The following is a 71,610-nucleotide window of genomic DNA, read 5'->3' on the forward strand; positions in this document are numbered from 1 at the left end:
ATGTCAGGCACAGGTACTTTTTGCCTCAGTGTAGCTTGTTGGGATCAAACCTCTCTCCCACCTGGAGCTGATGAACATTCCTGGCAGGAGGGACACACACTCCTACGACTCAAAGGAAAGGAGTTGATAGAAAAGATCACAGGACTGACCCCAAAGAAGGGTGAGCTGCAAAAGGCAGAAGCAGGCAACTGATCTGGTGGAGCTGAGAGACCTTGGTGAAGATGGTGCAAAAATCACTATGTGGGAATTAGCAAATGTAATTAAAAAAACCAAACTTTGGCCAGCCCTAGTCAAGGGATTTATAACAGTTCTCTCTCATGTGGATTTTCTGATGTCTAATAAGGCTTGTGTGCTGATTGAAGCTTTTCCCGCACTCAGAGCATGTGTAGGGCATCACCCCTGTGTGGATTCTCTCATGTCTGATAAGGTGAGAGCGCCGATTGAAGCTTTTCCCGCACTCAGAGCACGTGTAGGGCGTCTCCCCTGTGTGGATTCTCTGATGTGTGATAAGGTCAGAGCTCCGCCCGAAACTTTTCCCGCACTCAGAGCACGTGTAGGGCGTCTCCCCTGTGTGGATTCTCTGATGTCTGATAAGGTGTGAGTGCCGATTGAAGCTTTTCCCACACTCAGAGCACGTGTAGGGCATCTCCCCTGTGTGGATTCTCTCATGTCTGATAAGGTGTGAGCTCTGCCCGAAGCTTTTCCCGCACTCAGAGCACGTGTAGGGCGTCTCCCCTGTGTGGATTCTCTGATGTGTGATAAGGTCAGAGCGCCGCCCGAAGCTTTTCCCGCACTCAGAGCACCTGTAGGGCGTCTCCCCTGTGTGGATTCTCTGATGTGTAATAAGGTTAGAGCGCTGATTGAAGCTTTTCCCGCACTCAGAACACGTGTAGGGCGTCTCCCCAGTGTGGATTCTCTCATGTCTGATAAGGTCTGAGCGCTGATTGAAGCTTTTCCCGCACTCAGAGCACATGTAGGGCGTCTCCCCTGTGTGGATTCTCTGATGTGTGATAAGGTTTGAGCACCGATTGAAGCTTTTCCCGCACTCATGGCACATGTAGCGTCTCTCTTCCAGGTTGATTCTGTTGCGTGGAATAAGGGCTGAGTGGCTACTGTAATTTTCCTCTGGCCTCTGCTGAGTCTCACAGGCTTTTGTGCTTTCTGGGAGTGCACAACACCCGGAAACATTCCCTTTGGATCTTCCTGATAACATCCAATGTGGATCTACTTGCACAGTGTCTTCCTGCTGGGGTTTCTCCTCCTCGTTCTCACTCACCAGCCCATCGCCGGATGGGAGACAGACAGAATCCAGACATAGGTCACTCCCTGTGCCTGAGAAAAAGGAAATGTCAGAGAGAGGAATGGAAAAAGGGATGAACAAACCAAAATATATATGGGAGAGATCAAACTTATCAGGTGCTGATTTTCCCCAAGCCCTTCCACAGAGAAGGGAGGAAGGCATCAGTTCTGGGTCCTCATTGCACCATAACTCTCAGGGGAAAGTTTGGGGAGGGACCTGCTGCCAGTTGTCAGTCAGAATAGGAGGGAAGCCATGAGTGACATCTGCCATAATGATTCCACATCTGCAGGGAACAATCCTGAACTTGAAGAGCTCACAGGGTCTTTGTAGGGCATCCCAAATGTTTCCTGCATTCCTAAGCAGTTGTTGAGTTGTTTAACCAAGTCCTCACCTGTGAAGGCAGCTCTCGGGATCACTTCTTTCCCAGAGCCCTGGAGGTCCGGGACCCATGGTTCTTCCCCTCGGTCCAGCTGCGAGATCACATCAGGTTTGGAAATTGGAAACCCTACTGCAGGCAAAGAAAACAAGGGAGGTCAGTGGAATTTGTGGGATACTTGTCACAAAGAATATTCCATAGTTTTAACCCCATCTCATTTTTAGGCAGTAACATCTGTAGCCCTCAGGATTCATCTGCTTGCCTGCATCAATATCTCTTTTCTTATAAGTACAGTATTGTGATAGGTTTATTAATTCATATTAAAAATATGTTTGGCTGTAATGCAAGAAACCTACAGGCCAAAACCTGCATTTTAAGCTAAAGAAAAGTTAGCATAGCTACATCCTGTGCCCTTTTACCCAGAAAAGGAACTGTTTTTCCTATACCCAAATAAAGTGCCTACGCTTAGGTCTAAGACCCTTTACCTAGATCAACAGACAATGAAGAATAGCAAAGGGGATTTTTCAAAGTTGTACTCACAGACTTAACAAGTACCCACAAGTGCGCAGATACCTGCTATCCATACGCACACACATACTAGCCTATGGAGTAAGCGTATCCTAACATTTCTATGGGGAAGACTGAAATTTGGGCATAAGAGGAAGGATTTCCGGCATTTATTTCCATAAAAGAGGTAACCTACCTCTTTTACCCGCACCTCAACCTCCTCCTCCTTCTCTACACTTCACCATCTTCAACTACGTATTCATGCTATCCATCTACGACAGCTATTAACCAGTAATAGGCACTTATTTTCTTTTCAAACTTTAAGTTCAAAAGGAACTCGGCTAAGCTTGGTCTCTAAACTTTATTTTAATTTGTGTGTTAGATTATTTAGTTGAGCTAAAAAGTAAATTCCAAAGTAGCTTTGACAGCTCTTTACATTAGTTTCCCTTGCAAGAGCTGTGAAACCAGAACCGCCAGAGGTGAGGCCAATGCCAGTTTATCAAAACAGGGTGTGAATATTAACCAAAGTTTGCAGCACATAATATTGTATCATCATATGTATCTCTTGAATAACAGTAATACAATTGTAACTCTGTAATTCTACCTGTTTTACAATTTACTTACTATTTCATTGAGTTTAATAAAAAGTCTTTATGACTATATCTGTCTCCGTGTGAGCTTCCTGTCATACCCTTGAAGGTCCCTTTATCAATTCTGTGGAACCTGATTCGAAACACGAACTTTTATCTTCTGATCAAACAAATTGGCGAGCCTAAACTCATATTAATTAATATAAATGATTAAGTATTATTAGTAATTAATTAAAATAATTACAATACACATTAAATTAAGTTGATAAATCAAATCAACATTACTAACACACCCCAAATAAGGCTACGCATCCCAAGGCCATCTTCCTTGGCTCAAAGTGGCAGGAGAGTTACTATTATAACAAATCATATTCACTACCTTAGTGCCTAAGGACCAACTAACAGTGGGTCCCCATTGTGCTAGGCAAAGTACAAACAGAGAATAGTAGATGGCCCATGCCCTGAAGAATTTACAATCTAAATCAGGGGTAGGAAACCTGCGGCAGCGAGCTGATTTTCAGTGGCACTCACACTGCCTGGGTCCTGGCCCCTGGTCCGAGGGGGCCTCTGCATTTTAATTTAATTTTAAATTAAGCTTCTTAGACATTTTAAAACCTTATTTATTTTACATACAACAATAGTTTAGTTCTATATTATAGACTTATAGAAAGAGACCTTCTAAAAACATTAAAATGTGTTACTGGCACACGGAACCTTAAATTAGAGTGAATAAATAAAGACTCGGCACAGCACTTCTGAAAGGTTGCCGACCCCTGATCTAAATACACAAGACAGACACAGAATGGGGGAAGGGCTAGAACCCACTGTTAGAAGAGACATATTCGGGCCTGCCTGTAAAGCCTATAGTTTAAGAATTTAGGGGTATTTTTATCACTTTGTCTTTATACCCCTGTAACTAGCTAAGAATCAAAATCTCAGTCTGCCTGTGTCTGGGCCTTCTCTCATTGTGACAGTCTGAGGCCTTGTTCTTAGGCTAAGGCCTCTGGCTAAGCAGCAGGGGCAGCCATAAGCTGGGAAGCGAAGGGTCACATCCTCACATCCCAAACCAGTCACACTGAAATAAGGTGCTATTGGGCTGTTCGGAAGATGATCCTGTCCTGATAGCGCCCATCACCACCAGATAAAGAAATAGATCTTAAGATGGTTAATGAAAACTTAGTCTGACAGCATCCTGTCTGGCAAGAAATCACTTCTCAATGGTTGTGGTTCTGAAACCCTCATTTCTGTATTGTTTTATCTTTATGGCCACCACTTTTACCTTGTTAATCAGTCTGGTTCTCTAATTGTTTCTGTCTGCTGCATAATTAATTTTTCTAGGTGTAAGTTCATTAGGGCAGTGGAATATGCTTGCTTGGAAATAACCCTAATAAACATCGCATTATCTGTGCTTCAGACTTCTGGTCTTTCGCTGCTTGCTGTCTGCGTGACAAGAACCAGGGAAGTGGGAGGGTGAAGGGAAAACCCTCTAACAAATGGACATGACCTGATAACCAAGAGGTGAGCCTTTAAGGAAGGTTTTAATACACTTTGGAACGGACCAGGGATTCCCCTGAAGACTGAGAGGGAGCGATGGTAAACGCGCATTTAGATTCTTTTCTTGTTTTATATCTTTTCCCCATAAGGCTTAACCTCTGGCACACTGTCATGGATCCATAGGATCTCTGCAATGCCCTGGCTTTTAAACAGTCCTTGGGAGGTGCCTCTTGAGTGCACTAGACACCCAAGGGGTCCCACTCTTCCACAAGGACAGGCCACTTAGTTTCAACACCTGAGACTGAGCCACTTCCTCGGTGCCCTTCCTCCACACTCCTCTCCACTTCTTCCCATTACTCTCAGCCGGCACCACCTGCCGGCACGTTGGGAGATTCTTGTGTTCCCTCTTCACCTCTCACTACCTCGTCCTTCCCTGCTGCTTCTTAGCTCTAACCCTGCACACACCCTCCCCATGTCCTGGCACCCCAGAATTATCTACTCCCCCCTTCTCCTCCCCTCCCATAGCTCTTTTCTCCCTTCACCCGTGGGGTCCTGAATGGCAACATTATACGCTCTCCTATCGAAAGAGGAGCTCATCTGACTGTCACACAAGCCATGCATGAGTCATACACCTATTTACTCAATTTAGAATTCTACAGGAGGTATATTTTCCTCTTAAAATGAGGAAAAGGCATGAAAGCTACAGTTATTAATGTATCCAATAAGGATACATTAAATTCAATTTAAAATGACTGATGGCACTAAAAAGGCACATGTCCAAAATGATATTAGTGGGTGGGAGATAAGGCAAAAAAGGGGGGGCAAGGAAACTTGTCAAAACTTGTATGACAAATAAAGGTATAAAGTTATCACTACTCGGGTTCTTTAGAGACCCCACAGCTTCTAATAACCCAGGGGACAGGACTCCTTACCCAGCGAGGTCACCGTCTCATAGTTCTCCTGCATGACACCCTGTAGAGGGCTCTCTGAGCGGGGTCCAGCAGAGCCCATTCCTCTCTGGTGAAATACACAGCCACCTCCTCGAAGGTCACCGTCCCCTGAAAGAGCAAGAGTCCAACATTCAGTACCTGCTGCTCCACTCACAGTCCCATTATTCACAGAACAGCAGCACCAGGTAAATGGAAGCTCCGGGAGGCACATGTTAACAGAGTCCCACCTCACCTTGTCTAGAGCAGCCAGGAGGCATCAGAGGGTGGAAAGAGAGAACCTCTGTGTCTCCCAGCTGACAGACGGAGGCAGGGTCTTCACGTTTATCACATACCTACTAGCCAGAGCTTAATATAGGAGATGAGGCTGTCTCTGGACCCTGCTGGTGGCTCCCTGGTAGGAATCCCAACACTCTCCAAATAAAATATATGGAAGAAAGGGGAAGTCAATAGTAAAGAATAGAAGGTCAGAATTGTAGAAAGTTAGCAAGGGAAGCTATCAGAAATAAATGACCAATTAATGAAAATAAGAAGGAAGTTTTTTAAAAGTATATTAAGTACAAAATTAATCCTAACAATGGAAGTGGCAAATTACTACATGGAAATGGCAGAATTATCAAAAATAATGTAGAAGAGGTAAAAGTGTTAAATAAATATTTCTCTCCTGGATTTGGAGAAAAACGGATGATGTAAGTCATATAAGACGTTGACGACGACAGTCTTTCCATTCCAACAATAACTCACGAGGATGTTGAACAGCAGCTATTACAGTTAGACATGTTTAAATAAGCAGGTCCAGATAACTTGTATCCATGAGTTTTGAAAGACCTGGTGGAGGAGTGTGGTGGACTGTTAATGGTGATTATAATTAGGACTTGGAACACTGGGGAAATTCCAGAAGACTGGACTAAAGCTAATGCTGTGCTAATATTTTAAAAGTGTAAAAGAGATGACCCAGCTAATTACAAGAGTGTTAGTCTGATACTGGGCAAGATAATGGAGCAGCGAATATGGATTTAATTAATAAAGAATGAAAGGAGGGTAATATAATTAGTACCAATTAACAAAGGTTCAGAGACAACAGATCCAACCAAACTAACTGGATATCCTTATTGGATGAGATCAAAAGTTTGGTTGCAACTAATAGTATTGATGTAATATATGCCTTACAGAAGTTTAGGTATGACTTGGTTCAGCACAACATTTTGACTAGAAAACTAGAAAGACACAAAATAAACACGGCATACATTAAATAGATTAAAAACTATGATTGTAAATGGGGAACCATGGTCAAGTGGATTTCTTTCTAGGGGGTTCCCACAAGGATTGGTTCTTGGCCCTGTGCTATTTAACATTCTTATCCATGACCTGGAAGAGAATATAAAATCATCACCGATAACGTTTGCAGTTGCCACAAAGATCGGGGTTGGTGGTAACTAATGAAGTGTCAGTAGGTTCAGGCTCCAGCACTGGGAGTCTGGGAAGTTTTCCCAGCCCTGGCTAGAGGGCTATTTCCTGTTCCACAAAGAGGGAAGTTCCATTCACAACACTTGTGCCTTGAAATTAGGCCCTGACACTACACCCCACATTCAGCCTAGTGGTATGATTATCAAATGATTAGGACATAATTATGATGCATTTTGTGCAAGATGCGTCATGTTCAGTGTCACTGGAAAAGTTATGATTTGCTGAATATGATTGTCCTATTTGTGTGCATGTTTCATATTCGTATCTGAAGTTATGGATATTGACTCTGTATCTGTATTTCAAATGTGCTTACTCTGGGTAACATCCACAACGAGCCTTTCAGGTACAACAAAGAAACCAGACAGTGTTCATGGCTCATCAACAAAGACAATGGACCATGGAAGAGCTTAGCCTTCCTGTGAATGTTTCAGCCAGCCTATGAGTCATGGCTACTATGACTCAGCAGGACATGGTAGGGCCTGTGACCAGACCACATGACACTAAACTCCATTTTGGTACCTCTATTTTTCCACAAACTGAGTTTGGAACAAATGGTTCCTGCCATATGGAAAAGCTACATAAGGTGGGGTGTGACGTCATCTCTTGGCCTCATTCCCCACACAAGAAAATTCCTGGAAACACCTGAGGAACAAAGACTGAACTGGGGGAAAGTGTTGGTCCCAGGGTAAAGGGATTTCTAGCTTGTGTATGGAAACTTGGGGGACTGCTTCTATCATCAGTCAGGGTGAGAAACTGCTAATTCAAATTCTATCCAGATAGTATGTTAGGCTTAGTTTGAGTTTTTGGTTATTTAAGTAATCTGCTTTGATCTGTTTGCTACCACTTACGGCTGGGAAATTGGCTTTTGTCTTCTATCTGTCCTTGAGTGGCTTAGGTAAAACACTCAGGTAGCTCAGTTGGCTGCATGGCGCCACCTGCTGTCGTGTTGGGTGATAACAGGGCCTGGAGAAGCTGGCTGAATCTCCAGCAAAGCAGTGTGAGAAGGGCCAGCCCAGCTTGAGGGTTAGAGGGCGCAGCGGTTCCCAGAAGCCCCCCAGACTGCACCCCGGGGTGACAACCCATCACACCCTAGAGTACACAAGTCTCAGCAGGTTTGTCACATCCTGTCCCCTCCCATTCCACACCCTAGATAGTTCCTGCCTCCCACCCTCCTATACATTTACTGCTCCTCTCCCTCCAAGCAGAACCCACCACCAGCTGTCTGATAATCCCTTACCTGAGCCAGCTCCATTGCAGCCATTTCCTTCCCCCTGGGAGGAGGGGATGATTTGGGGCAAAACGTGGATGTTATTCTGTAGCCTGCCAGGGCGAGAAGGGCAATGTGAGTTCAGACAGGGTTTCTGTCCTTTCCACATGTCGATTCCCCCCAGGATTTTCCCCTGCTAATGGACATTCTAGGTTCTGCCACACTGTGAAGCACAGAGTGACCTTAACCCAGTACAGGCTTAGCCCCCTCCCACCAGGGTGTAACCCTCCGAGACAGGGTGACACCCTCCCAGCAGCAGAGTCTCTCTGTTAAACTTATCAAGTGTGTGGGCGATACCAAGCTGGGAGGGGTTGCAAGTGCTTTGGAGGATAGAATTAAAATTCAAAATCATCTGGACAAACTGGAGAAATGGTCTGAAGTAAATAGGATGAAATTCAATAAGGACAAATCCAAAGTACTCCACTTAGGAAGGAACAATCAGCTCCACACATACAAGACAGGAAATGACTGCCCAGGAAGGAGCACTGCAGAAACGGATCTGGGAGTCGCAGTGGATCACAAGCTAAATATGAGTCAACAGTGTTACACTGTTGCAAAAAAAGCAAGTATAATTCTGAGATGTATTAGCAGGAGTATTGTAAGCAAGACACAAGTAGTAATTCTTCCACTCTACTCCGCACTGATTAGGCCTCAACTGGAGTAGTGTGTCCAGTTCTGGGTGCCACATTTCAGGAAAGATGTGGACAAATTGGAGAAAGTCCAGAGAAGAGCAACAAAAATGCTTAAAGGTCTAGAGAACATGACCTATGAGGGAAAACTGAAAAAATTGTGTTTGTTTAGTCTGGAGCAGATATGATCAGCTTTCAAGTACGTAAAAGTTCGTTTCAAGGAGGAAGGAGAAACATTGTTCTTCTTAACCTCTGAGGACAGGACAAAAAGCAATGGGCTTAAATTGTAGCAAGGCAGGTTTAGGTTGGACATAAGGAAAAACTCCCTAACTGGCCGGGCGGTTAAGCACTGGAATAAATTGCCTAGGGAGGTTGTGGAATCTCCATCGTTGGGGATTTTTAAGAGCAGGCTGGACAAACACCTCTCAGGGATGGTCTAGATCAGGGCTGGCCAACATGTGGCTCTTTAGAATTTAATATGCGGCTCCTTGTATAGGCACCAACTCCGGGGTTGGAGCTACAGGCACCAACTTTCCAGTGTGCTGGGTGTGCTCACTACTCAGCTACAGGTCCTGCCCCCAGTCCACCCCTTCCCTCAGCCTGCAGTGCCCTTGCTCCATTCCCCCCCCCCCCCCGAGTGTCTTGCATAGCGTGAACAGCTGATCGGGAGGTGCAAGGAGGGAGGGGGAGGTGCTGATTAGTGTGGCTTCCCATGGGTGGGAGGCGCTGGGAGAAGGGGGTGGGAGCTGATGGGGGGCTGCTGATGTATTACTGTGATTCTTTGGCAATCTACATTGGTAAACTCTGGCTCCTTCTCAGGCTCAGGTTGGTCACTCCTGGACTAGATAATACTTTGTCCTCCCTTGAGGGCAGGGGACTGGACTGGTGACCTCTCGAGGTCCCTTCCAGTTCTGTGATTCCATAAACCAAAGGCCAGAGACGAGCAGAATCAAAGGAGTCACTCTGGGGATTCTCCCTGTCACTGTTCCCAAGGCAGCTCTCTCAGGTTAACTAAGTTGTTGGATGCTCCAGCCTTTATACAGTCTCTCCTGGCAGTGCCCCTTTCATGGGCTGGGCCTAGTTTTAGCTTTTGGCAAGTGTGACCCCGGGGGCGCTGAGACTGGGCCTTCTTGCCGCAGCACATCTTGTTCCTTTCTGTGGCTCCCCAGCGAGTCCAAATGAGTAGATACTCCTCATACAGACTGTGAACAGCCTTTAGTCGAAGGCTAAATAGGCCAATGCTTGTGAGTTGCTGCCTGGGTTAACATCTGACTAGTTGCATTGGGAGCCTCTGTGGCTCTGTAAATCATCAGACAGGAGAGAGACTTTACCTGTGCAAAGTGCTGATTGGCAATAGAATGCATTACACCCTGCCTGGCAGGAAAGGCCCATCAACATCAGAGAGACTATTATGGGACGTTAACAAAGACACAAAAAACTGTTGTTGTGCTCTTGATTTCCCATTAGCTGAGTTTCCAGGACAGAGCACATGGTAGGAAGGGGATATAAAACCCCATGCAGAAGGAACTGATGATCTGTATGCTGCTTGGACTCTGGGGGGCAAAGTTTCTAGGCATAAGCAAGAGATCCCCAGCTGCTTAGCCGGGGTTAGTCCTAAAGAATATGTAGAGCTTGCTTATTATAGAAGCTTCTATTACCTTTGATATTTAAGACAACTCGTCTGCATCTATAGGATTACCTGCTTTAACTTTGTAAACAACTCTCCTTTCCTTTTAAACAAGTCTTAATACAGGTTATGACAGGACTGGCTACAAGTGTTGTCTTTGTTGGAAGATCTAAGATTCAATTGACCTAAGGAAGTGACTGGTCCTTCGGGACTGGCAGTAACTTGAACATTGCTGTGATTCGTGGGGTAAAGGCAGGGGTTCTCAACCAGGGGTCTGGGGCCCCCTGGGGGGCCGTGAGCAGCTTTCAGGGGGCTGCCATTAGGCTGGCATTAGACTCGCTGAGGCTCAGGGCAGAAAGCTGAAGTCCCAGCGCATGGGGCTGAAGTCCAGGGCCCTGAGCCCCATCACCAGGGCTGAAGCCAAAGCCTAAGCAATGTAGCTTTGTGGGGGCCCCTGTGGCGTGGGGCCGCAGGCAGTTGCCCTGCTTGCTGCCCCTAATGCCAGCCCTGGCTTTTATATGCAGAAAACCAGTTATTGTGGCCCTCATGGGCAGTGGAGTTTTTATAGCATGTGTGTATGGGGTGGGGGGAGCTCAGAAAGATATATGGGATCACCCAAAGGGGACTGTCTGTGATTCCATGTTAATGCTGTTACAGAGCCTGAAGTGTTTACACTGGATTCTAGGTTGGTGAAATCTCCATACAGACCTCACACCCAATTTGGGGTTTGTTCCCTGCTTCTTACCAGTCTGCCCGAGGCTGGTGCTTGTGCTCTCGAGTCACTGAAGACAGCGTTACAGAGAGAGGGGCTGTGACTTCCCCACGGTCACTGAACAGGTCTGTGACAGAGCCAGGAACAGACCCTGTTAGCTCCAGAGCCCCGTCACCCGCAGCTTGGGAAGGTCCCCCGAGCACACTGGATTAGGCTGCAGGAAGAGGTGTGCAGGAACTGCAGCTGAGCTGCCCTGCCAAGACAGCCTGTGCATCCATGGACAAACCACCTCGCTGGGGGGGTGTCCCCTGGGTCAGGAGAAGTCAGTGTCCAGCCCTGTGGGGCTGTGCTCCTGGCTCATACCTCCAGCGCTCACTGCTGCCCCTCCCTTCCCAGCTGCACTGTTCAGCCAGCCCCAGGCCTCTGTGAGGTCACTTCCCCCCACCCCCACCTCAAACCTTCAAACTGGGACATGGTGCACCAGTACCAATCAGAGTGCACTAGTGTAAACTCTGTCTACACTAAAGGTTTGCACCAGTGCCTAAAACACCAGTGTGGCAGAGACCCTCAGTGCCCAAAACAGCAGTACGGTGGCACTAGAACTGGGATCTAGTTCTAGCTCGGTCACAGATAGCCTGGGTGACCTCGGACACGTCAATGTTTCTCCTCCCAACTTTAATCTATTTACCCAGCTGCCCACTCACTGGGGTCTCCTCTCTCCAGAGCTGCTCACCACTCAAATCTGTGTGGGTGTCCCCAGAGCTAAGGCAGTTCAGCTCTGGAATAGTCTTACAAGGGGGGCTGGGGAGTCTCTTTCCCTGGAAGTTTTTAAGAACAAGTAGGACAAAGCTCTGTCAGAGACAATCTACAGAGACTTGGTCCTGCCTCGGCAGAGAGCTGGACTTGATGACATCTTGAGGTCCTGTCCAGCTCTACATTTCTATGATGCTATGAAATAGATACGTATAAAACACACCATACAGAGTAAAACCCACCACAACATAATGTCAGGCAATTCAGGGGAACAACCCACTCCACAGCATAAAATGACAAGACAAAGGGGAAAAAAGCAAAACAATGCAAACTAACACACCCTAGGAGAAAAGTACACAAGGGAAAAGAGCTCAGCTCAAACTAACACAACACAGGCACCAAACAAGCTGAGGCAAAACAATGCACCATAAAACTGCTACACAACATGGTGCATCACAGTTCCAAATGGCACCATGCAAAACTGCTCAGCGTAGAACAGGACACTGCACAAAAGAGAATTATTTCAGTGTAGGCCTGGAAGGGATCTTGAGAGGGCATCTACTCCAGCCCCTGTGATGAGGCAGAACCAAGTATCTATAGACATTTCCAGACTGGTGTATCTCTAACTTGGTCTTAGAAACCTCCAATGAAGGAAATGCCACAGTCTCCCTTGGAAGCCAATGCAAGGCAGACACAGCCCAAAACAAGCTGTACACACACACGCTGGGCTTAGGGTTAAGGGAGAGGCAAGAATTCTAACAATCTGGGTTCAGTTCCCAGTTTTGCCCCAAATTCTCCATGGAAACTTGAGCAAATTACTTCAGCTCTTGGAGCTTCAGTTTCCCCATCTGTAAAATGGAGAGTCACCTCCCAGCATTGGCCTATTTAGCCTTTGAGCTTTTTGTGGCAAGGCCTCTCTGTCCCTGTGGGCACGTCTACACTGCCGTCAGACACCGGCGGCTGGCCCGTGCCGCTGACGTGGGCTCACACGGCTCGGGCGCGGGTCTGTTTAACGGTGGTGTCGATGTTCGGCTGGGGCTGCAGCCCAAGGTCTGGCACCCTCCCACCTCACAAGGTCCTACAGCCTGGCCCCAGCCTGAGCCCAGACATCTACCCGGCAATTAACCAGCCCCTTTGCCTGAGCCCTGTGAGCGTGAGGCAGCTGCCATGGGCCAGCTGGGGGTTTTAACAGCAGGGTAGAGATACCCTGGGTGTCTGTTCAGCACCTGTCACAATGGGGACCCTGATCTTGGTCAGTGTCTGCGCAGAGCCCTGCACAACAGAGGGCCTGATCTCAGTCAGGGTCTCTGCAACTCCTGGCATTACAGGATCCCGGATTTTGTTTAGGGCCCCTGCAGCGCCTGGCAAAATGTGGGGCCAGGATCTCTGTCAGGGTCTGTGCAGTGCCCTCTACAGTGGTGGGGCATGATCTGGGTCGGGGTCAGTGCAATGCCAGACCCAACGGGGACACAGATCTCAGTCGAGGTCTCTGAAGTGCGCAGCACAATGGAGGCAGCAGTTTGGGCCACAGTGGTGCACTGCCTGGCACAAGGGTGGCCGTGATCTCGGTCCAGGTCTCAGTTTTACCTGGCACAACAGTGGGGTCTGATCTCAGCTGGGGTCTCTGCAGCGCCTGGCAGAACAGGGCCCAGATCTCACGTGGGGTCTCTGCAGCGCCTGGCAGAACAGGGCCACGCTCAGTACGATAAGAGCCCTGATCTCAGTCACACACCTGGAGAGAAAAGCGGGAAGATTTTCGAGGAGTGGGGCTGGAGTCAGAAGGTCGCTGGCTGTGGGGTCTGGGAATGTAACTGGGGCGGGGGGGGCTGCTGGGTTGGGCAGGGTGGGGGAGGGGGGCAGTAGCTGGACTGGTTAACCTGGGGCTGGGCCGTCTCCATGGGGGACACTTGCTCCTCCCCCCCTTCCTGGCCCTTCCCAGGCCCCGTTGCCAGCAGAGAGAGGCCCCCCCCCCCTAGCCCAGCCCAGAGGTGTCCCTGTCTCAGGGCCCCCCCAGCCTCTGCCCAGCTCAGGAATCACTCGGGGGAACCATTTCCCACCCGCACAAGGACAAATCCCTGCAGGGAAATGGGGGAAACCCCCAAACCCGAGCTCTGAACTGGACACTGGCGAAGGGGAGAGAAAATGGGGCACAATCGGGGGGGCAGGGAACTTCTCAGGGGTTGGGAGGGGGTCACCCTGGGGGCTGCTCGTGGCTCTCTAGGGAGAAAGGGGCGGGGCGGGGGTCCCCACGGGGCGGCGGTAAATCCGGGGGTCTCAGCCCCCTTTCTCTCCCCGCTCCCCGGGAGTCACCTGCCCCCCCCCGGGCATGTCCGGGCTGCACCGACACATCCCCCCCCCCCCCCGGGCCCAGCCCCCCCGGGACCCCCCCGCCCGGTCTCCCTCCTGGAGGCCGGGCACGGGGGGGTTAATGAAGGTCTCTCCCGCCGCGATCTGCGCATGCCCAGAGTCCCAGCGGCACAAACCCTTCTCCGGCCCGGGAGAGGCTCCAACGGCCCCGCACGAGCCAGGCAGAACCGCAGCGCCCCGCGCGCGTCCGCGCTCCGGCTCCGCCTCCCTCATGATGTCACTTCCGCTCCAGGGAGAGTCCGGAACTACATCTCCCAGCCTGCCCCGGGAGCGCGTCCGCCCTCCCCAGCCCGGGTGAGGGAGGGGTCAGTAGCTGGAACTGCGCATGCTCCGTGCGAGCCCCGCTGGGGGCGGGAGAACAAAGCTGCTGCTGCCGCCTCCGTGTGAGCCGGTGAGTGAGAGACCCCGGGGGGCGGGCACGTGACTCTGCCCCGGGGAACCTGGGAGAAGCCGCGGAGCCGCCTCGGCCCCGGGAGCTGCAGCAGGATCCGCCCCCCCCCCCGCTGGGATGGGGGGGTCGCGGTGGGAGGAGGTCGGTGGGACGCGGGGGGGGGGGGTTGAACTGTCCTGTCCCAGGAAATCCCCCGGGGGGGGGCGGGGAGTGAATTGGCTCCTGATCCTGTTGGCGCCTCTCGCCCCCCCCGGCACAGAGTCTCTCCGGTTCTGCCCCGTTTCTCTCTCGGGGTCTCGCTCGGGCTGTAACATCCGGGAGATTCGCCCCCGATCCGCTCTCTCGGCTCCCTGCCCCCGGTCTCTCCATGCGTCTCCAATGTCCATTTAAAATCTCTCCCATGGGGGGTCCCCCCCCCCCGTTTACCTGCAGCGATTTGTCCTTGTCCGGGTGGGAAATTGTTGCCCTGGGGCAGCACGTGGCTGCCCCTGGCGCGGGGGGGGGTGCGATGCCGGTTCTCTGCCGGGGGGGCGGGAGGGGCACGTGTCCCCCGTGGGGGCTGCCCGGACCCCGGTTTCCCAGTTACTGCCCCCAACTACCAACACAGCCACCTGCCCATCCCCCACTGCTGCCCCCTTCCCTCATCCAGGGACCTGCCAGCTCCCCCCCACCCCTTTGCCCTCTTAAAGCAGCTCCTCACAGGGCTCCCTGCTGCCCATGGGAATGGTGGGGGGAGCCATCACTTTCTGTATATGTATTGGATAGTCTCATAAAATCCAGTCCAACAGTCCCGCTTTTCCATCTAGTTATTCAGGTGATAACTTTCTGCAGCTGGTCCTAGCCCCTTGGGGCAGCCCTGGGCCCTGTTAATACAAATTCTACCACAGACTCCAGGTAACTGAAAGACCTCTGAGAAAGTGCTGGGGACTGGCAAGAAAGTGACTCTACACAAACAGCCTCTCCTCCCATTAGCAATTGCCAGGAGCAAATCCACCCATGGGAGAGCAAAGCCCCCAGGAATGGGACTTTCCCAGCCAGAGGGGCAGGGAGAGAGGACAGGGGAAAGAGAGACTGAAAGGGGCAGTGGGAGAAATGTGTCGGGGGGGGGGGGGGAGATTTCCAGCTCTCTAGTCCACCCAGACACATGTATCGCACCATCCCTGGGCAGAACCACTTTCCAGTGAACAAGAAAAGGCTCAGACAGAGGAAAAGCCAGTTCCTGACTCCATATTCCCCCTGCTGGGGTGTGACTGCCCTGGGGTCAGTGTCCGAGGGAATCCCCCACAATGACTGATTTGGTTCTGCTCTTTTCCAGCCTTGTGTTCAGAGACTTTGTTATGCGATCGGGGGAGGGAGAAGGGAGGTTAAAAATCTCTCTGTGGGCTTAGCCCGGCAGGAGGGGCCAGCTCCACACTGTAATAAAGAGATTGAGCATTTTCCCAGCATGGCAGAATCTAGGATGTCTGTCTGCAGGGAAAGGGCCTGGGAGAATCATCCTGGGAAATTAACTAAAGCCTGTTCTGTAACCCCCACAACTGCCGTTCTCACCTTCCCAGGCTGCAGAATGACGTCCATGTTTCACTCCAGCTCATCCCATCCTCCCATGGGACAGGGGAGAGAAATGGCTGCAGAGGAGGCTGTTCAGGTAGGAATTGTCGGGGGGGTAGCTGGTGGGTTCCTGCAGGAGGGAGAGGGACAGCAAATACACCGGAGATAGGAAGTTTTGCACAGTCTGGTTTCGAGCCGGGCAGGAAATGCACAAGGTGGGGAAGGGAGGAGGACAGCTTGTGACATTCCTGCTGGAGGGAGTTTAATAAATGGCCCAGATTCTAGGAACAGACCCATGAGATTAGGAGGTGGAAATACCCTAATTTGTGAAACAGAAAATAACCCTCCTACATGGGGCTATGGAAAACTGACCAGACTCCCAGTGCTGGAGCCTGACCTGACTAATCAGTGGCTGCTGTGAGATATGAAGGGGGCACCCATCAGTGAGGTTTAGGGGAGATTCCCCTCCCTTCATATCCAGCTCCTCACAATGAGGAGGGTGTTGGGCTTCCTGCTAGGGGCTCCATCTCCTCTATTGGTCTGTGGCTCGTAGGAGTGTGATGGATCTGCTGGGAGAGAAAATGGGCTCTCGCTTCGTCCCCTTAACCTGGTGTTTCCAGGATGCTCTGAGTGGGGTGGAGGTGGGACTCTGACTGTGATCCACCCAGAGCTTGCATTTGATTGGCTCCTCTCCCCCACAAATAGTGGGGTTGTGAGTGGGGCATCAGGTACTGAGTGCTGGACCCTTGCTCTTTCAGGGACCAGTGACCTTTGAGGAGGTGGCTTTGTATTTCTCCAGGGAAGAGTGGGCTCTGCTGGACTCTGCTCAGAGAGCCCTCTACAGAGACGTCATGCAGGAGAACTATGAGAACGTGACCTCCCTGGGTAAGGATTCCTGTCCCCTCAGTTCTTGGAAGGGGAAATGAAGAGATACGGTTCATGCCAGCCCCACAATGCCACCTCTGCTCTGTCCTGTCTCTGCATCACCCCAATATGCCAGTGACCCACACACTGCCACAGACCCTCCTGCTGCAGAACACAGGAGCAGTATTGCACAGTGTCAAATATCTCCTGTTTGCATAAGTAAACTTCTTTGAGATGGGGTGACCACATCTGCACGCAGTGTTATGCTCCTACAAAGCACACGGGATCTTTATAGAGGAAGGTAAATACACAGCATTTATTGAGAATACAACAGTTAGCATATCTCTCTCTCACACACACTCACACTCTCTCTCTCTCTCTCTCTCTCTCTCTCCCAGAGCTGTTCATGGTTACCAGTCTGTTGTAGCTCGAGTCAGTCTAATGGCCAATTACACTGAGCACGAGTGTGGGGCTGGGCTCTTGTTGGTCGCAATCCAATGCTCTGGGAGTCTGGCAAGATGAACCCAAACTCCCATGGCCAAGCACCCTGGTTCTTATAGGGTTTTTTCCTTTGTTGAACTCTATGGATTTTGCTGTATCTGTTTGTGATCGGTTACTTCTTAACTGGTGTAAACATTCCAGTGCACCTCTGAGAGGGTCAGCCTGTCCTTTTGTTCTCATTTAATCAATTGTCCTCAGGGGTGCCAGCCTTGACCTCAGGGTCATCAATCTGCCCTTCATTATTGTCATAGGTCTCACCCCCACTTGGAGCTGTTGGGTTCCAATATGGGGACCTGCATGGATTTCTCTAAACTTAAATCCTAGTTTAGATCTGGTAAAAGCTGCCACCACCCAATAATGTACGTGTATTGGGACACAGTCCTTCCCCAAAATCCTTGGGGATTCCAAGAGCCCCAAATCCATGGAGATCTTACACCTAGGAGAAATAAACCATTCCCCCCTGCTTCCTCCCCCGTCCCTTTTCCTAGGAGAGATACCGGGATCCAACTACAGAGGGATGCCTCCCTCCTCCCCTTTCCCTGAGAATCCACCCAAGGAAAGATCAACCAAGTTCTTAACAGAAAAGATTTATTAAAAAATAAAAAGAAAGTAACTTGTCTCTGTAATCCAAGATGGAACAATACACAGGGTCTAAACTTATTAATCTCTGGAGAGAATCCCCCCCTCCTTTCTTTCTCAGTAAAAGCAAAGTAACAGCAAACAGAAATAAAGAATTTCCTTCAGCAAACACACAATTGCAAATGTAGAAATCAAATTATAAGACTAATCCGCCTTTCTAATTAATACTCACTATTGAATAGTAGGAACTACTCCAGGAGAACCTGGAGACGTCTGGCCTCTCTTCCATCCAAAAAGAGAACGCAGAGCCAACAAGGAACACAGACAAAGGCTTCCCTCCACAGAGATTTGAAATTATCCTCTCCCTTGATTGGTCCTCTGCTCAGGTGTTTCTCAGGTTACTGAGCTTGTTAACCCTTTCCAGGGAAAAGAGACCTTAACCCTGATCTGTTTATTTATGACAATTATGGATGCGCGTTGATGATTCTTTGATGTCCTTTAAGTCTCTTGACTCCTTCTTCCTTGACTCTGGCTATAACAATGGCCTTTACACCTTCTCTTTTCCTGATGCATACATCCTCATTCACACAAACCCACTGAGAATACAAACAGTAGTGTTTTATATCGAGCAAAGAGGCATTGCAAATGAAACCTTGCCTTCAATGTTTCTCTAATCTACTTAACATAGACACAATAGAGAATCCTGTCTCTTACTTACTAAACCTTAAAACAAAGAAATGTAGATTTAACTAGAGTGCCTAATTTGTAATACATAGAGGAAACCACAGTAGACAGTGTAACTTATCCTAAAACAAAAGGTGACCATAATCAGTCAGGAGGATTGTTCTGGTCTGTCATTCCTTTCTGCTATTCAAACAGGGTGGCTGACAGGATGAAATCAAATCGTACATTAAATTCTCCCAGTACATTATAAAATCCAGCTCCTACAGCCGTATTCGAGATGTGGGCGTACCATAGATTTATATACAGGCAATATGATATTTTCTGTCTTTTCTATCCCTCGCTTAATGATTCCCAGCATTCCGTTCGCTTTTTGACTGCTGCTGCACATAGAGTGGATGTTTTCAGAGAACGAGCCATGACTCCAAGATCTCTCTGTTGAGTGGAAACGATAATTTAGACCTCATCATTTTGTATGTCTAGTTGGGATTATGTTTTCCAATGGGCTGCACTATGTGCTATCCTGACAGCTAGTACTGCTGAGATCCTGCATTCAGTACTATCCCTGCCCTTCCTGTTCCCTTTCTCCACTGAACCCCACCAGCCCATGGTTACTGTCCCCAGCTTCTCCAGGACTCTCTCATTGTCTCTGGACCTCTCCGTCAGCAAGAAGCAGTGGCAGGGAGACTTGCCCTCTCTCTGGAGTCTTGGATTTCTGGGACATGGATTTACTTTCTCTGTGTTTTGGGAGCCTCTTTGAAATTGACATTAAGCACAGTGCAACCTGGAGTGTTGAACAGCTGTGTCCCCTCAGTTTCCCAAGCTGGGGTGACTTTTACACTGTTTTACTGTGAGAGCAGCCGCTCCTGGGCAGTTAACACACAGTCTCCAGCATGTAACTCGCTCCCAGCTACACAGTATTTAGTGCTACTAGTCAGCGACTCAGGAGTTACAGTGCAGCACAGGAAAACCCCAGAAAAGTCTCTGTTCCCAGACTTCCCCCAGAAATGTGCATCTTTCCTTGTCCAGCACACTACTGAACAAGGCAAGCTCATATGACGTCTGTCATTTCATCAGCGGAAACTGACATGCACCAGCCTTGTTATCCCATGTAGATGAGTGGACTCATCCCTGCGGCACCCCCTGCTGGTGACTTCTGGGAATTAGCTCATTCCAGCTCCCGCGCACCCTCTGCAGGCCGGTGATCCGCCTGTCCTCTGGCCCCCCATGTCCCTCCCTGGACCTGGTGCCCCTTTTACCTGGGGTGCTGCCCTCTGGCAGTAACCCCTCAGTCTTAGGGTCTCCCCTCCCCAGGGAACTCCCACCCTCTATGTTTATGTATTGGACTGTAATATAAAATCCGATCAAACAGTCCCCCTTTTCCCTCTAGTTATTCAATAGCTGCCCAGCCCAGGTGATGACTTTCTGCAGCTGGTACTAGCCCCTTGGGGCAGCCCTGGGCCCCGTTAATACAAATTCTACCACAGAGTCCAGGTAACTGAAAGTCCTCTGAGAAAGTGCTGGGGACTGGCAAGAAAGTGACTCTACACAAACAGCCTCTCCTCCCATTAGCAATTGCCAGGAGCAAATCCAGCCATGGGAGAGCAAAGCCTCCAGGAATGGGACTGTCCCAGCCAGAGGGGCAGGGAGAGAGGACAGGGGAAGGAGAGACTGAAAGGGGCAGTGGGAGAAATGAGTGGGGAGAGAGATTTCCAGCTCTCTAGTCCACCCAGACACATGTATTGCAGCATCCCTGGGCAGAACCACTTTCCAGTGAACAAGAAAAGGATCAGACAGAGGAAAAGCCAGTTCCTGACTCCATATTCCCCCTGCTGGGGTGTGGCTGCCCTGGGGTCAGTGTCCAAGGGAATCCCCCACAGTGACTCCTTTGGTTCTGCTCTTTTCCAGCCGTGTTCAGAGACTTTGTTATCCGATTGGGGGAGGGAGAAGGAAGGTTAAAAATCTCTCTCTGGGCTTAGCCTGGCAGGAGGGGCCAGCTCCACACTGTAATAAAGAGATTGAGCATTTTCCCAGGAGGGCAGAATCTAGGATGTCTGTCTGCAGGGAAGGGCCTGGGGGAATCGTCCTGTGACATTAACTAAAGCCTGTTCTGTAACCCCCACAACTGCCCTTCTCACCCTCCCAGGCTGCAGAATGACGTCCATGTTTCACTCCAGCTCATCCCATCCTGCCATGGGACAGGGGAGAGAAATGGCTGCAGCGGAGCCTGTTCAGGTAGGGATTATCGGGGGGTTGCTGGTGGGTTCCTGCAGGAGGGAGAGGGACAGCAAATACACCGGAGATGGGAAGATTTGCACAGTCTGGTTTGGAGCAGGGCAGGAAATGCACAAGGTGGGGAAGGGAGGAGGACAGCTTGTGACATTCCTGCTGGCGGAGTTTAATAAATGGCCCAGATTCTAGGAACAGACCCATGAGATTAGGAGGTGGAAATACCCTAATTTGTGAAACAGAAAATAACCCTCCTACATGGGGCTAGGAAAACTGACCAGACTCCCAGTGCTGGAGCCTGACCTGACTAACCAGTGGCTGCTGTGAGATATGAAGGGGGCACCCACCAGTGAGGTTTAGGGGAGTTTCCCCTCCCTTCATATCCAGCTCCTCACAATGGGGAGGGTGTTGGGCTTCCTACCAGGGATCTCTCCCTGGTCCCTGCTAGGGGCTCCATCTCCTGTATCGGTCTGTGGCTAGTAGGCGTGTGATGGATCTGCTGGGAGAGAAAAGGGGCTCTGTCTTAGTCCCCTTAACCTGGTGTTTCCAGGATGCTCTGAGTGGGGTGGAGGTGGGACTCTGACTGTGATCCGCCCAGAGCTTGCATTTGATTGGCTTCTCTCCCCCACAAATAGTGGGGCTGTGAGTGGGGCAGCAGGTACTGAGTGTTGGACCCTTGCTCTTTCAGATGCCAGTGACCTTTGAGGAGGTGACTGTGTATTTCTCCAGGGAAGAGTGGGCTCTGCTGGACTCTGCTCAGAGAGCCCTCTACAGAGACGTCATGCAGGAGAACTATGAGAATGTGACCTCGCTGGGTAAGGGTTCCTGTCCCCTCGGTTCTTGGAAGGGGAAATGAAGAGATACGGTTCATGCCAGCCCCACAATGCCACCTCTGCTCTGTCCTGTCTCTGCATCACCCCAATATGCCAGTGACTCACACACACTGCCACAGACCCTTCCCTGCTGCAGAACAGTTTGGGAAGAGAGCACAGGAGAAGTGTCACACAGTGTCAAATATCTCCTGTTTGCACAAGTAAACTTCTTTGAGATGGGGCGACCACATCTGCACACAGTGTTATGCTCCTACAAAGCACATAGGATCTTTGTAGAGGAAGGTAAATACACAGCATTTATTGAGAATACAACAGTTAGCATATGCTTTTTAGTCACCCACCCGTGATGTTCATAGTTACCAGTCTCTTGTAGCTCGAGTCAATCTAATGGCCAGTTAGATTGAGCACGAGTGTGGGGCTGGGCTCTTGTTGGTCACGATCCAGTGCTCCTGGAGTGTGGCAAGACAAACTCAAAGTCCCATGGCCAAGCACCCTGGGTCTTATAGGCTTTTTTCCTTTGTTGAACTCTATGGATTTTGCTGTGTCAGTTTGTGATCGGTTACTTCTTAAGTGGTGTAAACATTCCAATTCACCTCCGAGAGGGTCAACCTGTCCTTTGTTCTGATTTAATCAATTGTCCTCAGGGGTGCCAGCCTTTACCTCAGGGTCATCAATCTGCCCTTCATTATGGATGCGCGTTGATGATTCTTTGATGTCCTTTAAGTCTCTTGACTCCTTCCTTGACTCTGGCTGTAACAATGGCCTTTACACCTTCTCTTTTCCTGATGCATACATCCTCATTCACACAAACCCACTGAGGATACAAACAGTAGTGTTTTATATCGAGCAAAAAGGCATTGCAAATGAAACCTTGCCTTCAATGTTTCTCTAATCTACTTAACATAGACACAATAGAGAATCCTGTCTCTTACTTACTAAACCTTAAAACAAAGAAATGTAGATTTACCTAGAGTGCCTAATTTGTAATACATAGAGGAAACCATAGTAGACAATGTAACTTATCCTAAAACAAAAGGTGACCATAATCAGTCAGAAGGATTGTTCTGGTTTGTCATTCCTTTCTGCTATTCAAACAGGGTGGCTGACAGGATGAAATCAAATCATACATTAAATTCTCCCAGTACATTATAAAATCCAGCTCCTACAGCCGTATTCGAGATGTGGGTGCACCATAGATTTATATAGAGGCAATATGATATTTTCTGTCTTTTCTATCCCTTGCTTAATGATTCCCAGCATTCCGTTCGCTTTTTGACTGCTGCTGCTGCACATTGAGTGGATGTTTTCAGAGAACTATCCATGACTCCAAGATCTCTCTCTTGAGTGGAAACAGCTAATTTAGACCTCATCATTTTATATGTCTAGTTGGGATTATGTTTTCCAATGGGCTGCACTATGTGCTATCCTGACATCTAGTACTGCTGAGATCCTGCATTCAGTACTATCCCTCCCCTTCCTGTTCCCTTTCTCCACTGAACCCCACCAGCCCATGCTTCCTGTTCCCAGCTTCTCCAGGACTCTCTCTTTGTCTCTGGACCTCTCCGTCAGCAAGAAGCAATGGCAGGGAGACTTGCCCTCTCTCTGGAGTCTTGGATTTCTGGGACATGGATTTACTTTCTCTGTGTTTTGGGAGCCTCTTTGAAATTGAGTGTCTGTGACATTAACTACAGTGCAATCTGGAGTGTTGAACAGCTGTGTCCCCTCAGTTTCCCAAGCTGGGGTGACTTTTACTCTGTTTTACTGTGAGAGCAGCCACTCCTGGGCAGTTATCACACAGTCTCCAGCATGTAACTCGCTCCCAGCTACAGTATTGAGTGCTGCTAGTCAGCGACTTAGGAGTTACAGTGCAGCACAGGAAAACCCCAGAAAAGTCTCTGTTCCCAGACTTCCCCCAGAAATGTGCATCTTTCCCTGTCCAGCACACTACTGAACACTGCAAGCTCATATGAAGTCTGTCATTTCATCAGTGGAAAATGACATGCACCAGCCTTGTTATCCCATGTAGATGAGTGGACTCATCCCTGCGGCACCCCCTGCTGGTGACTTCTGGGAATTAGCTCATTCCAGCTCCCGCACACCCTCTGCAGGCCGGTGATCCGCCTGTCCTCTGGCCCCCCATGTCCCTCCCTGGACCTGGTGCCCTTTTTACCTGGGGTGCTGCCCTCTGGCAGTAACCCCTCAGTCTTAGGGTCTCCCCTCCCCAGGGAACTCCCACCCACTATTCCCGCCTCGGCTCAGTATAAGGCCAGTCATCATCTAGCCCCACACCCTGGGGCAGGCTGCAGGATCAGCCACTCATCACTGGCAAGGAGGGTTTGGACCTGCTGCCTTTGCCTACCGCTGGGCTGCCCTCTGCAACCCCCCAGTACCTATTGCCTTCTGCTAGGCCTCGGCCTGGGGCTTTCCAGGCTGGAGCTCCCCAGCTCCTCTGCCTTTCCCCAGCCCTGCTTCACTCAGGTACCCTGTGTCCAGCTCCCTGCAGCCAGGCCCATCTCCCTCTACAAACAGAGAGAGACTCTATCTGCCCCTGGCTTCTCTGCCTTTATAGGGCAGCTGAGTCTCTTTGGGGCCTGGCCCCAGCTGCAGCCACTTCCCCCAAGCAGCCCAGCCTAAAAGCTGCTTTCTCCAGCCACAGCCCCCTCCCAGGGCTGTTTTTAACCCTTCAGAGCAGGAGCGGACGTCCACCCCGCTACATCCCAAATGCAGTTTCCAACACACTTTAATCCAAACACACTAGTTGGATAAAACAATAAAACAAGATTGTTAATTACCAAAAAAAAAGATTTTAAGTGACTACAGGTAACGAGGCATAAAAGTCAGAATTATTTACAAAAGAAATGCAAGATAAACCACAAATAAATTTGTTAGTCTCTAAGGTGCCACAAGTACTCCTGTTCTTTTTACAAACTAACGTGTAAGTCAGGGGTAGGTAAACTACGGCCCGCAGGCCACATCTGGCCCGCTGGCCCAGCCTTCTCGGCCCCTGAGCTCCCAGATGGGGAGGCTCCCCTCTCCCTCCCCTCCCCTGCTGTTCCCTCGCCCCTGCTGTCCCACTGTAGACTCAACATGCCGCGCCACCAGCGCTCTGGCCCACCACTCCTGGGCAGTGCTGCAGCGGTGGGGCTGCGAGCTCCTACTGCTCTGAGTGGCATGGTAAGGGGGCTGGTCTGCGCGCTCCTGAGGGACCCCGTGTCTAGCTGCAGCAGGCCGCGTGGCTGTGGTAAGGGGGCCAGGGCCAGGGGGTTGGATAAGGGGCAGAGAGCCCTGGGGGGCAGTCGGGACAGGGAGCAGGGGACGGTTGGGCGGGCGATCAGGGGATGGGGAACTGGGGGGTTGGATAGGCGTAGGAGTCCCGGGGTCTGACGGGGGCGGGGGTGTGGATATGGGTTCATATCCAGGACCCCACCCCCTACCCAACTCCGCTGCTACCTGTCCCTTGACTGCCCTGACCTCTATCCACCCCCCTGCCCACTGACAGACCCTTGGGACTCCCACACCTATCCAGCCCCCGTCCCCCCAGAACCTCCGCCCCATCCAACTGTCCCCTGACTGTCCCTGGGACTCCCTGCCCCTTATCCAACGCCCCCACCTCCTTACCATGCCGCTCAGAGCAGCGTGTCTGGCAGCCACGTGCACCACGCAGAGCCAGACACACTGCCCCGCAGGAGCGCACAGCCCCGCCCCGCAGGAGCGCTGCCCGCACGGTGGTGTGGCTGCGGGGGAGGGGCTAGCCTCCCCAGCCAGGAAATCAGGCACTGGGCAGGACGGTCCTGTCGGCTGGATGTGGCCCGTGGGCCGTAATTTGCCCATCCCTGATCAAGGGCATAAACCTATTGAGTCAGCAAGACATGCAGGGGTATGTCTGTGTGCTGAGACTTCCGAGGCTTTTCCATGCCATGTGCTGTGAAGCTTGTGTTTGGGACACAGGAAGTACAAGCCACATGGCAAAAGGAATATAAAGGGCAGCTGCATCATCTCCATTTTGTCTTCAATCCCTCTTTCTACCTCTGGAGCCACTTCTCTACAAATTGAAGCCTGGAACAAAGGACTGAAAGACCCATCGAACTTGTGGATGTGTTCCAGACGGACTTTCAAGCCAGCAGCTCAACAATACTGCTAATAACCTGATATATAGATTTTGGAATGCATCTCACTGCTTTTCCATTTAACAACTTTTTTTGTGTCGTGTCCTGTCTTGTCTTTCCATGCTAAAGGATTGGCTGGCAGTGTGGTCTTTTGGGTAAGATCCAAACCTATAGTGATCTTGTAATGTGGCTGACCTTTTGGGGTCAGAAAAACATTTTGTATATGAGCAGAGTTTTTAAATAACCTCTCACTGTACTGGACCTAGGTGCTGATTGGGAGTCGGAGAACTGGAATGCAATAAAGGGGCTGTGTGATTTCTTTTTCAGCTTCTCGATAACCCGTGTGTGGATCAGAAGCACAGTTTGTGACTGGTCGTTGAGTTTAACTTCAGTGTTAACCACCAGTTTTGGGAGCATCTGCTCTCCTTTTTCATCCTGCCCTGACCTGGCATTTTCAGTGTGGACTGCCCCAGGCACACCGTCACACTAAGCACTGAAGTTAAATTAATAGAATGTTTTTTATGACAAAGTTATGAAATCAAGTGACCTCCTTTGTTTTCTTTCATCTGAGCAGGGTTTCCAATTTCCCAACCTGATGTGATCTCCCAGCTGGAACAAGGGGAAGAGCCATGGGTCCCAGACCTCCAAGGTTCAGAGGAAAGAGAGATCCTGAGAGCTCCCTGCACAGGTGAGGCAATATTAAACCAACTGAGAATCTGTAAGTGCCTGAAGGAAACATCTGGGATGCCCTACAATGCCCTTGGAAGGTCTCTCAGTTCAATATTGTCCCTAGCAGGGGTCGTATCCTTAGGGTAAATATAGCTCATGGCTTCCTGTAGACACTAGCAGACACCAGGCAGTAGCTTCCTCCCTTCCCCCTGTGAATTTGGATGGGATGTGAAGCCTGAATTGATCCCCTCCTCTCTCCTGTTTGGGGAAGAACTTGGGGGAGTTCAGTTCCTGATTTTTATTTGACCTCTCTCCAGTACTTGTATTGGTTTGGCCTTCCCCTTTCCATCCCTGTTTGAGGTTTCTGTCTGTATCACAGCAGGTGACGCAATGGTATGTGAGAAAGAGGAGCAGAATTCTCAGCAGGAAAATGTTGAGCAAGTGGATAAACACAGAGCATTATCACAAAGATCGAAAAGGAATGTGTCCTGGAGTCATAAGCAGGAAAAATTCCATGACATTCAGCACAGACCAGAAGGAGAGCAGGGAAACCAGCCAGGGGAGAAAGTGGGTAAATGTATTTCCTGTAAGGAAACTCGGAAGGACCTCAAGGAAACCACAACCCAGCAGGAAATCCTCAGCAGAAAGAGAAAAAATACATGCAGTGAGTTTGGGGAAAACGTATGTGATTGCTCCATCCTTATAAAGCATCACAGAATCCACACAGGGAAGAGGCCCTATGAATGCAGTGAGTGTGGAAAATGCTTCCTTAGCAGCTCAGCCCTTTCTCAACATCAGAGAATCCACACAGGGGAGAGGCCCTATGAATGCAGTGAGTGTGGGAAAACCTTCAGTCGCAGTTCACACCTGCTTACCCATCAGAGAATCCACACAGGGCAGAGGCCCTATGAATGCAGTGAGTGTGGAAAATGCTTCCTTAGCAGCTCAGCCCTTTCTCAACATCAGAGAATCCACACAGGGGAGAGGCCCTATGAATGCAGTGAGTGTGGGAAAACCTTCAGTCGCAGTTCACACCTGCTTACCCATCAGAGAATCCACACAGGGGAGCGGCCCTATGAATGCAGTGAGTGTGGAAAATGCTTCACTGACAGCTCAGGCCTTTCTCAACATCAGAAAATCCACACAGGGGAGAGGCCCTATGAATGCAGTGAATGTGGTAAATGCTTCACTAGCAGCTCAGGCCTTTCTCAACATCAGAAAATCCACACAGGGGAGAGGCCCTATGAATGCAGTGAGTGTGGAAAATGCTTCACTGACAGCTCATCCCTTTCTCGACATCAGAGAATCCACACAGGGGAGAGGCCCTGTGAATGCAGTGAGTGTGGCAAAAACTTCACTAGCAGGTCAAACCTTCTTACCCATCAGAGAATCCACACAGGGGAGAGGCCCTATGAATGCAGTGTGTGTGGAAAATGCTTCAGTTGCAGCTCAGGCCTTTATCAACATCGGAGAATCCACACAGGGGAGAGGCCCTATGAATGCAGTGAGTGTGGAAAATGCTTCACTAACAGTTCAGCCCTTTCTCAACATCAGAGAATACACACAGGGGAGAGGCCCTATGAATGCAGTGAGTGTGGGAAAACCTTTATTACCAGCTCAGACCTTATTAGGCATCAGAGAATTCACACAGGGAAGAGGCCCTATGAATGCAGTGAGTGCGGGAAAAACTTCACTCGCAGCTCAAGCCTTTCTAAACATCAGAGAATCCACACCGGTGGGAGACCCTATAAATGCAGTGAGTGCGGGAAAACCTTCTGTGGGCACTTAGCCCATGTTAGTCATCAGAGAATCTGCAAGGGAGATCAACGACATAAACACCTCTAGGGCTATCAATACTTTTTTTTCTCTAATAATTTTCCTGATTCCCACATAGGATGTGAGGTTGGATGGACCTTTACTATCTGCCAACAGTGGCCAATGCTAGGTGCCCCAGAGGGACTGAATCTAACAGGTAATGAGCAAGTGATCTCTCTCCTGCCATCCATCTCCACCCTCTGACAAACAGAGGCTAGGGACACCATTCCTTACCCATCCTGGCTAATAGCCATTCATGGACTTAACCTCCATTAATTTATCTGCAAAAAGAACAAGGAGTACTTGTGGCACCTTAGAAACTAACAAATTTATTTGAGCATAAGCTTTTCTGGGCTAAAACCAACTTCACTGGATGCATGCAGTGGAAAATACACACACACACTCAGAGAGGACATGAAAAATTGGGTGTTGCCATACACACTATAACGAGAGTGATCAGTTAAGGTGAGCTATTATCAGCAGGAGAAAAAAACCTTTTGTAGAGGTTTTCGTGGCCTTTGAGAAAGCAAGATAGAGCTTTGGAAGACCCAGCAGGGTTTGTGGCCCAGGAATTGTTCTCAGATTCCACTGAGACTTCAACTCAGATTGCAGGATTCAAAGTCCTGAGTGCTGGCCCTTACACCATGGGACCAGCAGAGCATCTGTTGATTACTGCAGACTTCCAGCAGGGAGGACTCTGTGGGTAGGGGCGGCTCTAGGCATTTTGCTGCCCCAAGCACGGCAGACAGGTTGCCTTCGGCAGCTTGCCTGCGGGAGGTCCGCCGAAGTCGCAGGACCAGCGGACCCTTCGCAGGCATGCCGCCGAAGGCAGCCTTCCTGCCGCCCTCGCGGTGACCGGCAGAGCACCCCCCGTGGCTTGCTGTCCCAAGCATGTGCTTGGTGTGCCGGGGCCTGGAGCCGCCCCTGTCTCTGGGGACAATTTTTTCTGGCAGGGAGGACTCAGTGGGAACGTGCCTCTCTGGCCAGCCCTGCATTTGCTGAAAAAGTCAGCACGCAGCACTTTGCTGCAGGCCCAGAGGCCTTTCTTCCTCCAGACTGTGAGGCCAGTGGACAGGTGAGGCAGTAGCACCTTCAGTCCCAGGCAGTAAAGGGCCCTTCCTGGGAAAGGCCATGTCCTGAAAAGGAAAAACTAAAGTCAAGGAGAGTCCTTCTGAAACTCTTTGGGGATGTCACAGGGGGAAAGTGTTTCTTTGCCTCACCAGGGACTTGAACCCTGGATCCTCAAATTAGAAGGCTGATGCGCTGCCAACTGAGCTAGCCAGGCTCACACGCTACAAAAAGCAAATTTTGTACAGAAGAGAAACTAGTCAAGAAAAATGAGGGCAGGAAACTATACAGAAAACCTGCTACTCTCGCTCTCTTAGCAGTCCTAGCCCCGCCTGCTCCTCCATCTGGTGCCCTGAGGCCGTATTCTTTTTTTTGTTAAATATCAAATCCAGGAGAAAACACAGTTATACAAAGCAAAATGAAATCACAAACAGAAATGTCATTGGAAATACAGAAATAAAAAAGGAAAATGCAATTCCCATCACTTTATCATGTCTGGGCCATTCCTGTATCGAGAGCACCCGCGAAGGTCCCTGTGTGCTTACGAGAAACCTGGAGGAACTCATACCACAGCCTGAACATGCAACTCAACTGCTCCCAGGTGCCACAGTAAAACCCTTTCCCTGCTGTGAAGTTGCACTCCATAGGATTTTATTAAAGTATGCTAATGAGTGTGAATATAAAGTGACTGGACTATGCTTCATGCAAAAGGTCTCTTGTAAGGTATCATTACAAAGCTTATAATCTACTGTGTGTATTCATCCTATTGTATGAACCGATCATTCTTGGATCTGAAACTAGAAATATGAACTATAACTCTGAGGTCCTGTTGTAATGATGCAAAGTGTGGGCCATTAATAGTGGTTTGGACTCTTGATGGCTCCCATTAACCAGGACAATTGACTGGAGATGGCTCTGTCCTGCACCATCTGTGAGTCAGGCCAGGAAGAATGAAAGCTTGGGGGGGGGGGGTTTCTCACGGGACATGTGACCATGTCACCTGGTACAGGAATCCATCTTAAACCTGGGGCTTTTCCCCAGGAGAGAGACAAAAGATTCCTGCCTTGTACCAAAGCTGTATAAGGGGGTGGAACAGAAGAAAGGTGGCTGCAGTCATGAGACATCCCCTAGCTACCACCTGAGCTGGAACACGGACTATACCAGGTGAAAAGATTGGGCCCAGACTCCTGCCACCACTGCCAGCAGCACAAGGGGGCTAAGGCAGTTTCCTGCCCACCCTCGCTCCATGTGACACACCACTCCCGGAAATGGCTGGCACATCCCTGCAGCCCCTGGCGTGGGGTGGGGTCTCTACGCGCTGCTCCCTCCCTGAGTGCCAACTCTGTCAACTGTGGCAATGGGAGTTGCGGGGTTGGAATCTGTGGGCAGCGGTGCGCAGAGACACCCGTGGCCCTCCCGCTTAGGGGCTGCTGCCAGAGGGGGATGGGGTGCGGGTTGCTTTTGGGAGATGCCTGAGGTAAATGCTGCACCCCTCACCATCTCCTGCACCCCCAACCCCCTGCCCCAACCCAGACCCCAAACCTGCACCCAAACATTCTCCAGGACCCTGCCCATTGCACACCCTCCTGCACCCCAAACCCCTGACTGAGCCCAGACCCTGCACCCAAACTCTCTCCCAGAGCCCAGCCCCTCTCCCTCCCTCACCCAAACTCCCCCCCCAGAGCCTTAGGCAAGTGTGTGTGGGGTGTGGGGCAGGCCTTAGTCCCATTCTGGGCACCACCAAAAATTATACAAACCTGCCTCCCATGTCCAGTCCAACCTTCTGCTGATGCACCTCAGCCCACACCTGTGCAGGGTTTGAAGCTTCCATTGCTTAAACTCCAGGACACTGAGGGATTTCAGCTCCCCTTTGCCCACAGGGAGCTTTCACCCCACTCCCAGCCAGGTTCTTGTCCATGGGATCACTGTAGGGGCGCTGGGTCCCGCTGGGTCTTTTCTCTCTCTGTGACTGGCCAGGGTGCAATACCTGGGGCATCTGAGCACCCAGGACCTTCTGTGGGGCTGCCATTCCCCTTCCCCTTCTGTGGTCTCATCAGTCATTGACTCCAGCCTTTTTTCTATCCATCATCAGCACCATCCCAAGCCAGCTGCACTCGCCTCAAAAAGACAAAGAGTCCTGTGGCACCTTACAGACTAAGAGACGTATTGGAGCATGAGCTTTCGCGGGTGAATCCCCACTTCGTCAGATGAATGTCGTGGAAATTTCTAGGGGCAGGTATAAATATGCAGGCAAGAATCAGTCTAGAGATAACAACGTTAGTTCAAAGAAAGACCAGGAGTATTTGTGGCACCTTTAGAGACTTACAAATTTATTTGAGCATTAGTTCAATCAGGGAGGATGAGGGGTGAGGGGTGAGGATGAGGTATGAACACCAAGGGAGGAGAAACTACTTTTGTAGTTGGCTAGCCAGTCACAGAATTCCCACTGCATTCATCTGACGAAGTGGGGATTCACCCAGTGATGAGCTGCCAAAATGTTAACAACCGGTTCCCTCCTCCTGCCAAAATGTTAACAACCGGTTCCCTCCCTCCCCCCGCCCCCGGGAGGGGGATTGTGCCCCATCCAACCCCTCATGTTCCTTGACAGCCCCCCCGACCTATGCCCTATCCACCCCCCTTCCCTGTCCGCCCCCTGCCACCCCATCCAATCCCTTCTCTCATTCCTGATGGCACCCAGGGACCCCTACCCCATCCAAACACCCCTTCTCTCTGTCCCCTGACTGTCCCTGGAATCCCTACCCCTAACTGCCCCCCTCCGCCCCATCCAACCCCTGCTCCTTCCTGACTGCCCCTGGGGACCCTTGCCACCATTCAATCCCCTGTTCCCTGCCCTTGACCGCTCTGACACTAATCACCCCCAACTCCCCTGCCCTCTTCCCACACCGGCTCCCTGCTACCTTACCGTGCTGCCTGGAGCTGGGGCCCAGCTGGCCTGGGGCTGGGATCGAGCCACCCAGCCGACGTCGGGCTGGACTCGCGCCAGCAACCCCGCCGCCTGGGGACCGGACAGAGCGGACCCGGGCCAGCAACCCCGCCGCCTGGGAGCGGACCCGGCCAGCAACCCCGCCAGGGGACCCGGCCAGCAACCCCACGCCGGGGAGCGGACTCGCCAGACCAGCAACCCCGCCGCCTGGGGAGCGGACCCGGGCCAGCAACCCGCGCCGCCGGGCCAGCAACCCCACCAAGGGGCGGACCCGGGCCAGCAACCCCGCCGCCCGGGGAGCGGACCCCGGGCCAGCAACCCGCCGCTGGGAGCGACCCGCCGCGGCCCGGCCGGCCGGGACCGACCGGACCCCGGCCAGCAACCCGCCGCCCGGCCCGGACCCGGGGCCGAACAGGAGCCACACCGCTGCCCTGCCCAGCGAGGTCGCAGCTGGACCTGGGGGCCAGGAGCCACGCTGCACCGCCTGGCCCCAGGGACCAAGGTCCGGCCCCAACCTCGCTGGGCAGCACGGCGCCTGGAGCCCTCCACCCGCTGGCGCCCCCGCCCCCGCTGAAACTTACCTGCTGGAAGCCTCTGCTTTCTTCTCAGCCCTCCGAGGCTTCCCGTGCAAACAGCTGATTGGCGGGAAGCTGGGGAGGGGAGGAGAAGCCGGAGGAGCTTCAGAAGAGGAGACGGAGTGAGGTGAGCTGGGGTGGGGGAAGGGTAGGGAGCTACTAGAGCTTTAGTTAAATTTAAAAGCCCTTTTGGAACTAGTTGTTCCTCCAGGAACAACCGGTTCTAAAGGGGGCTTCTAAATTTAACAACCGGTTCGCGCGATCCAGTGCGAACCGGCTGCAGCTCACCCCTGGATTCACCCAAGAAAGCTTATGCCCCTGTACGTCTGTTAGTCTGTAAGGTGCCACAGGACTCTGTCGCTTTTTACAGATCCAGACTAACACAGCTACCCCTGTGATACTCAAAAAGACAGTGTCCCCTGTTGGGTGTACATCACTGATTTCTCTCCTCCCTGAGCACTGACTGCCCCTCTGTTTCCTTGACTCTCAGTCTGAGCAGATGGGACCTTTCCCTCCAGTGCTGGAGGATTTGCCCGTCTCATCTACCCTTGTCCCAAGCAGCACAGCTGGTGGGAATCTTAAATGTACTGAGGTGACTTAGGAGCAGAAACCCCCCCAACCTTGCATGCACTTGGCACTTGGTCCTCACTCAGCAGGATTAAAACTCCTGCAGGGCCACATTCCAGCTGGGCATGAGCAAAGCAGCAGAGCGAAAAAAAGAGAGAGAACCCAGGACTTCATACATGAAAATGAACTAGCAGCACATGACCTCTGAACAGCTGCCATTCGAATGTATCTGAAAGTCACAAGGAACAACAATCTGTGTTAATGGAAGGCTGCCATTTATTAGAGCCCCAGTTGATGCCGTGTGCACAGAGGATTGAATGTGTAACAGGGAGTTTGGTAAATCTTGGTTATTTTATTTTTGCAACAGGCTCCTGTCCACCCCCAGGAGAGTTTTCAGTCCCAATGGCAACTTACTTACCAAATGTAATACAGACTAGTCCATGCCTCCCAAGTGGATGTGGTTCTTGTTCTTCTGCACATTGTAGCCCATGGAGGCCAAGGACCTGCAAATGTGTCTTCATGTGCCTTTGTTTAGTTGATGAAAACAAACCTAGACACTTAGAGGATTGGAACTGATTTCAGCTGGGGGACATGTTTGGGAGGTTTTTATGCATTTGCACAGGAAAACATTGAGTGCGTCCATTCATTTCAGGGATCCCTATTTAGTGGAGCTCCTGAAAATAGAATTATTTTTACTGAAATAACAAGTTTGGAAGGGAGCACTTGGATTTGAACCAAGGACCACTTGATCTGCAGTCAAACACTCTACCACTGAGTTATACCCCCATGACATTTGTGTTGGCAAGTCCGTGATCTTAAGGATTTTGAAGGACGGGCTCTGCCTCAGAGAGCTCCTTTTCTATTCCCAGGCCACAGGGGTTTTAAAAATGGGGTTTGATTAAACTTTATATATACATGTAGACACCACAGCTTGCACACCCACCAACATAGCTTCCCCCACTGACATAGCTACCACCTCTCGGGGAGATGGGTTAACTGCACGGACGGGACAGCTCTCTCCCCTCCGCTTAGAGCAGCTTCATTATTTATGAATAGGTGGGAAATAACCTCCTGAATGGACAGGAACCAATGTAGCCTGCAGGGCCCCCAGGAGAATACAGGATTCTATAGTATTGCAACTTTTTTTATGGAAGGGGCCCCTGAAATTGTTTTGCCCCAGGACCCCTGAATCCTGTGGGCGGCCCCTGCCCAGACCGCGGTGCTGTCCCCCCACTCCACCCCCTTCCCTCGTTCTCCTCCCTCCGAGGCCCCACCTGTGCTCCGCCCTCACTCCCAGTTGGCCACTTCCCACCCCTGCTCTTTGGCTGAGGCCAGCTGGTCGCTCGCTCCTCTCCTCCCCCAGGGCCTCCTCGCGCCTCTCCACCCCCGCCCCCACGGTCCGCCTGCTGCCCACCCCTCTCTGCCCCTCCCCGGAGACCCGCCCATCACCCACCCCCCTCTGCCCCCTCCTGAGACCCACCCTGCCCATCGCCCACCTCTCTGCCCCTCCTGAGACCCACCCTGCCCATCACCCACCTCTCTGCCCCTCCTGAGACCCACCCTGTCCACCTCTTTCTTTGGTCATCTGTTGTTATTCCTTGAAACATCAAGGATGGAATAAAAAGCTGAGTTTACTCCAGGGTGAGGAAAGAAAGGAGCCACCAACCCTCTGGCAAAGCTCAGTGCCCCAGAGAAACCCTGCCCCCTGCTATCGCAATCACTGATGTACTGGGGATATGACGGGAAAGGGACTGTCTGAATGATCGAGGCAGGAAATGGACAACAAGCTACAGCAAAGTCATTAGCCACAAACACACTCTCCTCGTGCTCCAGCCGGAAGGGAAAGGAGCAGGAATTCTTGCAGTTCAGCCATGGACACATTTACACAAGGGCACAGCCGTGTGTGTGTTGTGGAAGCTGGTTTCAGGAAACAACTGGAATTTATCACTCAGTGAGAACAGAACTAGAGTGCAGTGAGAGCCACATATCCAGCAAGTAGTTGTGGCTGAGTGGTTAAGGCAATGGACTAGAAATTCATTGGCGTCTCCCTGTGCAGGTTCAAATCCTGCCGACTGTGGAGGAAGTTGTGGTTCTTCAGTTTCAATGGAGCTGGGTCTTGTCTCACTCTTAAGCTATGTCTGCATGAAAGAGTAATGTGGCTTTAACTAAAGTGTTTTAATTGAACAGCTGTTGCATGTCCAGCCTATGCCCCTGTGTCACCAGAGCACATCCATGCTAGCATCTCTTGGATTGCCACAGAGAGCAGTGCACTGTGGGTAGCTATCCCACTGTGCAGCAGGGTGCTTTGGGAAGGGTTTGCAATGCCTCACAGGCTGGTACAGCATCACATGATGCAGATTTCTCTATCTCATTGGTCCATGGGCACCTTACTAGATTGCCAGCTGCTTTTCAACTGCAGTGTGGGGTAGAGACATACGTGGAGAGCTCCATACCCATATGGTGCTCGGGCACCAGCAATATGCAGAACCAGGGACCCAGCTCCAGCAATATGTGGAGCCAGGTGCCCCCCACGCCTCCCCCGAGTGTTCTGCGGCCCCGGGCTCTGCCCCCGCTCCGCTCGTCTTTCCCGGGCCCAGGAGCAGAGAATCACTGATTGTCTCTTCCCTGAGCAGCTCCATGTTGCCTCCCAGCAACTGATGCCGCATGGTGTTAGTGCCCCATGGCCGGGACAGACTGACTGAGCCTGCCCTGCCCCCTGAAACCCTTTTCCGGCAGGACCCTCAAGCAGCACAGAGGGGGGGGGCTCTGCCCACAGTCACCACTCCTGCCCCATCCCTCACCCCCAGTGACGCCACAGTGACAGTGTGCTGCTGGGGGGCAGGAAAGGGGGCTCCTCCCCCAGAGCTTGCTGCTGCCTGCAGGGAAAGGGCTGGGGGGTGTCCTCTCTGGCCCCTCTCCCAGAGCAGCCGGCCTGCACCCCAAACTCATCCCCAGCTCTGCCCCACCCCAGAGCCCCCCCACCGCACCCTCAACCCTCTACCCTAGTCCTGAGCCCCTCCAGCCCCCAAACACCTTATCCCCAGTCCCAGCCACAGCCCCCATCCCGCCGCACCTGACCCTCTGCCAGAGCCCTGAGCCCCTCCCGCCCCCCAAACACCGTCGCCCCAGTCCCAGCCACAGCCACCATCCCGCCGCACCCTGACCCTCTGCCTGAGCTGAGCCCCTCCAGCCCCCAAATACCTTATCCCCAGTCCCAGCCAGAGCCCTCATCCCGCCGCACCCTGACCCTCTGCCTGAGCCCTGAGCCCCTCCAGCCCCCCAAACACCTTATCCCCAGTCCCAGCCAGACCCCCCATCCCGCCGCACCCTGAACCTCTGCCTGAGCTGAGCCCTTCCAGCCCCCCAAATACCTTATCCCCAGTCCCAGCCAGCGCCCTCATCCCCCACACTCCTACTCTCGCCCTGAGCCCCTCCCACACTCCAAACCCCTCATCTGCAGCCACACCCACAGCCTTCACCCCTGCACCCCATCCCTCTGCACCCCTCCCATCCCCAAACTCCCTCCCAGAGCCTGCATCCTGCATCCCAATCCCCTTCCCCAGCCTAGGGTCTGCACCTCAGACCTCCTCCCTCACCCAAACTCCCACCCAGAGCCTTGGGCAGGTGAGGGGCAGAGTTTGGGCAGGGGCGGGTTCTGGGCACCACCAAAATTTCTACAAACTGCCACCCATGGGTAGAGAGCATGTGTGTGTGTGTGTGGGGGGGGAGAGACAGTGTGTGTGTTGCGGAAGAGTGAGTGTGTCGCACACTGTCTCTAAGTTCTGACAGCTGCTGGAAGCAACCAGTCCTGAGGCAGGGGACAGCCCCGACATCAGCCCCCTTCTCTCACTGGCTCAGCTCAGCACAACACTCTCTGTCACACACACACACACTGCTGCCTGCTTAGCTCTGTGTCAGGGGGGCTGGAACAGGGGGTTCAGAGGGCCATGGCCCCACCACTCTTTACTGGCTGTTAGGACAAATGATGGGGGGGGGGAAGGGTGCAGTCTTGGGGAAGAGGCGTTCTCTGGGTGTGGCCTCGGGGGGAGAGGTGGTGTGAATGGGGGTCCTTAGGGAAGGGGTGTCATGGGAGTGCCACAGTTTGGACAATGGTGCCGCCACCCACTGTAAGGAAGCTTCTGCCGCCCCTGCTCTGTGTTGGCAGAGCGGGAGAGAGCAGCATCCATGGCTCCCCAGGGCTCTGGCAGGGGGGAGGTGATTTACAGGGCCCGGGGCTCTGTCCGAAGCAGGGAGCCCTGGGCCCTTTAAATCACCAGCCTGGGGAAGCTGGGCCGGGCTGGCACAGCGTACCGGCTCTTGCCGGTACCCCATACCGGAACATGCCGGCTTACTTTCATCTCCGGAAGGTCCTCACATGGATCAATAACTGGTTAGAAGACAAGAAACAAAGGATAGGAATAAATGATCAGTTTTCAGGATGGAAACAGGTAACTAGTGGTGTCTGTACTGGGACCAGGACTAGTCAACATATTCATAAATGATCTGCTAAACAGTGAGCTGACAAAATTTGCAGATGATCCAAAACTACCGGCTTGCTTCCTAGAACGAACGTTCCTTGAGTGGGGTGATCCACAGGGAGTAGCTCAAACCTCCACAGTGCCTGGTCAGGGGCAGGACATTAGCCCAGCAAGGGAGGGGTGTGGCAGTGACATCACAAAGGCCTTTGGCAGGACCTCAGACCATTGGTCAAAGGCGGTGGAGAGGTGGTGACCTCACAGAGAGATGCTGACATCAGCCAGGCAGGACAGGGGCAAGGGGCCAGGGAAACCTCAGAGACCCCTGTGGCTTTGCTTCAGCAAGTCTCCTTCTCCAGGTCTCTCTTTGAGGACTGAGAGAGTATTCGGGTTCAGGTACCTGAGCGCCAGGAGGAACCTCTTTCGAGTTTTCTCCTTCCCTTTTAATGAGTTTACTAGAAAACAACCATCCCTGTTTAGAAGGTAAGAGCCTCCTCGAGGTTTGAAACCTGTTCAGTCTGATCCATCTGGTGATAGTTGAATTCTACGCATGGAAAACACGAGCTTAAGGAGGCCGAATTTTATTCTGCACTTGGGATTTTGTCCCTTAGAATCACTGGGGACATTAGGGTTTGTCCTTTTTGTTTAATCTTTTCCTTCATCCCTCCCTCCTTTCTCTTTGTCTCGTGCTTCGTTTGTCCTTTCACCTGTTCCCCTCCCAACACCAGAAGGGGTGTGTGGGTGTGTGTGTTTTGCAGGGGAGTGCTCGGCAGCTCCCACTGTGGGAGGTCCACCCAAAAATGTGGGGCTGAAATAGTGCTCGGGCAGTGATCCCCACCGGTGACCTGGGCCATCCTTTGGGCTCTCTGGTGAGAACCCTCAGCCTCCCGCCCTCAGTCTCTACCCTGATTGGCTGAGCAGGGGGTTATTGACAGGGAGGAGACTCAGGTCCTTGTTGTTCTCTTTTAAGACCAAGGAAATAAGTGCTGTCACCCCCGCACTAGGGTGATGTTCTGCACCCCCTGCTGCTGGCCAAGTTTCTCTTTTCCCTGGCAATAAGACAGACTCTTGTTTTCCCAGCCAGCCGATCGCCCGATGTCATCACCCTGCCTGCTGGCTGGGCAGGGTAACTCCTCAGGTCACCACCCCCGTCTCCAGCCTGCTTTGGGCTTGGAGAGTGAGGAGAAGGGTGAGGGATGACACTGAACATCCTCCATCCATCGCTCCGTCACCAGAGCAAGTGAGTGGCATTAGGGTTCCTCGGTGGCGTCCCCTGTCTGTCTGGGGAGAGGCAGAAAGAGGGGGAGAGAATCTCTCCCAAAGGAGATTGGATTTGCAAACAGCCCCCAGGAGCCCCTCGCTCTCAGACCGGGGAGGGGCTTCTCCAGAGCCGTCTCCAGTGTGTTTGGCAAGGTCCCAGCAATGGGGCTCCCAGCCCTTCCCTGGTGGGAGACTGTTCCCCAGGCTGAGAGTCTCTGAGCTGGGCCAGACCCGGGGAGCTGCTGAGCATGGAAATCAATGGGAACCGAGGGGGCCCTGGCCTTGCTATGCCGAGGGACTTTGAAGTGGGGAATGGTTTCCCAGGAGAAGTCCGGACTCCTGGGTTCTCTTCCTTCTCTAGCCTGGGACGGAGGTTGGGGAGGTGTGAGTGTGTCCTGGGCGGGCAGGAGGGAGCTGCTTGTCCAAAGTGACCAAGGGTCTGTGTGACTGACCCCAGTGCTCGAAACGGACGAGACTCCCCGGTTCTTGCAGCCCCAGGGATGACGAGGGGGAGTGCTGAGGGGGAGCAGGTCATGCAATGAACTCCTGCCAGTGTGTGTAGCCTGCACTCTCTGCACCCCTGTGTTGGGAGGAGGAGCTGCTCTGGCTGGGGCAGGGATGGGGAGGGACCAAACAGGCTGGTTAGTGAGAGTCTGCCCTGACCCTGGACTCACGCCTGCTCCCCGCTCGGTTCCAGGATGGCCAGGCTCCTGAGGATGTTCAGGAAGAAGGCTCTGCCAGTGGCCCCAGAGCCTGAGGGGAGCAGCTGCCATCTTCCCAGGAGCGGAGCGGCCTCCATCCCGCTGGCGGGGAAGGAGCTCCCGGCCGGGCCAGGAGGTGGAAGTGCCCAGCCTTCTGGCAGAGGAAACCTGCTCCTGGCGCAGGTGCTGAGGTGGGAGAGGCACCGGCCTGGCCAAAATGGAGCTGGGCCAGGATGCGGCTGGGCAGGCAGGACCCAGCCCAGGAGCAGAACCAGGCAGGGTGGCTCCGGGGCTTGTTGTGTGGGCAGCAGCGGTCCCAGGAGCCCAGCCCCCATTTCCAGCAGGAGGCATCGCCCTGCCCGGTCAGTGGGACCTTCCAGCCTTCCCAGGGCAGGAGGTGGAGGATCCTCTCCCAGCCTCAGCAGCTCGGCCCGCTCCCCATGGGACAGCAGCAGCGCCTGGGACTCGGACAGCAGTGAGGCCGACGGACGCTTCTGCTTTGTTCCGGGTGAGGAGCCAGGCTGGGCTCAGGGAGGGGTGAGGAGGGGGCTGTGAAAACCCCAGGCCCTCGAGCAGAGCTATGGGGGTGGGTCCCCAGCTCAGGGGTCTGGCCTGAGCCACTGAACCCCACTGACACTAGATGCTGCCACTTTAATCCTTGGTGCTCCATTGGGTGGGGGGTGGGAGGCACCTCCCAGGGAGTCCAGGACAGTGGGGGGGGTCTCTTTGCAAAGCCACAGGGGTCTCTGAGGTTTCCCTGGCTCCTCGCCCCTGTCCTGCCTGGCTGATGTCAGCGTCTCTCTGTGAGGTCACCACCTCCCCACCACCTTTGACCAATAGTCTGAGGTCCTGCAAAAGGCCTTTGTGATGTCACTGCCACACCCCTCCCTTGCTGTGCCAATGTCCTGCTCCTGCCCAGGCACTTTGGAGGTTTGAGCTACTCCCTGTGGCTCACCCCACTCAAGGAGCGTTCGTTCTAGGCAGCAAGCTGGCTAGACAGGAAAACATCAGACGCTGCTCCCAATGCTACACTCAGTTTTTCAGAAATTAGTCGACTTTATGGCCAGAAGAGACCATTAGAGCATCTAATCTGACCCCCTGCATATCAGAGGCCTCCTGTATGACACAAGAGCTACTTTTGGGGCAAACACATTCCAGAAAGGCATCTAGTGTTCAGACTTGGCTACACTTGAGAGTTGCAGCACTGGTGTTGGCTTTACAGTGCTGTAACTCACTCACCGTCCACACTTCCAAGGCGCATACAGCGCTGTATCTCCCTGGCTACAGCACTGGCTGTACTCCACTTCTACAAGAGGAATAAAGACTATAGCACTGCTGATGCAGTGCTGCCCCGCCACTGTGGCCACCAAAAGCGCTGTTATTGGCCTTCAGAAGTATTCAGCACTATCCCAGAGTGCCTGTTCTAGCTACTCTGCTCATCAGTTCGAACTCTACTGCCCTGGCCTCAGGTGACCAGCTGTCAGACCCACCCTTTAATGCCCCGGAAATTTAAAAAAAATCCCCTTCCTGTTTGCTCAGCCAGGTGTGGAGTGCAATCAGTGAATCTTTCCAGGTGACCATGCCTCCACGTGGCAAATGAGCCCCAGCATGGAGAATGGCGAGTTGCTGGACCTCATCAGTGTTTGTGGGGAGGAAGCTGTGCAGTCCCAGCTGTGCTCCAGCCATAGGAATTACGAAACCTTTGGGCAGATATCAAGGGCCATGCTGGAAAGAGGCCATGACCGGGACGCGCTGCAGTGCAGGGTTAAAGTGAAGGAGCTGCGGAGTGCCTACTGCAAAGCCCGCAATGGAAACCGCCGCCCCCACGACCTGCCGATTTTACAAGGAGCTGGACACAATACTTGGGGGTGACCCACCGCCAATCCGACAACCACGATGGACACTTCAGAGCAGGGGAGGAGGGGAAAGCGAGAGGGAGGGTACTGGAGTCGGGGGAGACACCCCGGAGTCCCTGGAGGCAAGCAGCCAGGAGTTCTTCTCAAGCCAAGAGGAAGGTAGCCAGTCGCAGCACCCGGTACTTGGTGGAGGACAAACAGAGGAGCAGGTTCCCAGTAAGCGGCTTTTATTTTCAGGATGGAAATTTTTCGGGAGAGGCGGGAGGGTTACGGCTGCATGCATGCATGCCTAGATGCAGAATAGCGCACTGATGTGGTCTATCACGTCCCGGTAATCGGCCTCAGTAATCTCATCAAAAGTCTCATCCAGAGCGTGGGCAATGCGCTTGTGCACGTTTATTGGGAGAGCCATTGTGGTCCTTGTCCCAGTCAGGCTAATGTGTCCACGAGGGGTGGGGGGACCATTGCTGCACACAGGCAAGCTGCATAGGGGTCAGGGCGGAATCCACATTGCAGTAGAAGACCCTCCCGCTCTTCCCAGGTGACCCGCAGCAGCGAGATATCTTCCAGGATACACTCCTGTGGAAAATGTTGGGATAGTGTTCAGTGTAGGTGCCCCCTGCAGTTGTTGGCTCTCCCCAAGGCACAGAAACCCAGAGGACAGTACAGCCCTGAAACAACTAGTCCCCCTTACTCCCCCTTTCGGGGCTCCCGTGGGTTATGTGCGCTCTCTTTGGGATGGGAAAATTACGTTATTGTGAAGACTGTATGTGCCCTCCTTAAGTGCAGGGGAATTACTCTGTCTGGTATAAACAATGCTGCCTCTGTTAAGTGTTGCATTTTGCCTTTACAGATGCAACCTTGAGATCTCAGCTGTCCGTGTTATCACTGGCTGAGAGACTGCAAAACCTCTGGCAGAGACAGCGAAAAAGCAAAGACGACATGCTGCACGAAGTGATGCACCAACCTCTCACAGAAAATCAAAAAGCGCAGAAGTGGAGGGAGAGGGAAAGCAGGATCCGCAAGGAAAATGCAGCGCACAGGAAGCAAAGCACGGAGCGGCTGATAAGCATCCTGGAGCACCAAGCGGACTCTATCCAGGCTCTCGTAGCCATGCAGGCAGAGCACTACCGCCCCTGGTTCCCCCCTGCACCCCTTGTCCCAAAGCTCTTTCCCTTGTGCCCCCATATTAGCTCCAACCCCCCTTCCCCAACATCGAGGTTCTCATCACCACCAGCTGCCCCCAACACCTGTACGTTCACCAACCAGCCCTGAGAACTATGACCCTTACCCTCTGCACTCAACCCCCATCACCATGCAGTATAGCCACCCTGGAGTGCAGCAGTCATTGCACAGCACTCCAGCCAGGACATATTTAAACCTGTGAGTGTACAGTTCCCCACCCCACCCCCCTGCCCTTTCAGATTCCCAAAAAGTTGTGTGTCTTTCCATAAAGTAATTTTCTTTTCAATAAATGAATTCTTGGCTTTGAAAACAGTCTTTATTATTGCATAAAGTCAAAGATACCTTAGCCCAGGAAAGACACAGGCACTGCAAATCAGCTTAGCAAACACAGATTCCCACTAACATTGTAACCACTGCACTTCACTCCTGTGCAAGGCACCAAACATTACTGTTGGTTTTCAGCCTCAAATTCCTCCCTCAAGGCATCCCTAATCCTTGCAGCCCTGTGCTGGGCCTCTCTAGTAGCCCTGCTCTCTGGCTGTGCAAATTCAGCCTCCAGGACTTGAACCTTGGAGGTCCATGCCTGATTGAATCTTTCACCCTTCCCTTCATAAATATTATGAAGGGTACAGCACACGGATATAACCGCAGGGATGCTGCTTTCCCCCAAGTCCAGATTCCCATACAGAGATCACCAGCACCCCTTTAAATGGCCAAAAGCACACTCTACAGTCATTCGGCACTGGCTCAGCTTGTAGTTGAACCGTTCCTTGCTGCTGTCAAGGCTCCCTGTAGGGTTTCATGAGCCAAGGCAGTAACGGGTGTGGGTCTCCAAGGATCACAATGGGCATTTTGACGTCCCCTACTGTGATCCTCTGGTCTGGGAAAAAAGTCCCGGCCTGCAGCTTCTTGAACAGGCCACTGTTCCGAAAGATGCGTGCATCATGCACCTTTACGGGCCAGCCTGCGTTAATGTCAAAGAAATGCCCACGGTGATCCACAAGCGCCTGGAGAACCATAGAGAAATACCCCTTCCGATTAACGTACCCAGATACTAGGTGGGGTGGTGCCAGAATAGGAATATGGGTCCCATCTATCACCCCTCCACAGTTAGGGAAGCCCATTTGTGCAAAGCCATCCACAATGTCCTGCACATTTCCCCAGAGTCACAGTTCTTCTTAGCAGGATGCGATTAATGGCCCTGCAAACTTGCATCAACACGATTCCAACGGTCGACTTTCCCACTTCAAACTGGTTTGCGACGGATCAGTAGCTGTCTGGAGTTGCCAGCTTCCAGATTGCAATAGCCACCCGCTTCTCCACCGGCAGGGGCGGCTCTAGGCACCAGCAAAACAAGCTGGTGCCTAGGGCGCCAAATCTAGGGGCGGCAGGCTGCACCGGCGGACCTGCGCGGTCATGCCTGCGGGAGGTCCACCGGAGCCCGGGACGACCGGACCTGCCGCAGGCATGACTGCGGAGGAGCGCTCGTCCGCGGCTCGGCTGGACCTCCCACAGGCATGACTGCGGCAGCTCAAGCGGAGCCGCGGGATCCGCGAACCGTCCGCAGCCGCAGGGGGTCCAGCCGGGCCATGCGGGACCAGCGGACCCTCTGCAGTCATGCCCGTGGGAGGTCCGCTGCTCCCGCGGCTCCGGGGCGCCTCCCGCGCATGACTGCTTGGGGCGGCCAAAACTGTAGAGCCGCCCCTGTCCACCGGCAGGGCAGATCTCAATCTTGTGTCCTTGTGCTGCAGGGTGGGGGTGAGCTCCTCACACAGTCCCATGAAAGTGGCTTTTCTCATCCGAAAGTTCTGCAGCCACTGCTCATTATCCCAGACTTCCATGACAATGTGATCCTACCACTCAGTGCTTGTTTCTTGAGCCCAAAAGTGGCGTTCCATGGTGCTGAGCATGTCTGTGAATGTTACAAGCAATTTTGTGTCGTACGCGTTATGCGACTCGCTATCATTGTTGCACTCCTCACTGTCACTTTGGATCTTAAGGAATAGCTCAACTGCCAAATGTGATGTGCTGGCGAGACTCGTCAGCAAACTCCTCAGCAGTTCAGGTTCCACTTTCCAGACCGAAGCGGAACACAGAATTGCGCTGCACAGAAAACGTTGAAAGATGCAAGATGGCGCCAAACATGGACGGAAAAACAGGGATTGCTGGGATGTGAAGCGATGCATCACAGGGCATTGGGAGAGGAACCAGAATGATCCACACCCTCTGCACCCTTCCCACAACCCATGGCACCAGAATGGGAAGAGGTGCTCTGTGGAATAGCTGCCCATAATGCACCACTCCCAACACCACTGCAAATGCTGCAAATGTGGCCACACTGCAGCGCTTTCCCTACACAGCTGTACGAAGACAGCTTTAACTCCCAGCACTGTACACCTGCAAGTGTAGCCAAACCCCCAGTCTCACTGATGCCATGTCACCTCCTGTGATGTTACTGACATAATCTGTAACGGTACAGATCACCGTTGTGGCCACTGTTCTCTATTTGCAGCCAATATTGTAGAAAGGTTGTTGTGTAAGGGGTCTATGTGGAGGTTCTGATTGACTGATTATAATGATGCTATCTCTAGATGTCTATCATTTTTTGTAGTTGACGTTATGAATATTGGCTCTATGCTGCCCATATTTCAAACTTGTGCTCTGCTTCCGGGAAATACCCCAGACAAGTTGGTGTCAGTTCTGCCTCGCCTCCTTGATGGCCCACTAAGGACCATCTACAATCGACCCACTGACAGAAGGCAGATACACCCTGTGACTCAGCAAGGTCTGCAGGGACCTGCCTATGGACAGAACTCGAAGGTTTTTCTGTGCCACGTGCTGGATCGAGTGTCCTTGCGACAAAGAAAGCAAAGACCACATGGCAAGAGACTATAAAGGCTGATGCCTCATCTCCAGTCCTGCTTCTACCTCTGGAGGACTTTGCTACAAACTGAAGCTCTAGACAAAGGACTGAATGACCCATCCCAGCTGGGGATGGACTCCAGAGACTTGATTTGAACCTGAAGTTTATTCCATCACTGCTACAAGCCTGAACCAAGAACTTTGCCATTACTGGATGTAACTGATTCCTTTAACAATTTTAGCTCTCATCCATATTTCTTACTTTTTATGAATAAACCTTTAGATTTTACATGCTGAAGGATTTGCTAGAGCGTGATTTGTGGGTAAGATCTGATTCATCTATTCACCTGCATTTGGGGCTTGGTCCTTTGACAGAACCCGTTTTCTTTTACTGGGGTATCGGTTTTCATAACCATTCATCCCCATAAGGAGCGGGGCTGGTGGTGATAGAAGGGAACTGGAATAGCTGAGGGAATTGCTTGTATGACGTCCGATTGGCCAGTGGGGTAAAACCAAAGTTCTCCCGGCATGGCTGCTGTGACGTGCTTTAATAGTAAAGGGCACCCAGCCTCGGGCTGTGACTGCCCTGCTCCAAGCACTTGGCCCGGACTTGATCCTCTCAGCAGTGTCCGCCAGAGGCCGCATCGTTACAGGGGTTGTCCAGGATTACAGCTGGGAACTCTCCGAAGCTCGGATGCGCTTCCTCAGCTAGGGGAAGTATGTAACCCACACACCTCCCGGGTGTGGTGGGGCGTCCCAGCTAGTGGCACTGGGATTACTTAGAGGGAGAGATAAAACGAGTCTTTTCTACAGTCTTAGCTAGCAGCTAGGTGGCTTTCAGTTCATGCTGTAGAGGCCCACGCACTAAGCTCCTGAGTTCCCAGTTCGATCCCACCCACCGACAAGTCACTGACCCGGATCTGTCAGCGTAACAGACACAGCTGCCACCCCAAGAAGGAGAGAGCTGCCATGCCATACCCGGCTGCAAAGAGGTGCCAAGCAGTGAGCTGACACTGTTCAGAGCTTCCTGTGACAAACTGCAAACTTTGGACAATAGTGAGGTGGCAGGAAGTGTTGCCCTCAGAGTGGCCTGGGTCAGAGCCCATGGGAGGCCCTGGGCTCCCCCACTATCTGCTGCGTCCTTCCACCCCAAAGGACCAAAACCCTGACCACTAGGCAACTTCCTCAAGAGCGAAGGCTGTCACGAGGCATCTGTCTTTGAAAATTTGCAGAGGATGCGGGAGCAGAAAGGGGAGAGAGGATGAGGTGGCTCTTGGGAAGAGGGAGGGAGCCTTATGGGAATCTCTTGTTTACCGCCATCAACCCAATGATCAGATCATTGATGCCTAGAATCTTCCCTGACATGTTGTAATTGATTGGATCTAGGTTTTAAAACAGTTACCACATTTGCAGATGGAGAAATGTCAGCGAGTTGAGTGGAAGGCCATTGCAAGCTCAGCTAATTAGGCAATGTGGCTTATGCCCCATCTAACAAGCTCCTTAAACAATAGCTCCCAGTTTTCATTTACATTCTTCTGTTTAGTGTTTTTTCTCCAAAACACTTTCACTGATCATTTGGGTCAGCTTTGGAAAGTTAGCCCTTTCAGTGCACCAAATATAAATATTGCTGTCGAGGACTGCCCTCTATTGGTCATAAGAACAGCCAGACTGGATCAGACCAATGGTCCAGCCAGCCCAGAATCCTGTCCTCCCACAGTGGCCAATGCCAGGTGCCCGCGAGGGAATCAACAGAACAGGGAATCATCAAGCGATCCATCCCGTCGCCCAGTCCCAGCTTCCGGCAAACAGGCTGGGGACACTTCAAGAGCATGGTTTTGTATCCCTGCCCATCCTGGCTAATAGCCAATGATGGACCCATCCTCCATCAACTTATCTAGTTCTTTGGTAGACCCTGTTATAGTCTTGGCCCTCACAGCATCCTCTGGCAATGTTTCCCCAGGTTGACTGTGTGTTGGGTGAAGAAATACTTCCTTTGGTTTATTTTAAACCTGCTCTCTATTCATTTCATCGGGTGACCCCAGTTCTTGTGTTATGAGTAAATAGCACTTCCCTACAGAGCCAGACTAACACGGCTACCCCTCTGATACTTCCTTATTTACTTTCTCCAAACCCGTCATTTTATAGACCTCTATCCTAGCCCCGCCTTAGTCATCTCTTTTCCAAGCTGAAAACTCCCCTCAGTCTTATTAATCTCACCTCACATGGAAGCTGTTCCACACCCCAATCATTTTGGTTGCCCTTTTCTGTGCCTTTCCCAATTCCAATATATCTTTTTGAGATGGGAGACCAGCTCCAGTATTCAAGATGTGGGCCTACCACAGATTTATAGACAGGCAATATTATATTTCTGTCTTGCTGGCCATCCCTTTCCTAATGACTTCCCAACATTTTGTTCGCTTTTTTGACTGCCAATGCACATTGAGTGGATGTTTTCAGAGAAGTATCCACAGTGACTCCAAGATCTCTTTCTTAAGTTGTAAGAGCTAATTTAGACCCCATCAGTTTAGATGTAGAATTGAGATCATGTTTTCCCATGTGCATTACTTTGCATTGATCCACATTGAATTTCATCTGCTTTTTTGCTGCCCAGTCATTCACTTTGGTGAGATCCCTTTGTCACACTTCACACTCTCTTTTGGATGTAACTAACTTGAGTTGGTTTGTATCTGTCATGAATAGTTAGTAAAGGGTTAAAAATAGTACCTGGTAGGCACCTGACCTGAGGACCAATCAGGGAAGAGAATTTGAAATTTCTAGGAGGGAACTTTTTCCCTCTGATCCTATGTGTTTTGTCTTTAGCCGTCTGGAGTTACAAGAGTCCAGATGTTTTAATCAAGTCTACAAGTTTCTACCTTTCTGAACTAATTTCTTCTAGTCAAGATAGTGAGTATTAGAAAGATACTTTGTGTCATTATCTAATAATCCTATGTTTGCAATTCTGTGTGTTTGTTATTGATTATTCTTAATTCTGCCTGTACTGGTTGTACTGAGAAGAGAGAGGAGTCTCTCCAGAACTTAGCAAGGTTATACCCTAGGAGTGTCCAGCTTGGACTCATAGTGATTCTGTATTTTCTTGTTTTTCTTTTAATAAATTCTTTCTATAAAGATTTGATTAAATCCCTTCTACTGTGGATATAGGGGAAGGGGCTAAGACATTCTCTCTTGGTGGTGAGACAGCTTATCTCCGGGCAGAGAAGGGAGGGGGAAGAGATAGTTCCTCTTGGGTTTGATTCAAGCAGTTTGAATCAGGTATCTCTTTCCTGGACTAGGGAAGGGGAGGGGGAGGTAAGTCCCTCTTTGTGTTGAGTCAAGGATTTGACTCGGTGTATATCTTCCCAGTGGCTAGGAGAGAGGGAGGGGGGAGGTTCCTCCTCTGTGAGTTGATCTGTGTTCCCCAGGGAGTGTCTTCTGCGGGAGACAGGGGGAAAACAGGGGTGTCCTGGCCCACGTAATTGACCGAGGTGGTGGCAGCAAAGGAGACCTACCCTAGGATTTTGGGGTGGGGAAGACATGGGTCCTCACCTTGAAACCCCAGTTTCAAGTGAGGGTAGACTCTGACAGTATCATCTGCAAATGTTTCCACCTCACTGTTTACCCTTTTCCAGATCACTCAGGAGTATGTTGAACAGTGCTGGTCCCAGTACAGACCCGAGGGGGACACCACTATTTACCTCTCTCCATTCTGAAAATCAGACCCTTTCGTTCTTGCCTTTGAACCAGTTACCTATCCCAGAGAGGATCTTCCATCTTATCCCATTTTGCTTCAGAGCCTTTGGGGAGAGACCTTGTCAAAGGTTTTCTGAAAATCTAAGTATTCTATATCCACGGGATCACCTTTATTCACATGCTTGTTGACTCCCTCAAATAATTATAGTAGATTCGTGAGGCATGATTTTCCTTTACAAAAACCATTCTCCATTATGTTCAGGAGCTCCACTATACAAGGATGCTTGAAATGAATGTGAACACTCAACATTTTGCTGTCCAAATGCATAAAAACCTAGCAAACCTGTCCATCAGCTGAAATCAGTTCCAATCCTCTAAGTGTCTAGTTTATGTTTTCATCAATTAAACAAAGGGATCATATGAATGTACATTTGCAGATCCCTCTTCTCCAGGGCTGTGCTGTGCAGAAGAACAAGAACCACATCCAGCTGCAGTTCAGGAGTCTGACGAGCAAAGGCAACTTGCTGCAGGCTAAAGTCACCAGCACTTGGGCTCCTTCACATTCAGCCAACGGCTGGGCCCCCAGGACAAGGCATGAGAAGACGACAGTGGCTCTGAGCAGGAAAATAGCCACCAAGAAGCTGGCCAAAGCTGTCAAGATCCTCAGGAAGGTCACCATGCCCATGTCTAGAATGTACTGACTGCAGCGGGGACCAAAAAGGCAGAGAAAAGCCCTCAAAAGTTCTAAGCTGCCAAGCCCCAGAAGGTGATCACAATCCTACCTAAAATCAAGACAGGATAAGGCTAATGTCATCTCCAAAGCCAGGACTAAGAAGGTAACACTGAGAAAGAAGTGGAGAGATTTCCATTGGGATGACTCCTGCTCCCCTAATGGCTCTGTTATGAATCACCATGGACCACCCAGAGAGATCAAAGTCCTGCAGGACAAACAGCCCCATGGACAGTATAATGAAGTGGTGGCGGGTGGGGGAAGTGCTGTGTTTTGTGTAACACCTGCCAGGTGAGTGATGCACTGACAGGGCAGCTGCCCTTGAGCTCATTCTCTTCGATCTGCTTCTGCTGTTACTTCAGAGCCAGCACTACTGGGAGTGTGTCCCTGTCACTTCACCAGCTCTAGAACAGGCTCTGTCTGCAGCCCAGCTCTGATTAATCCCACTTTTTAATGTATTCCTACTGCGATACTTTCCCAGTTCTCTGCCTCATCCTAACATTCCGTCAGAGACTGAATATGGGGAGGATGGACTAATTTGTGTGACATTCGGTAAGTTGCCATCGTATGTGATTGAAACCTCTGCTGGAGGTGGGCAGGAGCCTGTTACACACATAAAATAGCTAAGCTTGACCAAACTACCTGCTACACATTCAAACCTTCCTGTACACACACAATAGAAATTGGGGCTCTGAGAAATGGCAACTTTCATTTAACACAGATCATTGTTTTCTGTACTTCCAGAGGCACTGAAGTAGCAGCTATTTTAAAGTAATGTGCTTCTATTTCATGATCAGCAGCAGAGCCTCTGTCAATTTGCCACCCATAGAGCTGATTGTTTCTAACTGCAGGGTTAGCCAGACCATTCAGTAACATTATCGCTCTGTTTACAAAGCCTTTGGGTTAGTGACAAATCATGAGACTTAACTCTTCCTGCTGTAATTCAACTGACTCCAGTGTCTCTTTCCCCATTTCTGGTTCCAAGAAAATAAATTAAAACAACCTTCAGAACTAACATGCCGTGGGAAAGTGGAAATGTTGATAGCTCAAATAATTCAGTTTCTTCTGTATCTTGTGTGTGTCTATCTGCTTTCTGTGTGTGACCAGTGGGGCTTTTTGTTTGCTCCTGGCAGGTGCAACCCTGTCAGATTTGTCTGTGGGGAGGGGCCAGAGAAGACAGACACCCTGGCCTTCCAGGTTGGGGTTAGGCAAAGGAATAACAACCCTGTCCCACAAAAAACAAAATATGTTACAGAAACAGTGGTAGGAACAGTGCTAGAGAAACTGGTAAATAATCACAGTGCCCTGGCTTGAAGTAATCGGAAACACAGAATTCAAAAAGCAAAGCTCAGGGGCTATTTCGGGTTTATTCTCTGAGCTTAGCCATGTGCTATAGCACAGGGAGCACTTTGGGAAGTCTCCCATCCCACAACGGGGGAAAGGAAAAGGATTCTTAGGCTCTAGCACGGATTGAACGAGGATGGTGATGGGGAATAAGGGAATCCCTCTGACTTACCCTAACTACGTCTGTTGTTACAATGGGTGAAATGACATTTTTCCCTATCCCTGCCCTGTTCCTGCTCTTTGTTATAGTTCAATATATTTTAAGTGTGGAAAATAATAAAAATATCTGCTCCCCAGCACAACCTAAAGCAACATCAGAGCAACTGGGAATGAAACAATTGGTTCCCCAAGGGAGAACTCGATGACTAACAATTGCTGTGAAATGGGGGAACAGTATAACCGTGATGCTCAGGGTTTGTTTAGACTAGGAAAAGTGATGGAGTTTAGGTCAGGTCAAGGGGAAAGCTAATGCCAACCCCTGCACCTGGGCTACATCTGCTCTACAACTATAATTGTCTTGTTACACCAAGATCACTAACTTAAGCAGCCGCCATGTACAGCCCTAGTGGCTGTCAGGCACAGGTACTTTTTGCCTCAGTGTAGCTTGTTGGGATCAAACCCCTCTCCCACCTGGAGTTGATGAACATTCCTGGCAGGAGGGACACACACTCCTACGACTCAAAGGAAAGGAGTTGATAGAAAAGATCACAGGACTGACCCCAAAGAAGGGTGAGCTGCAAAAGGCAGAAGCAGGCAACTGATCTGGTGGAGCTGAGAGACCTTGGTGAAGATGGTGCAAAAATCACTATGTGGGAATTAGCAAATGTAATTAAAAAAACCAAACTTTGGCCAGCCCTAGTCAAGGGATTTATAACAGTTCTCTCTCATGTGGATTTTCTGATGTCTAATAAGGCTTGTGTGCTGATTGAAGCTTTTCCCGCACTCAGAGCACGTGTAGGGCGTCACCCCTGTGTGGATTCTCTCATGTCTGATAAGGTGAGAGCGCCGATTGAAGCTTTTCCCGCACTCAGAGCACGTGTAGGGCGTCACCCCTGTGTGGATTCTCTCATGTCTGATAAGGTGAGAGCGCCGATTGAAGCTTTTCCCGCACTCAGAGCACGTGTAGGGCGTCACCCCTGTGTGGATTCTCTCATGTCTGATAAGGTGAGAGCGCCAATTGAAGCTTTTCCCGCACTCAGAGCACGTGTAGGGCGTCACCCCTGTGTGGATTCTCTCATGTCTGATAAGGTGAGAGCGCCGATTGAAGCTTTTCCCGCACTCAGAGCACGTGTAGGGCGTCTCCCCTGTGTGGATTCTCTGATGTGTGATAAGGTCAGAGCTCCGCCCGAAGCTTTTCCCGCACTCAGAGCATGTGTAGGGCGTCTCCTGTGTGGATTCTCTGATGTGTAATAAGGTTTGAGCACTGATTGAAGCTTTTCCCGCACTCAGAGCACGTGTAGGCATCTCCCAGTGTGGATTTTCTCATGTCTGATAAGGACAGAGCTCTGATTGAAGCTTTTCCCGCACTCAGAGCACGTGTAGGGCGTCTCCTGTGTGGATTCTCTGATGTGTGATAAGGTGAGAGCTCCGCCAAGCTTTTCCCGCACTCATGGCACATGTAGCGTCTCTTCCAAGTTGATTCTGTTGCGTGGAATAAGGGCTGAGTGGCTACTGTAGTTTTCGTCTGGCCTCTGCTGAGTCTCACAGGCTTTTGTGCTTTCTGGGAGTGCACAACTCCTGGAAACATTCCCTTTGGATCTTCCTGATAACAGCCAATGTGGATCTACTTGCACAGTGTCTTCCTGCTGGGGTTTCTCCTCCTCGTTCTCACTCACCAGCCCATCGCCGGATGGGAGACAGAGAGAATCCAGACATAGGTCACTCCCTGTGCCTGAGAAAAAGGAAATGTCAGAGAGAGGAATGGAAAAAGGGATGAACAAACCAAAATATATGTGGGAGAGATCAAACCTATCAGGTGCTGATTTTCCCCAAGCCCTTCCACAGAGAAGGGAGGAAGGCATCAGTTCTGGGTCCTCATTGCACCATAACTCTCAGGGGAAGTGAGATCGGGGAGGGACCTGCTGCCAGTTGTCAGTCAGAATAGGAGGGAAGCCATGAGTGACATCTGCCATAATGATTCCACATCTGCAGGGAACAATCCTGAACTTGAAGAGCTCACAGGGTCTTTGTAGGGCATCCCAAATGTTTCCTGCATTTCTAAGCAGTTGTTGAGTTGTTTAACCAAGTCCTCACCTGTGAAGGCAGCTCTCGGGATCACTTCTTTCTCAAGGCCCTGGAGGTCCGGGATCCACGGTTCTTCCCCTCGTTCCAGCTGCGAGATCACATCAGGTTTGGAAATTGGAAACCCTACTGCAGGCAAAGAAAACAAGGGAGGTCAGTGGAATTTGTGGGATACTTGTCACAAAGAATATTCCATAGTTTTAACCCCATCTCATTTTTAGGCAGTAACATCTGTAGCCCTCAGGATTCATCTGCTTGCCTGCATCAATATCTCTTTTTTTATAAGTACAGTATTGTGATAGGTTTATTAATTCATATTAAAAATATGTTTGGCTGTAATGCAAGAAACCTACAGGCCAGAAACCTGCATTTTAAGCTAAAGCAAAGTTAGCATAGCTACATCCTGTGCCCTTTTACCCAGAAAAAGAACTGTTTTTCCTACACCCAAATAAAGTGCCTACGCTTAGGTCTAAGACCCTTTACCTAGACCAACAGACAATGAAGAATAGCAAAGGGGATTTTTCAAAGTTGTACTCACAGACTTAACAAGTACCCCACAAGTGCGCAGATACCTGCCATCCATACGCACACACATACTAGCCTATGGAGTAAGCGTATCCTAACATTTCTATGGGGGAAGACTGAAATTTGGGCATAAGAGGAAGGATTTCGGCATTTATTTCCATAAAAAGAGGTAACCTACCTCACTATAAAAAGAAGTAACCTACCTTTTTTTACCCGCACCTCAACCTCCTCCTCCTTCTCCACACTTCACCATCTTCAACTACGTATTCATGCTATCCATCTACGACAGCTATTAACCAGTAATAGGCCGCACTTATTTTCTTTTCAAACTTTAAGTTCAAAAGGGACTCGGCTAAGCTTGGTCTCTCTAAACTTTATTTTAATTTGTGTATTAGATTATTTAGTTGAGCTAAAAAGTAAATTCCAAAGTAGCTTTGACAGCTCTTTACATTAGTTTCCCTTGCAAGAGCTGTGAAACCAGAACCGCCAGAGGTGAGGCCAACGCCAGTTTATCAAAACAGGGTGTGAATATTAACCAAAGTTTGCAGCACATAATATTGTATCATCATATATATCTCCTGAATAACAGTAATACAATTGTAACTCTGTAATTCTACCTGTTTTACAATTTACTTACTATTTCATTGAATTTAATAAAAAGTCTTTATGACTATATCTGTCTCCCTGTGAGCTTCCTGTCATACCCTCAAAGGTCCCTTTATCAATTCTGTGGAACCTGATTCGAAACACAAACTTTTATCTTCTGATCAAACAAATTGGCGAGCCTAAACTCATATTAATTAATATAAATGATTAAGTATTATTATTAATTAATTAAAATAAGTACAATACACATTAAATTAAGTTGATAAATCAAATCAACATTACTCACACACCCCAAATAAGGCTACGCATCCCAAGGCCATCTTCCTTGGCTCAAAGTGGCAGGACAGTTACTATTATAACAAATCATATTCACTACCTTAGTGCCTAAAGACCAACTAACAGTGGGTCCCCATTGTGCTAGGCAAAGTACAAACAGAGAATAGTAGATGGCCCATGCCCTGAAGAATTTACAATCTAAATCAGGGGTAGGAAACCTGCGGCAGCGAGCTGATTTTCAGTGGCACTCACACTGCCTGGGTCCTGGCCCCTGGTCCGAGGGGGGGGCCTCTGCATTTTAATTTAATTTTAAATTAAGCTTCTTAGACATTTTTAAAACCTTATTTATTTTACATACAACAATAGTTTAGTTCTATATTATAGACTTATAGAAAGAGACCTTCTAAAAACGTTAAAATGTGTTACTGGCACACGGAACCTTAAATTAGAGTGAATAAATGAAGACTCGGCACAGCACTTCTGAAAGGTTGCCGACCCCTGATCTAAATACACAAGACAGACACAGAATGGGGGAAGGGCTAGAACCCACTGTTAGAATAGACATATTCAGGCCTGCCTGTAAAGCCTATAGTTTAAGAATTTAGGGGTATTTTTATCACTTTGTCTTTATACCCCTGTAACTAGCTAAGAATCAAAATCTCAGTCTGCCTGTGTCTGGGCCTTCTCTCACTGTGACAGTCTGAGGCCTTGTTCTTAGGCTAAGGCCTCTGGCTAAGCAGCAGGGGCAGCCATAAGCTGGGAAGCGAAGGGTCACATCCTCACATCCCAAACCAGTCACACTGAAATAAGGTGCTTTTGGGCTGTTAGGAAGATGATCCTGTCCTGATAGTGCCCATCACCACCAGATAAAGAAACAGATCTTAAGATGGTTAATGAAGCATCCTGTCTGGCAAGAAATCTCTTATCAATGGTTGTGGTTCTGAAACCCTCATTTCAGTATTGTTTTATCTTTATGGCCACCACTTTTACCTTGTTAATCAGTCTGGTTCTCTAATTGTTTCTGTTTGCTGCATAATTAATTTTGCTAGGTGTAAGTTCATTAGGGCACTGGAATATGCAGTGGAATATGCTTGCTTGGAAATAACCCCAATAAACATCGCATTATCTGTGCTTCAGACTTCTGGTCTTTTGCTGCTTGCTGTCTGCGTGACAAGAACCAGGGAAGTGGGAGGGTGAAGGGAAAACCCTCTAACAAATGGACATGACCTGATAACCAAGAGGTGAGCCTTAGAGGAAGGTTTTAATACACTTTGGAACGGACCAGGGATTCCCCTGAAGACTGAGAGGGAGCGATGGTAAACACGCATTTAGATCCTTTTCTTGTTTTATATCTTTTCCCCATAAGGCTGAACCTCTGGCACTGTCATGGATCCATAGGATCTCTGCAATGCCCTGGCTTTTAAACAGTCCTTGGGAGGTGCCTCTTGAGTGCACTAGACCCCCAAGGGGTCCCACTCTTCCACAAGGACAGGCCACTTAGCTTCAACACCTGAGACTGAGCCACTTCCTCGGTGCCCTTCCTCCACACTCCTCTCCACTTCTTCCCATTACTCTCAGCCAGCACCACCTGCCGGCACCTTGGGAGATTCTTGTGTTCCCTCTTCACCTCTCACTACCTCATCCCTCCCTGCTGCTTCTTAGCTCTAACCCTGCACACACCCTCCCCATGTCCTGGCACCCCAGAATTATCTACTCCCCCCTTCTCCTCCCCTCCCATAGCTCTGTTCTCCCTTCACCCATGTGGTCCTGAATGGCAACATTATACGCTCTCGTATCGAAAGAGGAGCTCATCTGACTGTCACACAAGCCAGGCATGAGTAATACACCTATTTACTCAATTTAGAATTCTACAGGAGGTATATTTTCCTCTTAAAATGAGGAAAAGGCATGAAAGCTACAGTTATTAATGTATCCAATAAGGATACATTAAATTCAATTTTAAAATGACTGATGGCACTAAAAAGGCACATGTCCAAAATGATACTAGTGGGTGGGAGATAAGGCAAAAAAGGGGGGGCAAGGAAACTTGTCAAAACTTGTATGACAAATAAAGGTATAAAGTTATCACTACTCGGGTTCTTTAGAGACCCCACAGCTTCTAATAACCCAGGGGACAGGACTCCTTACCCAGCGAGGTCACCGTCTCATAGTTCTCCTGCATGACACCCCTGTAGAGGGCTCTCTGAGCGGGGTCCAGCAGAGCCCATTCCTCTCTGGTGAAATACACAGCCACCTCCTCGAAGGTCAGCGGCCCCTGAAAGAGAAAGAGTCCAACACTCAGTACCTGCTGCCCCACTCACAACCCCACTACTCACGGAACAGCAGCACCAGGGAAATGGAAGCTCCAGGAGGCACATGTTAACAGAGTCCCACCCCACCTTGTCTAGAGCAGCCAGGAGGCATCAGAGGGTGGAAAGAGAGAACCTCTGTGTCTCCCAGCTGACAGACGGAGGCAGGGTCTTCACGTTTATCACATACCTACTAGCCAGAGCTTAATATAGGAGATGAGGCTGTCTCTGGACCCTGCTGGTGGCTCCCTGGTAGGAATCCCAACACTCTCCAAATAAAATATATGGAAGAAAGGGGAAGTCAATAGTAAAGAATAGAAGGTCAGAATTGTAGAAAGTTAGCAAGGGAAGCTATCAGAAATAAATGACCAATTAATGAAACAAGAAGGAAGTTTTTAAAAAGTATATTAAGTACAAAATTAATCCTAACACTGGAAGTGGCAAATTACTACATGGAAATGTAGAAGAGGTAAAAGTGTTAAATAAATATTTCTCTCCTGGATTTGGAGAAAAACGGATGATGTAAGTCATATAAGACGTTGACGACGACAGTCTTTCCATTCCTACAATAACTCACGAGGATGTTGAACAGCAGCTATTACAGTTAGACATGTTTAAATAAGCAGGTCCAGATAACTTGTATCCACGAGTTTTGAAAGACCTGGTGGAGGAGTGTGGTGGACTGTTAATGGTGATTATAATTAGGACTTGGAACACTGGGGAAATTCCAGAAGACTGGACTAAAGCTAATGCTGTGCCAATATTTTAAAAGTGTAAAAGAGATGACCCAGCTAATTACAAGAGTGTTAGTCTGATACTGGGCAAGATAATGGAGCAGCGAATATGGATTTAATTAATAAAGAATGAAAGGAGGGTAATATAATTAGTACCAATTAACAAAGTTTCAGAGACAACAGATCCAACCAAACTAACTGGATATCCTTATTGGATGAGATCAAAAGTTTGGTTGCAACTAATAGTATTGATGTAATATATGCCTTACAGAAGTTTAGGTATGACTTGGTTCAGCACAACATTTTGACTAGAAAACTAGAAAGATACAAAATAAACACGGCATACATTAAATAGATTAAAAACTATGATTGTAAATGGGGAACCATGGTCGAGTGGATTTCTTTCTAGGGGATTCCCACAAGGATTGGTTCTTGGCCCTGTGCTATTTAACATTCTTATCAATGACCTGGAAGAGAATATAAAATCATCACCGATAACGTTTGCAGTTGCCACAAAGATCGGGGTTGGTGGTAACTAATGAAGTGTCAGTAGGTTCAGGCTCCGGCACTGGGAGTCTGGGAAGTTTTCCCAGCCCTGGCTAGAGGGTTATTTCCTGTTCCACAAAAAGGGGAAGTTCCATTCACAACACCTGTGCCTTGAAATTAGGCCCTGACACTACACCCCACATTCAGCAGAGTGGTATGATTATCAAATGATTAGGACATAATTATGATGCATTTTGTGCAAGATGCGTCATGTTCAGTGTCATTGAAAAAGTTATGATTTGCTGAATATGATTGTCCTATTTGTGTGCATGTATCATATTCGTATCTGAAGTTATGGATATTGACTCTGTATCTGTATTTCAAATGTGCTTACTCTGGGTAACAGCCACAACGAGCCTTTCAGGTACAACAAAGAAGCCAGACAGTGTTCATGGCTCATCAACAAAGACAATGGACCATGGAAGAGCTTAGCCTTCCTGTGAATGTTTCAGCCAGCCCATGAGTCATGGCTACTATGACTCAGCAGGCCATGGTAGGGCCTGTGACCAGACCACATGACACTAAACTCCATTTTGGTACCTGTATTTTTCCACAAACTGGACTGGGAATTGAGTTTGGAACAAATGGTTCCTGCCATGTGGAAAAGCTACATAAGGTGGGGTGTGACGTCATCTCTTGGCCTCATTCCCCACACAAGAAAACTCCTGGAAACACCTGAGGAACAAAGACTGAACTGGGGGAAAGTGTTGGTCCCAGGGTAAAGGGATTTCCAGCTTGTGTATGGAAACTTGGTGGACTGCTTCTATCATCAGTCAGGGTGAGAAATTGCTAATTCAAATTCTATCCAGATAGTTTGTTAGGCTTAGTTTGAGTTTTTGGTTATTTAAGTAATCTGCTTTGATCTGTTTGCTACCACTTACGGCTGGGAAATTGGCTTTTGTCTTCTATCTGTCCTTGAGCGACTTAGGTAAAACACTCAGGTAGCTCAGTTGGCTGCATGGCGCCACCTGCTGTCGTGTTGGGTGATAACAGGGCCTGGAGAGGCTGGCTGAATCTCCAGCAAAGCAGTGTGAGAAGGGCCAGCCCAGCTTGAGGGTTAGAGGGCGCAGCGGTTCCCAGAAGCCCCCCAGACTGCACCCCGGGGTGACAACCCATCACACCCTAGAGTACACAAGTCTCAGCAGGTTTGTCACATCCTGTCCCCTCCCATTCCACACCCTAGATAGTTCCTGCCTCCCACCCTCCTGTACATTTACTGCTCCTCTCCCTCCAAGCAGAACCCACCACCAGCTGTCTGATAATCCCTTACCTGAGCCAGCTCCATTGCAGCCATTTCCTTCCCCCTGGGAGGAGGGGATGATTTGGGGCGAAACGTGGATGTTATTCTGTAGCCTGCCAGGGCGAGAAGGGCAATGTGAGAGAATTCAGACAGGGTTTCTGTCCTTTCCACATGTTGATTCCCCCCAGGATTTTCCCCTGCTAATGGACATTCTAGGTTCTGCCACACTGTGAAGCACAGAGTGACCTTAACCCAGTACAGGCCTAGCCCTCTCCCACCAGGGTGTAACCCTCCGAGACAGGGTGACACCCTCCCAGCAGCAGAGTCTCTCTGTTAAACTTATCAAGTTTGTGGGCGATACCAAGCTGGGATGGGTTGCAAGTGCTTTGGAGGATAGAATTAAAATTCAAAATCATCTGGACAAACTGGAGAAATGGTCTGAAGTAAATAGGATGAAATTCAATAAGGACAAATCCAAAGTACTCCACTTAGGAAGGATCAATCAGCTCCACACATACAAGACAGGAAATGACTGCCCAGGAAGGAGCACTGCAGAAACGGATCTGGGAGTCGCAGTGGATCACAAGTTAAATATGAGTCAACAGTGTTACACTGTTGCAAAAAAAGCAAGTATAATTCTGAGATGTATTAGCAGGAGTATTGTAAGCAAGACACAAGTAGTAATTCTTCCACTCTACTCCGCACTGATTAGGCCTCAACTGGAATAGTGTGTCCAGTTCTGGGTGCCACATTTCAGGAAAGATGTGGACAAATTGGAGAAAGTCCAGAGAAGAGCAACAAAAATGCTTAAAGGTCTAGAGAACATGACCTATGAGGGAAAACTGAAAAAATTGTGTTTGTTTAGTCTGGAGCAGATGTGATCAGCTTTCAAGTACGTAAAAGTTCGTTTCAAGGAGGAAGGAGAAACATTGTTCTTCTTAATCTCTGAGGACAGGACAAAAAGCAATGGGCTTAAATTGTAGCAAGGCAGGTTTAGGTTGGACATTAGGAAAAACTCCCTAACTGGCCGGGCGGTTAAGCACTGGAATAAATTGCCTAGAGAGGTTGTGGAATCTCCATCGTTGGGGATTTTTAAGAGCAGGCTGGACAAACACCTCTCAGGGATGGTCTAGATCAGGGCTGGCCAACATGTGGCTCTTTAGAATTTAATATGCGGCTCCTTGTATAGGCACCAACTCCGGGGTTGGAGCTACAGGCACCAACTTTCCAGTGTGCTGGGTGTGCTCACTACTCAGCTACAGGTCCTGCCCCCAGTCCACCCCTTCCCTCAGCCTGCAGTGCCCTTGCTCCATTCCCCCCCCCCCCCCCGAGTGTCTTGCATAGCGTGAACAGCTGATCGGGAGGTGCAAGGAGGGAGGGGGAGGTGCTGATTAGTGTGGCTTCCCATGGGTGGGAGGCGCTGGGAGCAGGGGGTGGGAGCTGATGGGGGGCTGCTGATGTATTACTGTGATTCTTTGGCAATCTACATTGGTAAACTCTGGCTCCTTCTCAGGCTCAGGTTGGTCACTCCTGGTCTAGATAATACTTTGTCCTCCCTTGAGGGCAGGGGACTGGACTGGTGACCTCTCGAGGTCCCTTCCAGTTCTGTGATTCCATAAACCAAAGGCCAGAGACGAGCAGAATCAAAGGAGTCACTCTGGGGATTCTCCCTGTCACTGTTCCCAAGGCAGCTCTCTCAGGTTAACTAAGTTGTTGGATGCTCCAGCCTTTATACAGTCTCTCCTGGCAGTGCCCTTTCATGGGCTGGGCCTAGTTTTAGCTTTTGGCAAGTGTGACCCGGGCGCTGAGACTGGGCCTTCTTGCAGCACATCTTGTTCCTTTCTGTGGCTCCCCAGCGAGTCCAAATGAGTAGATACTCCTCATACAGACTGTGAACATAAGAATGTGTTTAGTGTTTAGACTTTATTGAATGCTTGTGAGTTGCTGCCTGGGTTAACATCTGACTAGTTGCATTGGGAGCCTCTGTGGCTCTGTAAATCATCAGACAGGAGAGAGACTTTACCTGTGCAAAGTGCTGATTGGCAATAGAATGCATTACACCCTGCCTGGCAGGAAAGGCCCATCAACATCAGAGAGACTATTATGGGACGTTAACGAAGACACAAAAAACTGTTGTTGTGCTCTTGATTTCCCATTAGCTGAGTTTCCAGGACAGAGCACATGGTAGGAAGGGGATATAAAACCCCATGCAGAAGGAACTGATGATCTGTATGCTGCTTGGACTCTGGGGGGCAAAGTTTCTAGGCATAAGCAAGAGATCCCCAGCTGCTTAGCCGGGGTTAGTCCTAAAGAATATGTAGAGCTTGCTTATTATAGAAGCTTCTATTACCTTTGATATTTAAGACAACTCGTCTGCATCTATAGGATTACCTGCTTTAACTTTGTAAACAACTCTCCTTTCCTTTTAAACAAGTCTTAATACAGGTTATGACAGGACTGGCTACAAGTGTTGTCTTTGTTGGAAGATCTAAGATTCAATTGACCTAAGGAAGTGACTGGTCCTTCGGGACTGGCAGTAACTTGAACATTGCTGTGATTCGTGGGGTAAGGCAGGGTTCTCAACCAGGGTCTGGGGCCCCTGGGGGCCGTGAGCAGCTTTCAGGGGCTGCCATTAGGCTGGCATTAGACTCGCTGAGGCTCAGGGCAGAAAGCTGAAGTCCCAGCGCATGGGGCTGAAGTCCAGGCCCTGAGCCCCATCACTAGGGCTGAAGCCAAAGCCTAAGCAATGTAGCTTTGTGGGGGCCCCTGTGGCGTGGGGCCGCAGGCAGTTGCCCTGCTTGCTGCCCCTAATGCCAGCCCTGGCTTTTATATGCAGAAAACCAGTTATTGTGGCCCTCATGGGCAGTGGAGTTTTTATAGCATGTGTGTATGGGGTGGGGGGAGCTCAGAAAGATATATGGGATCACCCAAAGGGGACTGACTGTGTGATTCCATGTTAATGCTGTTACAGAGCCTGAAGTGTTTACACTGGATTCTAGGTTGGTGAAATCTCCATACAGACCTCACACCCAATTTGGGGTTTGTTCCCTGCTTCTTACCAGTCTGCCCGAAGCTGGTGCTCGTGCTCTCGCGTCACTCGAGACCGCGTAACAGAGAGGGGCTGTGACTTCCCCACGGTCACTGAACAGGTCTGTGACAGAGCCAGGAACAGACCCTGTTAGCTCCAGAGCCCCGTCACCCGCAGCTTGGGAAGGTCCCCCGAGCACACTGGATTAGGCTGCAGGAAGAGGTGTGCAGGAACTGCAGCTGAGCTGCCCTGCCAAGACAGCCTGTGCATCCCTGGACAAACCACCTCGCTGGGGGGGTGTCCCCTGGGTCAGGAGAAGTCAGTGTCCAGCCCTGTGGGGCTGTGCTCCTGGCTCATATCTCCAGCGCTCACTGCTGCCCCTCCCTTCCCAGCTGCACTGTTCAGCCAGCCCCAGGCCTCTGTGAGGTCACTTCCCTCCACCCCCACCTCAAACCTTCAAACTGGGGCATGGTGCACCAGTACCAATCAGAGTGCACTAGTGTAAATTCTGTCTGTACTAAGGGTTTGCACCAGTGCCTAAAACACCAGGGTGGCAGAGACCTTCAGTGCCCAAAACAGCAGTACGGTGGCACTAGAACTGGGATCTATTTCTAGCTCGGTCACGGACAGCCTGGGTGACCTCGGACACGTCAATGTTTCTCCTCCCAACTTCAGTCTCTTTACCCAGCTGTCCACTCACTGGGGTCTCCTCTCTCTGCAGAGCTGCTCACCACTCAAATCTGTGTGGGTGTCCCCAGAGCTAAGGCAGGGCAGCTCTGGAATAGTCTTACAAGGGGGGCTGGGGAGTCTCTTTCCCTGGAAGTTTTTAAGAACAAGTAGGACAAAGCTCTGTCAGAGATAATCTACAGATACTTGGTCCTGCCTCGGCAGAGAGAGCTGGACTTGATGACATCTTGAGGTCTTATCTAGCCCTACATTTCTAGGATGCGATACAATATATACATATAAAAACCCAACATACAGAATAAAACCCACCACAACATAATGTCAGGCAATTCAGGGGGGAAAAAACACAACCTGCACTCCACAGCATAGAATGACAATACAAAGGAGAAGAAAGCAACACGATGCAAACGATGACATCCTAGGACAAAAGTACACAATGCAAAAGAGCTCAGCTCAAACTAACACAACACAGGCACCAAACAAGCTGAGGCAAAACAATGAATCATAAAACTGCTACACAACATGGTGCGTCACAGTTCCTAATGGCACCATGCAAAACAGCTCAGCGTAGAACAGGACACAGCACAAAAGAGAATTATTTCAGTGTAGGCCTGGAAGGGATCTTGAGAGGGCGTCTACTCCAGCCCCCTGTGATGAGGCAGGACCAAGTATCCCTAGACATTCCCAGACTGGTGTATCTCTAACCTGGTCTTAGAAACCTCCAATGAAGGAAATTCCACAGCCTCCCTTGGAAGCCAATGCAAGGCAAACACAGCCCAAAACAAGCTGTACACACACACTCTGGGCTTGGGGGTAAGGGAGAGGCAAGAATTCAAACAATCTGGGTTCAGTTCCCAGTTTTGCCCCAAATTCTCCATGCAAACTTGTTAGACACCGACGGCTGGCCCCTGCCCGCTGACTTGGGCTCACTCGGCTCAGGCTGTGGGGCTGTTTAATGGTGGTGTCCATGTTCCAGCTGGGGCTGCAGCCCAAGGTCTGGCACCCTCCCACCTCGCAGGGTCCGACAGCCTGGCCCCAGCCCGAGCCCAGACATTTACACTGCAATTAACCAGCCCCTTCGCCTGAGCCCTGTGAGCCTGAGGCAGCTGCCATGGGCCAGCTGGGGGGGGTTTATGGCAGGGTAGAGATACCCTGGGTGTCTGTTCAGCACCTGTCACAATGGGGACCCTGACCTTGGTCAGTGTCTGTGCAGAGCCCTGACCAACAGGGGGCCTGATCTCAGTCGGGGACTCTGCAACTCCCGGCATTACAGGATCCCGGATTTTGTTTAGTGCCCCTGCAGCAACTGGCAAAATGTGGGGGCAGGATCTCTGTCAGGGTCAGTGCAGTGCCCAGTACAATGGTGGGGCGTGATCTTCATTAGGGTCCGTGCAATGTCAGACCCAACGGGGACACAGATCTCAGTCGAGGTCTCTGAAGTGCCCAGCACAATGGAGGCAGCAGTTTGGGTCGCAGTCGTTCGCTGCCTGGCGCAAGGGGGGGGCCGTGATCTCGGTCCAGGTCTCAGTTTTACCTGGCACAACAGTGGGGTCTGATCTCACCTGTTGTCTCTGCAGCGCCTGGCAGAACAGGGCCCAGACCTCAGTTGGGGTCTCTGCAGCAGCTGTCAGAACAGGGCCACGCTCAGTACGATAAGAGCCCTGATCTCAGTCACACACCTGGAGAGAAAAGTGGGAAGATTTTCGAGAATTTGATATCAGTATTTCAGAACGGAGGAGAAAAATGGGGCACAAACAATATATTTGCCAATATAAGGGACAAGCATCATGTGGGGAGATTTTATGTCACCATTCAACCACTCAAGAGAAAAGAGGGGAAATTTGAGGGGATTATACAGCGATATTAAAACAACAACAGAATGGGATGGATTCTTCTTACCTCACATTCCCATGGCCGGCAGGGAGCCCTGGGCGATGTGGCTTTCACAGGGGAAAGGAGGGGGCTGGAGTCAGGTCACTGGCTGTGGGGAGGGGCTGGCAATGGGGTATGGGAATGTGACTAGCAGGTGATGGAGGAGGCACGGGGGGGGGCTGCTGGGTTGGGCAGGGTGGGGAGGAAGTAGCTGGACTGGGAAACCTGGGGCTGGGCCGTCTCCATGGGGACACTTGCTCCTCCTCCCTTCCTGGCCCTTCCCAGGCCCCGTTGCCAGCAGAGAGGCCCCCAGCCCAGCCCAGAGGTGTCCCTGTCTCAGGGCCCCCCCAGCCTCTGCCCAGCTCAGGAATCACTCGGGGGAACCATTTCCCACCCGCACAAGGACAAATCCCTGCAGGGAAATGGGGGAAACCCCCAAACCCGAGCTCTGAACTGGCCACTGGCGGGAGAGAAAATGGGGCACAATCGGGGGCAGGGAACTTCTCAGGGGTTGGGGAGGGGGTCACCCTGGGGCTGCTCGTGGCTCTCTAGGGAGAAAGGGGGCAGGGGTCCCCACGGGGCAGCAGTAAATCCGAGGGTCTCAGCCCCCTTTCTCTCCCGCTCCTCGGGGTCACCGGCCATGTCCGGGCTGCACCGACACTTCCCCGCCCCTTTCCCAGCCCCAGGACCCCGGCAGCCCACGCCGGGACCCCAGTGGGGCTGGACCCCCCGCGGGGCCCCAGGGCGGAGCCGGGCCGGGCCGGGCCGGGCCCCCGGGGGCACTGAGCTCGCGCCGGGACCCGGAGGCTGCAGCTCCGCAGCGGGGCGGGGCCCAGCCCGGGCACGGGGTTAATGAAGGTCTCTCCGCCGCGATCTGCGCATGCCCAGAGCACAACGGCACAAACCTTCTCCGGCCCGGGAGGCTCCAACGGCCCCGCACGAGCCAGGCAGAACCGCAGCTCCCCGCGCGCGTTCGCGCTCCGGCTCCGCCTCCTGGCCGACGTCACTTCCGGTCCAGGAGAGTCCGGAACTACATTTCCCAGCCTGCCCCGGGGCGCGTCCGCCCTCTCCAGCCCGGGTAAGGAGGGTCAGCAGCTGGAACTGCGCATGCTCCGTGCGAGCCCCGCTGGGGCGGGAGAACAAAGCTGCTGCTGCCGCCTCCGTGTGAGCCGGTGAGTGAGAGACCCGGGGCGGGCACGTGACTCTGCCCCGGGAACCTGGGAGAAGCCTCGGAGCCGCCTCGGGAGGAGGCGGGGGTGAATTGGCTCCTGTCCCTGTTGGCGCCTCTCGCCCCCGGCACAGAGTCTCTCCGGTTCTGCCCCGTTTCTCTCCCGGGGTCTCGCTCGGGCTGTAACATCCGGGAGATTCGCCCCCGATCCGCTCTCTCGGCTCCCTGTCCCCCTCCCGGTCTCTCCATGAGTCTCAATGTCCATTTAAAATCTCTCCCATGGGTCCCCCGTGTTACCTGCAGCGATTTGTCCTTGTCCGGGTGGGAAATTGTTGCCCAGGTCAGTCCCAGCACGTGGCTGCCCTGGCGGGGTGAGATGCCGGTTCTCTGCCGGGGCGGGGACGGGAGGGGCACGTGTCCCCCGTGGGGGCTGCCCGGACCCCGGTTTCCCAGTTACTGCCCCCAACTACCAACACAGCCACCAGTCACCTGCCCGTCCCCCCCTGCTGCCCCCTTCCCTCATCCAGGGACCTGCCACCTCCCCCACCCCCCTTTGCCCTCTTAAAGCAGCTCCTCACAGGGCTCCCTGCTGCCTGGGGGGGGGGGGGGAACCATCACTTTGTGTATATGTATTGGATAGTAATATACAATCCAGTCCAACAGTCCCCCTTTTCCCTCTAGTTATTTAACAGCAACATAAAATCCCCTCAGATCTTGGTGGTGGTCATAGAATATCAGGGTTGGAAGGGACCTCAGGAGGAATCTAGTCCAACCCCCTGCTCAAAGCAGGACCAATTCCTAATTTTTTAACCCCAGTTCCCTAAATGCAGCCCTCAAGGATTGAACTCACAACCCGGGGTTTATCTGGGCAATGCTCAAACCACTGAGCTATCCCTTCCTTCCCTCTCTTAGTGTTATCAATTGTATAGTTTCTGATATGTATTCTCTGCAAATCTAAAAAATATCCTAAGCCCCACTTTTTCTCTAATTGTCTATTTCTAAATGACTATGGCCTGAGATTTTTCCCTGTCTCTCTAAATATAAAATACTAAGAAAATCTCAAATTTACACCTTTTCTCAGATTCCTGAACATGGATATAAAATGTTGGCAAATGTTGCCCATTTTCTCTCTATTCAGTTATCAGATATTGATGTGAAACACTCAGATTTTACCTCGTATCAACAACTGATATAAAATCCCTCTGATTTTCCACTTTCCTCTCTAAACGGATTTAATACCCATCAAATCCAGAGGCCTCCCCCTGTTTGGGGGATCAGTGGTTCCCAGCTGGTAATAGGAGAGTAGGCTGGACCCTTTTCTTTTCTCCAGCTGGCACTGGGTGAGGAGGTCACTCTGAGTGCAGCGTGGGTCCAGAAGTATCCCAAAGCCCATGACAAATGGTCTCTGGGAGGGGCTGCTTCTGCAGTGCGAAGATGTAGCTAGTGACAGGGCATGGACCTTTCTTGCCCTCCAGGCCTTCCATTCTCCTGTTAAAGCAGCACCCCCCAGGGATCCCTCTGCCCGGGTGACTGGCCAGCAGGGGGCAGTGATACCTCACTGTGTCTGCTAAGTGGATAGAAAGTTAATACTGTTGCTGGGGTAGGGGATGGGGTGTCTGTGTGGGGAGATTGTAGCTGGAGCTGAAGGGGCATTGTGGGAGGGTACCTAATCAAATTGGTGGGTTCTGGAGGTTTCGGGGAGGGGTTCTGAGGTGCCCAGCCCTGAGGCTGTGGGTCCTGGAGGTGGGTATCGCTGGGGACTTGTTGGTGCAGAACAGTGAGGGTGGGCGTCTCTTGGGGAGGCAGGGCAGGGGCTGGAGGAGCCTGGTGCTGTGCCAGGGGCTCAGTCGTGCCCAATGCACAGAACTGGGTGGGGAGTGCCAGGCGCTAGGTCGGGATGCCAGGCAAGCAGAGGAGGGGTCCCATTGTAAAGCATCAGGGGTCCCAGGCAAACGGCCTGGCAGGTCCTGCTGGAGGGCAGGTGGGGTCCTAGGCAGGCAGGCGGGAATCCTGGGCAGGCAGTGAGGACTGAATTCCCAGTGAGGGGTCCTCTGGGGTGGTCCCTGGCTGTTGGGGGCTCTTGGTGGGGAACCTTTAGGATTCCCAGCCTGCCAGTGATGGTCTGGTGGGGTTCTCTGGCCAGTGGGGTGCTGAGGGGTATCTGGAGTTCCTGTTCAGGGATTTGGGGGGATGGGTCCCAGGGAATATCTGGTGGGACCCTGGCTGCGGGATCTGGGGGTATCTGGGGTCCCCTGGATGGAGGCTCTAGGGGCTGCTACTAACCATGCTCCTTCTAGCTCATCAGCTTGTGCCAGAATCCTGGCTCCAAGCACTGCCCAGCATTCCCCAGCCAGGCCCAGTCACCATGATAACTTTCTATCCACTTATCAAACATCTTGAAAACTCCAGGACCTTCCAGTTCCATTGGGAAAATTTGTGCCCCGAGTCCTTATACTAGATCTGATGGGTGAGGCAGGTGGGAAGGGGGCTAGAAATGCCACACAGTGGTCTCTTCCACAGCATTCTGGACTCATTCATTCTGAAATCTGGTTTCATTGAGACCATTGTTAATCCAGAGTCACTGCATGGAAAGACAAGGAGTGACTCCGTATGGACAGTGGGGCGACTGAGATCAGCAGTTCTCCCTGTGAGGAGGGGCTCTCATTAGCTGCTCTCCCCAGAGAGCTAAAGGAGGGAAGCTGCTCAAACGCTCTGTCCCTCTCTGCTCAGGACATTGGGGTTCAGCTTCCTGGGTCAGACACTGCAGCCTCCATTGTGATCTGGGAGACCAGGCTTAGCAGCTGCTGCTCCCCCAGCTGGATTCTGTCCTGGGATGTGACCTTAATTAAAGCTTTTTTCTCTGTCCAGCCCAGGTAATGACTTTCTGCAGCTGGTACTAGCCCCCTAGGGCAGCCCTGGGCCCTGTTAATGCAAATTCTGAGCCACAGACTCCAGGTTACTGAAAGATCTCAGGGAAAGTGCTGGGGACTGGCACAAACAGCCCCGCCCCCCCCCCCCCCCGCCAATTTCTCCTCCCATTAGTAGTTGCCAGAAGAAAATCCAGCCCTGGGAGAGCAAAGAACCAGGAATGGCACTGTCCCAGCCCGAGGGGCAGGGAGAGAGGACAGGGAAGGAGAGACTGAAAGAGGCAGTGGGAGAAATGAGTCGGGGGAGAGAGTTCCAGCTCTCTAGTCCACCCAGACACATGTATTGCAGCATCCCTGGGCAGAACCACTTTCCAGTGAACAAGAAAAGACTCAGACAGAGGAAAAGCCAGTTCCTGACTCCACATTTCCCCTGCTGGGGTGTGACTGCCGGTGGGTCAGTGTCGAGAATCCCCTCAGTGACTCCTTGGGTTCTGCTCTTTTCTAGCCTTGTGTTCAGAGACTTTGTTACGGGGTGAGGGGAGGGAGAAGGGAGGTTAAAAATATCTCTGTGGGCTTAGCCTGACAGGAGGGGCCAGGTCTACACTCTAATAAAGAGATCAAGCATGTTCCCAGCATGGCAGAGTCTAGGATGTCTGTCTGCAGGAAGGGGCCTGGGAATCGTGATGTGAAATTAACTAAAGCCTGTTCTGAAACCTCCACAACTGCCCTTCTCACCCTGCCAGGGCTGCAGAATGACGTCCATGTTTTTCTCAGCTCATCCCATCCTCCCATGACACAGGGAAGAGAAATGGCTGCAGTGGAGCCAGCTCAGGTAGGGATTATTTTTGAGGGGGTTGGTGGGTTCCTACAGGAGGGAGAGGGACAGCAAATACAGCGGAGATGGGCAGGTTTACACAGTCTGGTTTGGATGTTGGCGCGGGCAGGAAATACACAGGGTGGAGAAAGGGAGGACAGGGTGTGACAGACCTGCTGGGAGTTGTTTAATAAGTGGCTTAGATTCTAGGAACAGACCCATGAGGTTCGGAGGTGGAAATGCTCTAGTTTGTGGAACAGAAAATAACCCACTTGAATGGGGCTGGGAAAACTGACCAGACTCCCAGTGCTGGAGCCTGACCCGACTAACCAGTGGCTGCTGTGAGACATGAAGGGGGCACCCACCAGTGAGGTTTAGGGGAGATTCCCCTCCCTTCATACCCAGCTCCTCACAATGAGGAGGGTGTTGGGCTTCCTACCAGGGATCTCTCCCTGGTCCCTGCTAGGGGCTCCCTCTCCTCTATCAGTCTGTGGCTAGTAGGTATGTGATGGATCTGCTGGGAAAGATAAGGGGCTCTCTTTGTCCCCTCACTCTGATGTTTCTGGGATGCTCTGAGCAGGGTTGGGGTGGGACTTTGTTGACTGCAATCCACCCAGGGCTTCCCTTTGATGGGCTCCTCTCCTCACAAATACTGGGGCTGTGAATGGGGCAGCAGGTATTGAGTGTTGGACTCTTGCTCTTTCAGGGGCCAGTGATCTTCGAGGAGGTGGCTGTGTATTTCACCAGTGAAGAGTGGGCTCTGCTGGACCCCGCTCAGAAAGCCCTCTACTGCGATGTCATGCAGGAGAACTATGCGAATGTGACCTCGCTGGGTAAGGGTTACTGTCCCCTCGGTTCTTGGAAGGGAAATGGAGAGTGAAGGTTTACGCCAGCCCCACAATGCCACCTCTACTCTGACCAGTTTCAGCATCACCCCAATATGCCAGTGAGACACACACTACCAGAGACCCTCCCCTGCTGCAGAACACTTTGGGAACAGAGCACAGGAGCCGTATCGCACAGTGTCAGATATCTCCTGTTTGCTCAAGTAAAACTGAGGTTTAAGTGCAGCATAATCAACAGAAGCTTCCTAGGGGTCACCAGATGAAATTAATAGGCAGCAGGTTTAAAGAAAATAAAAGGAAGTTCTTCTTCACGCAGCGCACAGTCAACTTGTGGATCTCCTTACCT

The 71,610-nt window shown here is 51.0% G+C and overlaps 1 protein-coding gene and 1 non-coding gene across 2 annotated transcripts; both read right to left on the bottom strand.

The window, feature by feature from the left end:
* Nucleotides 1–331: 331 nt before the first annotated feature.
* On the bottom strand, nt 332–52,838 carry LOC120375425 (zinc finger protein 271-like; the record flags this gene model as incomplete). Its single annotated transcript, XM_039496059.1, has 2 exons — nt 332–1,075; nt 52,395–52,838. Coding segments are annotated over 2 exons (1,188 nt in total), but the record flags the coding sequence as incomplete, so codon positions are not given.
* TRNAC-GCA lies at nt 34,121–34,192 on the bottom strand. Its single transcript has one exon. It is a non-coding gene; the product is annotated as a tRNA-Cys (tRNA).
* Nucleotides 52,839–71,610: the final 18,772 nt, after the last annotated feature.

Source organism: Mauremys reevesii, linkage group 12 (genome assembly GCF_016161935.1).
Source record: "Mauremys reevesii isolate NIE-2019 linkage group 12, ASM1616193v1, whole genome shotgun sequence".
Lineage (NCBI taxonomy): Eukaryota > Metazoa > Chordata > Testudines > Geoemydidae > Mauremys > Mauremys reevesii.